Here is a 72089-nt window from a genome sequence, read left to right on the forward strand (position 1 = left end):
TGTCTTAAAGCCCATCGGTAACCCCCCGCTCGCACTGTTCCATCACACAGATGAGTGAACAAGCAGAGAACTGTCCCATGGGAGCGTTCGCTACCCCGGAGGATGTAGACAGTGCTAACAACACCCACCCCTTACACCCCTAGGCCTAGCAGAGGGGCACTAACCACACCCCTCTCTATACTGACACCCAATGGCTGGGAGGAAAACAACCCTGTGGACCTACATAAACCACACAGGCAGAACTTTATTCCAGGTAGGTACAATCGCACAAGCCATTATGTTGGCATTTGCTAAAAAATATATATTATGGATAAGAATATTAATAATGTTATTATTAATAATGTTCAGTAATGAATCTTGTTGTTCTATTTATGAATAAATCATTGTGAACTTTCGACTGCTGCAACGCTGTCAGAATCCCAACACACTGTATGTACATATGAAGTAGTTCTTCTTTGTTTGGGCTCATTTAAAGTGGATTAGGTATGAGAAAGAGGAACTTTCTGGAGAACCTTTGCACACCCCTGGGTCAGAACGCTGGACCAGGTGAGCCCCTGAGTCTCATAAACATAAAGGAAGGAATGGGTATGAATAAAGGATGAGGAAGGGTATACATGTATTTTTAACACCCATCCATGTGAAGCCTGGCAGGAGAGTGCATTTTGGCTTTATGAGGGGGAAGGGGGCAAAGGAAGGGATGGGCAATGTGTTTTTATTTGTTTTGTTTTTTTTACTTTTGTATTATTGTGTAGAATACGGCTGTAAGGAGTGTGAGATAGATACTTCCTAAAGGTGATGAACCTTTGTCTTTGTTTTAAATGTGTGAAACATGTTGATACAAAAAAATTTATTGAACATGTCAATTAAATTATCTATGTATGTATGTATGTATGTATGTATGTATATATATATATATATATATATATATATATATATATTTATATATATCAACTTCCTAAAAAGAATAATATTGATCACACTAAATAGGAAATTTTCATAATCTTCATCCTAGCGCAGGTGTGGACGGAAATCTAGGAAAGTGGGACAGTGATTGGGAAATTACATCAGTGGCACCTGCTGCAGGGTCACGACACCCGTGACCCTCAGGCGAAGGTGGTTGGGACGCTGTCGCTCTGTTACTCATATTTGTCCTCTGTATAAACTTAGTTGGCCAGAGAGACAAGGGGAAATGCTGGAAAACACTGTTGAAAAAAAAAGTGTAAAAAAAAATCTGATTCAGCAACACACACAGACACATTTAGGAAATGGGAGGTACAGCAAAACAATAGAAAGAGAAAGTAGACAGTGAGCGGTTCCCAAGGTACTGTCCCGGGTATCAAATCCAATCCTTGCCTGAAGGTATACGAAGTGTTATTTGTTTTGTTTTTTTACTTTTGTATTATTGTGTAGAATACGGCTGTAAGGAGTGTGAGATAGATACTTCCTAAAGGTGATGAACCTTTGTCTTTGTTTTAAATGTGTGAAACATGTTGATACAAAAAAATTTATTGAACATGTCAATTAAATTATCTATGTATGTATGTATGTATGTATGTATGTATATATATATATATATATATATATATATATATATATTTATATATAATTTAAATAGAAAATATTATATATAATTTATTATTATATATTACATATTATAACACATGAATAATGAACAAATATGACATATTTATACATATTGTTTGTTGGAAATTACATATATAATACAGTTAGATATATCTAAATTATTTGTTGTTATTTGGTTTAAATGAGATACAGTATATTATGCATTATAAAATTAAACCATTAATAATAAATTATATATATATATTAAGTATAATGTATATTTTCTTATTAATAAAAATTATTATTATTAGTATTAGTATTATTATATACATTTATAATTAATTATTACAAATATATTTATACATGTTTTTGTTAGAAATTATTATATATTATATAATACAATTAGAAATATAACAATTATTTACAATGTATTATGTATTATAAAATTAGATCCTTAACAATAAATTATTAAAAATGAATGCAGAAATGCAGTGAAAGGTGTGATGAAGATGTTGAGTCAGGGGTTGTTTAATACTTGTTCAGGGACTTTAGCAGGGCTGCCACTGGCAGTCTGCAGGAAAGCCCACAGGAAAGAGTCTCACAGACACTGCATCTGCTCTTCAAGTATATTTCCATTAATTTGCTTCTTTTACAAAAAAATACAAATAATGATAATAAAATAAAAGTATGTATTTCATAGCAAATTAATTTTAAGACTTGTATGGAGGAAGAGCAGTGATGCACAAGAATGGCACAGTGAGTGTTATTTATTTGTTTCAAATAGCTCCTAATTGGACAGGGGAGTAGAAGGAATGGACAGTACATCCAGTGACTAACCCTTGACTCCTCACTCACCACTGGGGACCCTCAGGGCCGGCCTGGCAGCTGCCTAACTGAGCGATGACTTCAGGCCAGGGCAGGGACCAGGGGCTAACAAGGAAATGATGGAGTGCCCGAGCAGCTGGGAGAGAAAAAGATGGAAAGGAAAGCAGATTAGCCAAGCTAACACTGATAATAACTCCCCCTTTCCAACAAGTCAAACACGGTTAGAAAAAAACAGTAGCAACATTCTGTCTGACAATAGGGGGGAAGCCACTAGCGTAAGTTCACTATTAACCAACATACATTTGATCATCAGAGAACCTGATATTATAAATATTTACATACATCAGAGAGATGTAGGAATTTGCAGATGATTGTCTGACAGATCAGAATGGAGATTTTCATGGCTGAGACAGCGGGAAAGAGGCAACGGCAGCTTCTTTTCTGTCTGAGGGAGAGGCTTCCCACATTAGAAGTCGGTTGAGAGTGGCAAACGGAATAAAGACGGAAAAGCGTGATGGCACGGAAGGCTTGGAGACGGGCGGGGAAAAAAGGCTTCAAATGGTTATCAATAAAATTGCCTCTGCCAGGCGCAGCAGTTTAACCTCTTTAGTGCGTTCAGCTTCTCCTAATGGGGCATGACGCGTGTTGTGGGTGCAGTCTGCTTCATGCCTGTCTTCACAAAGTCAGTTTGATGGGTTCACAGCTTCTCCTCACACAGGTGAGAGTCCCTTTAGAGTCCCACAGACTTCGGCACAAGACATGACATAAAACAAGAGGCTCTCACACCCCAGCAGAAGAAAAACAGACACTTGAAAAAGGCCGAGACTGACTCTTGATCTTGTTGTTAGACAAAAAAATTTAATCTGTATCACTCATGAAAAGGCTGTATCTGTCAGTCAATGGTCAAGATTATTAGTTTTGATCCGAAAAGGGCAAGAAAAATGAGTAACTAATTTTTCTTCCTTCTAGTAACAATGGAAAACTCTGGTCTATTTATTATATGTCAGATGTTGAGAAACAGTAGGAAATGGGAGAGGAGCATTGTGTTTGCCAGGACTGTGGCATTAGTATCATGGCTGGAAATTGTGACACAGGCTCAGCTCTCTTTGATCCAGCACAGAGGCAGATCTCCACTGACCTGAGTGTGCCAAGACTGAGTGTTCAACCTCCCACAACACTGAGGGTGTGCTGAGCATCCTTTATAATTCACACCAACACACCTGTTCATGCCGACACATACCACACACTTTCAAACCACAATACAAACATATTAGGATGCACACATATACACACAACACAAAAGCCTGTCACTTATAAGACTGTCATTCATTTATGAATTTAAATCTAGACTAGATTAGCTCTTGAAGCTGTCTACACTGGATGCGGACGTTGCGGTGCATTGCGACAGTTGACAGACGCCCAGTTTCTATTTTTGACATGCTGCACAGCTATTTTGCCCACTTTATTGTCCCCATCTGTCTGAAATAAAATGATTTTATTTATAAATATCCATATTTATATCTGAATTGATGGCTATGAATTTTATTCTCTATCTGGTACATTCTTGTATATTCTGGGCTCTGGCCTACTAATTTAAATCATCTTTTGATTGTAGCCTTATGCATTTTTTAATGCTGTTTTTTTATGCGGTTTTTAATCAGTAATTTAAAATTATGTGTATCAATATTTAACTATTCTATTTTCTAAACATTCTGCATTCATTTGCATGGATTTTCATTCAAAAAGTAGAATACAAAGGCATTTTTTTTCTCACAGTTGACTGGTCCATGTTTAGTGGTCATGAGGTGACGCACATTTCAGAGCATCCACTGTCAATCACAAGTTCTTCCAGTGTAGATACTAAGGGTCGTGAAAAAAGAACAATATTTTAAAATATTGTTACTAATATTATCAAGCTAAGATTATATTACGTTTCACATTGTTCAAAAGTTTGGGGTCAGTAATTTTTTTTTTTTTTTTTTTAAGAAATTAATACTTTTATAGACACGTTAAACTGATCAAATTTGACAGCAAAAACCTTTGCATTGTTACAAAATATTTATATTTCAAAGAAACGCTGTTCTTTTGAATTTTCCATTCAGCAAAGGATCCTGGGAAAAAATGTATCACGGTTTCTGTAAAAATATTATGCTGCATAACTGTTGATAATAATAAATATTTCTTGAGCAGCGGATCAGCATATTAGAATGATTTCTGAAGGATCATGTGACACTAATGACTGGAGTAATGATGCTGAAAATTCAGCTTTGCCATCACAGAAACAAACTACATTTCAATATGTATTAAAATAGAAAGCAGTCATTTTACATGGTAATTTATGTAGTCTGTGCTGTCTTTTTGATCAAATAAATGCAGCCTTGGTGAGCATAAGAGAAAGTTTTTTGGGGGAAAAAGGAGATTGACCCAATGTCCACTCAACTATTCCAATTAAACCAAACACAAACTTAACATGCAAACAACATGCAAAGGATATAATTCTAAAAGCACTGATGTCCAGTGCAGAGAGATGTGAATAAAAAATCAGAATATACTACTTTAACTATAAAATAAATCACAATATTATCATAATTTAACCCTGATATCAGATTCCTGCTCATCCCCACATCACTTCATGTTAACAACGATAATCTAGAAAAATCACCTGCGTTAGATACAAACAGAGAAATGAATTAAATGAAACCAGTGATAAAAGCAATTAAGATATGGCACTATTAAGCCACAGAGCAGATGACCTGATGCGAGGAAGAGGGGAAGAATGGAGCGGCAACAGATAGTGAAAACAACTGAAGAGCAGTGAAAGGAAGACTTGAGACATGAAAGCGAGGAGCAGGCAAAGAAGAGTAGGGGTAAGATAGACCACAAGATAGAAGATCTGGAGAGACAAGCCTGAGCAGTATGATAGGTTAGGAAAAACCCCACACCTATTCCCTCACTCATGTGAAGAAGCAAACCAACACTTGAACAATACGCAGCAAAAGCGCTGCAGTGGGTCCTCAGCAATTACTGCTATCTTAAGGAGCACTGAGGACGCCCATGAGGCCTCCGAGTGAGAGAATAGGCCCGACGTTCAGACAAAAAGGCCGAAAGGAGAGCAGGGTGCTCTCCGATATCCCTGCCTACACCTGCCAGCTACATCACTATCTCTATGACTCTAAGGTTACCCACACACACACACACATTCATTGTTTGTAGTTTTCAGTGTGTAATTTTGGCCATTGTCTGTATAACGTAGACTAGGACAGTCCTCAAATAATGTTTTTCAAGTCTATTAGGGAATAATGTACATATAAATGTCATTCATTCACCAATTCTTTCACAACCAAATCTCCCTAATAAAGACATCACCCAAATGTCTTGACCAATAGGAAGTCACTACCAATCATGTTCCTCTCCAGTCAACTGCAGTAACAGGATTCATGAACAAATCATTCAGTTTTGCAAACCAGTTCAACTGATTCATTTGAAAAGATGCGACTCATAAGAAAGCTTCATTCTCAACTAATTAATTTCAAAAGTTGGATGACTGAAATGAATGAACGAAACTGACCACACCCCATAGGAAGTTGAATTGGAATTTTAAATGGAATGACAGGAAGAGAAGTTAAATTAATGACAATTCAGTACAAGTAATGCATTCTGGGAAAAGAGCTGTTTAAATTAAAAACCTTTCAAACCTTTTTTAGCATTGTCAAACCTTAATCATACATTCATGATAAAAAATTCATTCTAATTTCCTTAAATACACCCTTACATTCAAATTCGAATTGCAATTCTGCATTCTCTTTTCTACCTCAATTTTAAAATGTAAAATCTGGAAGCAAATTGTATTTTGAAAGACATTGTAAGTTCAATTCTAAATGGCACACAACCCTGACTGATACCTTTCTGATAACATTTCTGGCAAACTTTTTGGATAACTAATCTAGCTAATTATTATTTACATTTTACCACATTTAAAAGCTTTTCCTGCCCCAGAAGCACAAAAAAAAAGCACAGAACAATTGTGCAGATTCCGCGTGGACATGACCGATAAGGCCTTCATGCTGTCACTCCTCAAAGTATTTAAATGAAAGGAAAAAAGCATTAACCATGAGCAATACAGCCACATGGATTTGAAGGACATACATGAGACCTTTTTTCTCACACTCATCTCCACTGTCTATTTTCAGGCATTTTTCAAGGCTCATAAATGCACCAGTGAATTCTGACTCATTAACTTTAAACCACAAAGTTTACCATGGAGGAAGAATTCATACAAGAGATTCAGAGAGAAAAAAATCAATGAAAGAGAAACTTATTGTATCATATGAGATCCATTCCCTGGGTATTCTGGACAATAATGACTTGATATAACGGTGACACTGTGGCATTTGCTCTATTTTCCTTCTTTGCTTGTGATTGAGCGCGCCTATTTTCGCACGTTGTGACAGGTGCTTAAAACCAAGAAAGCTGACGTCTGTTTGATCAAAGTTTATGTGAAATTTCCCAAGGCCACTGGGGGAATCTGTGTTTATGAACTGTAATAAAAAGAGTCATTTTGACAATTCGACCTCTGAGCGGGAGATGTGGAGAGGGTGGAGGAATTGGTTTCTGTTTGCCAGTGAATAGAGAGGAGAAATATTCTTGGCTTTTACAAGCACTAAAATACATGTGGGTGGGAGGACTGTACATTACGATGTTCTTAAGCTAGGCTTTTTAAGCCATTGAACTAATTTAAATAAAAGGAGTTTCTCTCAATTTAAAATAGGACACTCAAGTCTTGAATACTGACATGGAATAAAAATGTACACGAGAAAAAACTTAATTACAAGTGTTCAATAAATGCAGTAGGTTAAAAAAACAGGTTAAAAAACATTTGAAAGGAAACGTCTCCAGGTTACGAATGTAACCATGGTTCCCAGAGGGAACGAGACGCTGCATCAGAAAACGCTTTCAGCGTGACCACGTTCTGATCTGAATCACATGTAAAATCAGTCCAATGGAAGGGCGAGACGTCATAAAACCACGTGCGGTGGAACCGACGTCAGCTTCTAAGGAATGAAGCAAGCGCTCACAGGGATGCCGGAAGTATGGCACTGAGACGGAGCGTCTCGTTCCCTCGGGGAACCATGGTTACATTCATAACATGGAGACGTTCCCCTTCAGGAAATCGAGCTGCATCGGAAAACGCTTTGGGAACGAGTATGCCCACGCGGCCAGACTTAAAAATCCCTGCCTAGTGTGGTAGAGCACAGGTAAGTGAGAGAAAGGAGCCAGGAGTGGCGCAGAATGCAGGTGGGCACCTGACAAAGTAGGCGGGGACATCTCACCCAAAGGCCAATTTCAGAAGGAGTGACCCTTGACCCCCAAAGGAGAGGGGAGATCAGAGGACTCAAGGCTGTGGAATAGCATCCTGATCCACCGCTTAGCATAAGCTTCTCTGGCCAGAGACCTCAGCCTCAGTGCACTGTGGAGGAAACGTGTAACTAGGGGGTGTCTGGCCACCTATAAGGGCGTGGTAGGCCGCAACAGCCGCCACATAGATTTTCAAGGTGGAGTGGGTCAACCCTGCAGTGAATCGGGCCTGCAGGAACTCCAACACTGTACCAACTGCGCAGTAAACTGGGTCGAGCTGGCGGTCTCCGCACCAAGAAGTGAAAACTTCCACTTCAGGGCATACAGTTTCCTTGTAGTGGGAGCTCTGGATTGGAGGATGTGTTGTGCCCCCGAGTTGTACCCCCTCAGAGGCCACACCCACAGCTTCCACAGCTCCGGGCAAGGGTGAAAAATCGTACCCTCCGCCTGTGAGAGGAGATCCCTTCTGATGGAAACTCCCATGGAGAGCCGTCGAGAAGGGAAATCAGGTCCGAGAACTATACTCGGACCGGCCAGAACGGGGATACTAACAGTAGACGGAACCCGTCCCGGCACACTCTCTCCAGAACTCCTGGGAGCAGAACGATCGGGGAAAAAGGCGTACAGACGAAGCCTCGGCCATGTCTGTACCATAGCGTCCAGTCCGAGAGGAGCTGGATGAGTCAGAGAGAACCAGAGGGGAGAGTGCGATGTCTCTCGAGTCGCAAACAGATCCACCTGAGCCTGGCCAAAAACTCTCCATATCTGTTTCACCACCTCGGGGTGAAGTCTCCATTCACCCCGAGGTTTGCTTTTGGGGGCTACCCTCGGCCCCTGCCTCGACAAGATGTCTGCTCCCATATTGAAATGCCCAGGAATGTGAACTATTCTCAGCGAGAGGAGTTTCCCCTGGGACCACACAAGGATCTGGTGCGCCAGCCTGTAAATGGGGCGTGAACGCAGACCTCCCTGGTGGTTGATATAAGAGACCACCACTGTTTTGCCAGTGCGCACCAACACATGGCAATCACTTAGGTTTCAATGCTAGAAACACGGCCAGCATCTCCAGGCAGTTGATGTGCCACGTGAGATAGCGACCACTCCACAGACTGCGGGCCGAGCGGCCACTCATGACCACTCCCCAACCGGTGAGAGACGCGACCGTCGTTAGCGTTACGCAGCGACAAGGAGCTCCCAGCACCGGGCCCTGAGACAAGAACCAAACTTTACTCCACATGTCTAAGGCACGTAGGCATCGCTGCGTGACCCTGAGCATGCGGAGCGGGTTTCCCCTCAGGGAGAACTCCTTGTTCTTGAGCCACCACTGTAGAGGTCTCATGTACAGCAGGTCAAAAGGTATCACATTGGACGCAGCTGTCCTCAGACACAACAGTTTCTGGAACTGCTGACAGTGAGTGACCGGCCAATCGTCGATGTGGTTGAGTATGTGGATTCCCTGGAGTCACAGAGGAGCCAGAGCAGCATCCACACACTTTGTGAAAGTGCGGGGTAAGAGTGCAAAGCCGAACGGAAGAATCCGGTAAGCTTTTGCCCCCAAAAGCAAACCTCAGGAACTTCCATCCTTCTTTGGAACGATGAAGTACCGGCTGTAGAACCCAGACTGTCTGTCGAGAGGAGGGACCACCTCGATGGCCTCCTTCCTCAAAAGAGTGTTAACTTCTTGTTCCATTGCCAGAGCCTGCTCGGGGCCCACCAGAGTGGGAATGACCCATTGAAACGAGGCGGAGGAGAACCGAACTGATTCGGTAGCCTCTTTCTACAGTGTGCAGGACCCATTGAGACACATTTGGCAAAATTTTCCACGCTGCCAAAAAGGTCTACTAAGGGAATCAGTCTCTTGAGTTTGACCTCTGGTGTAACCAAAGCGGCTAGTTCAGTGCCCTGAAGTGGCGAACCGGCAGGGGATGGCCGAACTAGCTGCTTTAGAAACCTCCGAAGAGGTAGCGAGCCCCTTAGTACTGCTATGTTTCCGGGCGGTGACTGAGAGAAGCGATCGCCAGAGACCGCTGCGCCCTGAAGCACCGTAGGTGGCAGAGTTGGCAGAACGATCTCCTGAGGGCACTGAGACTGGCCTCTGGTGCAGTTAGAGCGGCTAGGTCGGTGCCCTGAAGCGGTGGACCGGCAGGGAATGGCCAAACTAGCTGCTCTAGAAACCTCCAAAGAGGTAGCGAGCCTCTTAGTACCGCTACGTTTTCCGGGGCGGTGACTGAAGAAGCGCTTGCCGGAGACCACTGCGCCCTGAATCACCGTAAATGGGCACCGTAGGCACTGAGGAGAGATGGGCACCATCTCCTGGGAGCAGAACGATCGGGGAAAAAGGCGTACAGACGAAGCCTCGGCCATGTCTGTACCATAGCGTCCAGTCCGAGAGGAGCTGGATGAGTCAGAGAGAACCAGAGGGGAGAGTGCGATGTCTCTCGAGTCGCAAACAGATCCACCTGAGCCTGGCCAAAAACTCTCCATATCTGTTTCACCACCTCGGGGTGAAGCCTCCATTCACCCCGAGGTTTGCTTTTGGGGGCTACCCTCGGCCCCTGCCTCGACAAGATGTCTGCTCCCATATTGAAATGCCCAGGAATGTGAACTATTCTCAGCGAGAGGAGTTTCCCCTGGGACCACACAAGGATCGGGTGCGCCAGCCTGTAAATGGGGCGTGAACGCAGACCTCCCTGGTGGTTGATATAAGAGACCACCACTGTTTTGCCAGTGCGCACCAACACATGGCAATCACTTAGGTTTCAATGCTAGAAACACGGCCAGCATCTCCAGGCAGTTGATGTGCCACGTGAGATAGCGACCACTCCACAGACTGCGGGCCGAGCGGCCACTCATGACCACTCCCCAACCGGTGAGAGACGCGACCGTCGTTAGCGTTACGCAGCGACAAGGAGCTCCCAGCACCGGGCCCTGAGACAAGAACCAAACTTTACTCCACATGTCTAAGGCACGTAGGCATCGCTGCGTGACCCTGAGCATGCGGAGCGGGTTTCCCCTCAGGGAGAACTCCTTGTTCTTGAGCCACCACTGTAGAGGTCTCATGTACAGCAGGTCAAAAGGTATCACATTGGACGCAGCTGTCCTCAGACACAACAGTTTCTGGAACTGCTGACAGTGAGTGACCGGCCAATCGTCGATGTGGTTGAGTATGTGGATTCCCTGGAGTCACAGAGGAGCCAGAGCAGCATCCACACACTTTGTGAAAGTGCGGGGTAAGAGTGCAAAGCCGAACGGAAGAATCCGGTAAGCTTTTGCCCCCAAAAGCAAACCTCAGGAACTTCCATCCTTCTTTGGAACGATGAAGTACCGGCTGTAGAACCCAGACTGTCTGTCGAGAGGAGGGACCACCTCGATGGCCTCCTTCCTCAAAAGAGTGTTAACTTCTTGTTCCATTGCCAGAGCCTGCTCGGGGCCCACCAGAGTGGGAATGACCCGTTGAAACGAGGCGGAGGAGAACCGAACTGATTCGGTAGCCTCTTTCTACAGTGTGCAGGACCCATTGAGACACATTTGGCAAAATTTTCCACGCTGCCAAAAAGGTCTACTAAGGGAATCAGTCTCTTGAGTTTGACCTCTGGTGTAACCAAAGCGGCTAGTTCAGTGCCCTGAAGTGGCGAACCGGCAGGGGATGGCCGAACTAGCTGCTTTAGAAACCTCCGAAGAGGTAGCGAGCCCCTTAGTACTGCTATGTTTCCGGGCGGTGACTGAGAGAAGCGATCGCCAGAGACCGCTGCGCCCTGAAGCACCGTAGGTGGCAGAGTTGGCAGAACGATCTCCTGAGGGCACTGAGACTGGCCTCTGGTGCAGTTAGAGCGGCTAGGTCGGTGCCCTGAAGCGGTGGACCGGCAGGGAATGGCCAAACTATCTGCTCTAGAAACCTCCAAAGAGGTAGCGAGCCTCTTAGTACCGCTACGTTTTCCGGGGCGGTGACTGAAGAAGCGCTTGCCGGAGACCACTGCGCCCTGAATCACCGTAAATGGGCACCGTAGGCACTGAGGAGAGATGGGCACCATAAAATGAGGTGTACACTGCTCTTCTCCAGAGGGGGCCGGCCCTCAGAAGTCCTGGGCCCTAGGCGTCAGGACGTTTTAGTCGAAGACTATCCAGCGAGAATGACTGTCCGCAGATCTGCTAGAAGCCTTCGGCCTGGGAGCGCCACTCTGACTCTAAATTCTGAGGAGTATGAGAAGTGACGCTCCCTACATGAGGAGCTGGAACATGGTTGGTTGGTCCTCGGAGGAAGAGAGGTAAATGAGTGCTCTCACTCGAGTTTTATTTATTTATTTATTTTCCAAGAGCTCCTGTATATCTAACTTTTCATAGTCAGAAGAAGTACTTCATTTTAATTCCTCAGAATAAAATGCATTCAAACAACTAGACAAGTAAACATGGTCTGGTGTGATAAGATTCATATCAAAACCGAAAATGAAGCCGCTCGGTCACACAAACCATATCAATCTCCTTGGAGAAAGATAGCTGCAGCAGCGAACTCTCACTCAGAGGGGGAAGAAACCGCAGAGCGGGCTTCCGATCCCAGAGAGAGAGCGCTAGATCTAGGGAATGTGGGTGGAGATAGGGAGAGCCCGTTTCCAACCCGTCCACCAGATCATGTGCGATCCCCGCAATCTCAATCTCCGCCGTGCCTCAGCAGCAGCGGGACTGGAACCGCAAGATCACAGGCACGGACACACTCCTCGGAGCTCCCCAGTAATGCTGCTCATTATAATATTAGACATAATATGCTTGTGAAACTGGTGCTTGTGCAACTGGTAAGCTCATCGACGCCCTCTACATCAACCTCCTTGGATGAAGACAGGCGGAGCGTCGAGCCCTCTCCCCGCGAGGAAGAACCGCAGCGCGGGCTTCCAATCCTAGAGAGCGGGCGCTGGATCATATGCGACCCCCACGAGCGCAGCCGCCACTCCGCCTCGGCGAAAGCGGGGCCGGCACTGCGAGGAACGCTGGTGAAGGCTCCCTCCTCAAAGTGAGCCTTCCGAGAGCGAAGCATACGCAGAGACAACACACAAACTGTGTGTGTCCCCACCCGAACTATAGTGCAAGCAGGGAGGAACACACAGCCTGAACGCTGCCTGCTCTTGTCCAAATGCTTCTTCTTGGCTGAAGCTTTGACATAATGGAGCTTATATGTGGACAAACAACACTAAATAAGACTCACAACAAATAGCGACAGACACACACACATGACAGAAAGCTGACGCCGGTTCCACCGCACGTGTTTTTATAGCTTCCTGGTCTCTACGCCACCCGCCTGTGACGTCTCGCCCTTCCATTGGACTGATTTTACATGTGATTCACAGCGTGGTCACGCCGAAAGCGTTCCCAAAGCGTTTTCCGATGCAGCTCGAGTTCCTGAAGGGCAACCAAAATAAAGCTAACTTTATTCTCTAAACAGGTGTGCTAAGAAATGTCTAAGAAAGCTAAAATAAAAAAATAAAATAAATGTTTTACTTTAAAAATTTTTAAATGATTTTAAAATGTACATGAAATAATTTATTTGAAACTTATATTTATTTTTTTTATATTATATATATATATATATATATATATATATATATATATATATATATATATATATATATATTTTTACAACAGTTCAATAAACTAGATGTTAATTAAGAGACTTACGTTTTAGACACCATATTGCCTGTTTTTGCATTATTTCGACAACAAAAATAATTCCAAACAGCCACAGCGCTGTTTTGTATATTTTAGTAATATGACAGTTACTAGATGACAAAAACTCTCAGCAGACCTTCAGACTCTATGATTTGTGCTAGAAGAACACAAGTGCTGAACACAAGGAAACTGATGCAGAAATGAGAGAATGATCCAGCAAGCTTTGCTGTGACAACAGTATTCATGTTCGCTACTCTACTCAAACCTGAGGTATCACAAAATCAATGCAGTTTACTGTAGATAGCTGTTTGTCGCTCAGCAGCAGTATTACAGCATTATGGGTGAGCTAAAGGCCTGCAAAAAATCACTAAATCATTACATCCGTCAGGCATAGTGTATGGGAAGGATGGTTAAGATAATTATGATTACTATAAAATATAATCAGTCACGCAAATTATTGTGAACAAATTCAAGCACAGGTTCATAATAATCATATCTATTATACACTACTCTGATTATTGACAGCTGTGCACTTGTGAACATATTTATCAGGCAAAAAAAGAAACACACACTGGCAAGTACACACAGGCACACAAACACACAAAGGGAAAGAAGAAAGGAACTAGATTATTGAGGTATCATACAGGAATATTAAAGAAGGCGCTTAAGATTTTAATAAGAATAAAATGAAACAGTAACCACCAAGGGGCCAGCAGGGTTAATCCCTTCAATATTACAGAGAAAAAAACCAACAAAAAAAACGTGAGGATGGAGAGGGGAGAGGAGGGGGTGGAGAGGCATGGTGGAGGATACAGGCAAAGCGAGAAAATGCAGTTGCCTGAAAATGCAATAAAAAAGTAATGGTTGCCTTGGAATCAACACAGTGGCAGAACCAAAGCATAAGTAAACACACACATGTATATATATATATATATATATAAACACAAAAATGCACATACTGTATATATAAACATAGATGGAAGTAATGACATAGATAGATAATACATAAATGAATGATTGGAGATAGAACGATAGATAGAAAGATAGATAGAACGATAGATAGATCTGACATAAATCGTTAAGATTTATGTCAATAAATAGAAGATTATATAAAATGATAGATATATAGAACTATAAATGATGGATGGATGGAACTAATGAATGAATGAACAACAGATAAATGGATAGCTGGATCTGACATAAATAGACAGTACCTAAATGAATGACAGCAGATAGATAGATATTAGTGTATATTAGAACAGTGTGATACCTACACAGTGAACACAGGCACCTGCTCATCCAGCTCTTCCTAAAGTCAAGTGCACAAACACACACACACACACACACACACACACACACACACACACACACACACACACACACACACACACACACACACACACACACACACACACACACACACACACACACACACACACACACACACACACACACACACACACACAGGCAGCAGATGGTATGAGACAGTTGGCAGTGGTAAGTGAGCATGAGTATCTGTTTACTAATAACCCTTTAATTACTTCAGCTGGTGGATGGGATAAAAACGCCAGACTCAAGCAGAAGAACGTCTTCAGGTGATGAGAGGGTTACATATGACCCAGAGTCTCCAATGACATTTTATGGAAATATCTCTCTTTATTATAAAGCACAGCAACTAGATACTTAAAGAAAGACCGTATATCTGCGAATGTGAGAGCACGTGCTCACCGCAAAACTTCACATTCAGTAATATTATATGTGGGAGATATACGGTACCCCATACAATGGTAAATGTCAGGAGAAATCCATTCATCTCCCGGGATAACTTTAACCCTCTCCATTTTGTTGGTCTGAACCCACCTTTTGGGCAAAAATGTTACAAAGATGTGCTCTCTCTCTCTACACTCGTTCTTTTTGTGCTGGTCTACGTAGACTCTTCCCGTCTTGTTTCAGTCGGCGAACAGGGAGTGTGCCGTGTTCACCGGCTGCCCTTTAAGCTCAGCCATGCTGCAAAAGCATACATTTTAATGATGAGACCTTTTCTTTTAAATAACTCCTCTACGGGAGAGAAATAAATTGCTGTTCAAGAGGAAATATTACACTGGGCATTGTGGGATTGAGAGGGATTGAGCAGAGCGGGCCGTGTGACCCATACATAGCCAACCTGTATAAATTAAGATTATAAATAGCATTATACAGAGAAACTTTACCTTGGGTCTGCTTCCGAAGGAGCGTGTGTGTGTGCAAGGCCTTGTGCACAGACAGAAGTGTGTGTTAATTTGTGTGTAAGAGGTGTAGAAGGGAGAAAGTGTGTCTGTATGCGTGTATGACACAGAAAATCCCCCTTGGAGTGCTGGGCAAACAGAAAGCAGGCCGAATAAAGGCTGAAAAGACCTCACTTGGTTATTGTATATTCCTCGCCTGGATCCCCGTAAAGACCCCCATAGCCCTGCACTGTCACCAGGGCCACTGTGTCATCACGGACAGCCGGCTTTAGACAGAGCCCAGGCGAAGGCTCCAAAAGGAAATTAAAAGGGGATTATGGCTGCCCGACTCGCTGAAGGGATTCACTAGGCCCGGGTTTTATTCAGTTCTTGGTGCTGCGCTGCCTGAAGTGTGAGGAGGGACCAGAGTAGGTCTGTTCAAAGCCTTCACACTCTGCTCTGCTTATCTACAAAAACTGATGTAATATTTCAGAACGGTATATATGTGTTAGGCCCACGGGAAATGCTAACACTCAATCTCCACCTGTAAATTTATCGAATCCATCGCACACAAGAGAAAAGAAACTGCGGTTTAAAAAAAAAAAACATGGGTATATGAATACAGGCTTCTGAATTTTTATTTAATTGACAAATACAGACGTAAACGCGATGTGTGTTGAAAGCACTACAGCTGAAGAATTAAACTGATACATGTTTTTTATACCCTTTTGATAAGATTGAATGTGCTGTAAATTTGGATGAAATTGACTGCTAAATTAATATAAAATATGAACTGTTTCTGTTTCCCAGCTATGGACCTCCCACAGTCTGTTCACTGACCATCTGATGCAAATTGGACACAAAAATGGCAAGAGATGATCAAAATCAGCAGTTCCAATATGACTGGCTGACCTCACGAACGTCTGGGAGAAGGGCATGCAGGTTTTTTATCACTCTGCCATGAAACAAAGTCATGGTTATAAAGTATTGGCCTAATAAATGCACTTTTGAGGATGAAATAATCACTGGATTTACCTACATTTGAAAGTTTAATGGTATTTTATCTGAAACATTAAGTAGCAAAGTAACTAGTAACTATTTTGTCTGTTAAATGATCTGCATTCAATTATTTTGGACAGCAGAAATTCTGATCACAAATACCAGGGGTTAGTTTCAGCAAAGGATTGATTCTCTCGACTGTCATTCTGTCAGGATGTTTTGTGGTGTTTGTGTCCATTTGTGTGTGCGTGTCTGTGGCAGCATTATCAATTATCCAGTGCGCAGTCTCACTCGAGCTCGGTGTTAAATTAAGTTGTCAGCGCTGTCTCCACAATTTCCCCTTCACAGAGGTAGACGCTGATGGGGCCTGACGGCCGCTTGGTGGTTCTCCTCGCCGGCTGCCGGCCCGCATCGTGCCTGCAATTCATCAGCACACATCCAGAGCGAAGTCCGCGTGCCAAACTCTGCCAGCCAGCCTGCAACATGGCCAACCCAGCCCAGCATACTGCTGCCTGGGACGGATGCAAAGAGAATGAGCTAGATCACCTTCCAAAAAACCCACAGTAAAAAGGGATTGGAGTTTGGCCTACTCCGGCACCGTGCCTAGTCTTTGTGTGCGTGCTTGTCAAAGATGTAACCAAATGTTCAAGATTTGGGGGGGACCAAATGTAAAAGTTACAACTATTATAAAATGAATGCATTGTGATTGAATGAGCTGTTTTCATAATCATTGTAAATTGACTATAATCACACCATTGACTGCATTAACTATGATTGTGTCCAAAAGCTAAAAAATGCTGCATTTGGAGGCAGTTTACAGAGGTAGGAAGGCAACAAGACATGTCCCAGTGCAATGTTTGCATAACATCTTGTCTACTAAGATGTCTTCATCTGGATGGATTTTGAATTCAGCATAGATTCTTCACTGACTATTCCACAATCCTATGCAGTTCAGCAGTTGGTGGGGAAAAAAATGAAAATGGTGCTTGCATCTATTTATTAATAAATGTCCCTTTTTCAATTTATGGCTCATTTTCTACTGGGAAATAAGCATTGAAATCACTCAATATTTGCTTGGATATCTTTAGAGCTCACTTGAATTTGTTTTAAGATCATTAGACATTATGATGCCTTGAAAGCCTTTTTAAAAGTACTTTCATACAAAAACATTTCATGTAAATAATAATTATTTTATTTATTTATTTTAATTTTTATTCTTTTATTTATTATTTTCTGAATGCATGTTATTGATCTTATTGTGAATGATTCATCTATGCATATTTAATAAAAAAATAATAATTTTGACCTTTTAATTGTGTAATTGTTAATCAAAATCTTGATCCAGTTAAACAACTGACTTCTCTCTGGTAACGTATGCCGGGCTTCTCCAAACATTTAGTCCACTTAATCCCGGCCCTTTCTTAGAATTGACTGCAAGCCTGCATTCAGATTTGTCTCCATCCAATCAACAACCAATGGATAGAATAAAGTAAATTTTTTGCGAAACCTTTTAACTTGTATGTCTGTCATACTGTCACTACTTTTGTTTAATCACAACTTTACCTGACTAGGGAGCAAGGCACAGTAATAAACAACAAGATTTGGTGTTTTACAAAAGCAGTACGCCACTGTAGTCAGTTACAGTGATTGTACTGCAGTTAAGTGGGCTTTAGAACATTCTTTACCCATAGTAAAATCAGTGCACTGCACAGGCTTTAGTAATTGTCCAGTAATCTGAATATTACAGGTGACATATCCCTCCCCCCTTTCTTCTCCAGATATTGTATTTGCCTGCTATGACAGGGAGGTGAAAAAAGATAAAGAAAAAGGAGATTTGAGATGTGTATGCATGAGAGAATGCAAGCAGGAAAGAGAGAGAGCGAGTGAAAGAAAAAGAGAGAAGGGGGTATGAGAGCGCAGTTTGTGGACAGCAAAGCCCATGAGACACATAACTTGGCAGCTTACCTGCTTAAAGGGCACTGGCAGGCAGGCTGGACAGGCATATATGTCACCCTCTCTCTCTCGCTTGTGCTCTCTCTCTCGCTCCAGAAGGCTGAAGGACACAGGAAGAGTCTGGGCACAGTGCAGCCGAGCAGGCAGCCAGACGGCCGGGCCGCAGTAATAATGGAGAACTGTATAACAGCGGGGCACTAAGCTCTCTGTGCTTAAGTATTTATTTGTGATGAATAGTAATGACGGCACACTTACAAAGCACTTGTTTAATATGGAATGGCCTAAGGGGCGGGTATCATTCTCTGAGTCCTTTGCTCCGCTCGCACCACAGAGCGAATGAAGCTCGCTGCGCCTCCCTCAGCCCTCCACAACACGTGCTGGCCCTTTTCACTGTCCCTGCCCCAAAGTTAAATAAAACATTACACGCCATTTTCAGTTATTAACCTACTTAATTGAGAAAAAAAGTAAATAACAACAAGATTTGGTGTTTTACAAAAGCAGTACGCCACTGTAGTCAGTTACAGTGATTGTACTGCAGTTAAGTGGGCTTTAGAACATTCTTTACCCATAGTAAAATCAGTGCACTGCACAGGCTTTAGTAATTGTCCAGTAATCTGAATTATACAGGTGACATATCCCTCCCCCCTTTCTTCTCCAGATATTGTATTTGCCTGCTATGACAGGGAGGTGAAAAAAGAGAAAGAAAAAGGAGATTTGAGATGTGTATGCATGAGAGAATGCAAGCAGGAAAGAGAGAGAGTGAAAGAAAAAGAGAAAAGGGGGTATGAGAGCGCAGTTTGTGGACAGCAAAGCCCATGAGACACATAACTTGGCAGCTTACCTGCTTAAAGGGCACTGGCAGGCAGGCTGGACAGGCATATATGTCACCCTCTCTCTCTCGCTTGTGCTCTCTCTCTCGCTCTCTCTCTCGCTCCAGAAGGCTGAAGGACACAGGAAGAGTCTGGGCACAGTGCAGCCGAGCAGGCAGCCAGACGGCCGGGCCGCAGTAATAATGGAGAACTGTATAACAGCGGGGCACTAAGCTCTCTGTGCTTAAGTATTTATTTGTGATGAATAGTAATGACGGCACACTTACAAAGCACTTGTTTAATATGGAATGGCCTTAGGGGCGGGTATCATTCTCTGAGTCCTTAGCTCTGCTCGCACCCCAGAGCGAATGAAGCTCGCTGCACCTCCCTCAGCCCTCCATAACATGTGCTGGCCCTTTTCACTGTCCCTGCCCCAAAGTTAAATAAAACATTACACGCCATTTTCAGTTATTAACCTACTTAATTGAGAAAAAAAGCAAATGATTTATTTCTATTTGGGCACCGCTGCAACACAGCTGTCATGGTCGGGTGGTAACCTATATAATCAATTGATGCATTTTTTGGTCTCTGGGAGTTGACTAGATGCCACTATAAAGGAAAATAACTTCTATAGCAGTACTTCAAAAAAAAAAACTTCAAGCCCCAGAAGCTTCATCACGCCATGGCTGTTAAATATGAGTGTCGCCAACCCCTACTGAGATTTATTACGAGCGCCTCGCAGAAGAACAAACAGCAGACAGTTTAGTGAACAGTTTGCGGCACAGTACTGTTACAGCCATGCAAATAAGGATAGATCAGCATTTCAACAAAAGGCTGTTAAACACTCCCTTCTGTTTACAAGCCCTTCTGATGTGAACACCCATCATCAAAAGGCAGAAAGTCACCAGCTGCGGTTTAGCACTGGCTACTCAAACAGTCATGATCTCCTATTGTGACACTAAGCCATCACTGGCTCGGCAGGACGTCTCACACTGGAGTGGTAATGCTGGAAACAGCGCTGAGCTGCAGTTCTGTGTTTCCTTGTTGAAAAAATTGTTTACAGAAGAAAGAAGATTCTGTTGTCATTTACATGTACATTTATGTGAAAATGTACAGTTTTGTGTGAGGAGCAAAACAAAATTTAAGCTGTAGTTTGGTGAAAAAAATGCAAAGATGCATTGCTCCAGGTTCCTTCCAATGTAACCGACTAATATATTTTGCACTGTATGCTTTTGTTGTATGGAAAAGAGCACCCTAAGATAAAGTTAAACTTTTCCTATTCAAATGGAAGTAAGTCATAGGTTGGGAAACATCAGGAGAGCAAGTAAATGATCACAGAGGCTTCATTTTCATCTGTGACACTGCTCCTAGATCAGCGTAAAAAACTGAAATTTGATGACGTGATGGTTGACACAGAGTACACCCTTTCTCACCTGACTCGTTACAGCTACACGGGAGAAAAGCCCCATGCTTAATCGGCCACTCAAACGTTCCTGGGCCATGTTTAAGAGGTGCCACCTGGCCAAGAGAGAAGAGGGAGCAAAGCAAACAGAGAGACAAGTGGAGAGCAGAGAGGAAATGGAGCAGAGGGTTTCAGTGCTTTCATTTGCCAAAGTTTCTGTCCACCCCCCACTGCTGGGAGAGGATAGAGGCAGAGAGAGTGAGAGAACTATGCCATGCTGCAGTATGCCCACAGAGTGCCAAGGACAACAGAGCAGAATTAACCCCTGAGTGGAGGCAAGAGAATGTGAGATTCTCTAAAATCTGGGTTAGACCCTTTTTCACTTGGACCAAGCTTTGACTGCTAAATACTGCATAACATAAGGATGATAATCTATCCTGTATATTATCTGAAACAGGACCTTGAAATGCTTAATTATCATTTCAAGGCTTCTGGGATCTGACTTGAAGAAGCATGGTCACTTGCCCAACTCAAGTATGTTAGATATGACTAGATATGCGAGTTAAGTATGTGAATTTTTACACTACAGCTCTGTTGAAAGTTTGATTCTGATTGACTGACAAACATAATTTTCTTTTTAAAACAGATCAGAATTTAAATTCTGATTTGGGTGAGCCACATTTGAAGCATCATCCAGCTCATGGCCACATTACCGCCTCAGAATGTGCATTCACTTCCAAATATTTCAGTATTATATCAATATTTTATATAAATGATTCCTTACATTTAATGTATAGTTAATATAGCAAAGTGTGTTCCCTGGGAATCAAACCTACAATCTTGGCATTGCTAGCGTCATGCTCCACCAACTGAGCAACAAGAACACTATGGTAAAAGCCTCTTAAACCTTATCAAGTGTGTCAAACTAAATAAAAACATACTCATATTTCAACCCTTGGTTGCCCCTTCCTTAAACAAGCTCCCTGAATTTTGACTGCTTAAATTCAACACAATGCGATTACGCAGGAAGCAAGAAAGATTCCACACGCCCGAACCACCAGAAATCAATGAATAATTAACAAGCCCCATTTCAATCCATGTTGCTGTCCATCAAAGATTGTGACAGTTAATCCTTTTCTTATATAAATAGCTCTTTGGTGTGGATGGGTAGTAGCCGCATGGAGCTCTATCCCGTCTGTCCCTGAAGCGGCCGCCAGGATAAGCTGTGTGTGTGTTGGATTGGCACATGGAGCTGCCCAGGGCCTGCCGCTGAGCTGGCGGCCAGTACAGATGGAGGGCAGGGTTGGGTAATGCCAGCTTGTCAGTCGGATTAAAACGACTCATTTATTCACTGAAATATCGTGCAAAGTGACGGGGCCAAAGCAGGGTGGTGTGGAGTGGATGAGCAAGAGCGTTATTGAGAGGAGGTGCACAGGGAGTGCGGCTAGGGACAGTTCGAAAGTGAAGAGTGATTATAAACTAACTGCCCCTTTAGACTTCTCTGTCTATTTCTATCCCCACACCTCTCTCTTCCTTTTTGTCCATTATTTTTCTTTTGTGGGATGCCAGAAGCCATTACGGCGGTGTGCGGAAGGGGGCCAGCAGGATAGTGTCCTCCAGTGCCTGGGTGACAGATTGTTGCTCTGCATTGGTGGCGGAGGAGGCAAGGGTGGATGGCGATTGGCTCTGATGGTCAGGAAGTGGGCACTGAGGGATGGCAGAGCAGGAGGAGGAAAAGGGAGCAAGGAGACAGAGAGGGTGGGGATGACAAGACCTGGCTGTGTGACCTTTAGCACTAGGTGAGTTACTTAAAGGGCCATGAACTCGGTTTTCTTTATGGCTGGGCCTGGCACCAGAAGGCAGTGACGTGCATCTGGACTTATGAGGAGGACATGGAGAGGGCAAAGGCTGACTGCCAACCCACAGCCAGGCATCTTCTCAGGGCATCACATTATTGTTTTTATTTTCTTCGTTTTTTCCTGCATGCAAAAACAACTGGTTATCGGAGCTTGTCAGCAATATTAACTCAAATTATTACAGGACACTTACCTGTAATAAGTGATATCAGCCTCTGAAATTCAGTCCAAGATGGCACACTTGTGTATTTGGGGACATGAGATGGTTGTCAAGTGCACATGTAAAGTGTAGACTCGGAGAAGGACTGAAAAGGTCGGTATTTAGGACAGGTTCTAAGTAAGTTGAACACTTTTGGGGGACAATATTTTATTAGCACGGACAGTATGACTGCAATGACATTCACCATATTCCGCTCAATCAGCTTGCCAAAAATGACACAGCTTGACTTGCCAAGTGGCATCACTTCAAGTGCTCATAAAAAAAATGCATTCTTGCACAAACAACATGATGAAAGATTGCAAAATTATAATTATTTTTCTGTATTAAATGTACCTGCAAAGAGTTGCAGGTGCAGTTTTTTTGGACATGTACAGTAGCTGTATTTTTCTTGTGTCTGGTATACTGTCTCTTACAGCCTGTTGAGGATGGCAGTGCCAGAGTAATAAGGGGAGAAGTCAGTTACAGTGATTGTACTGCAGTTAAGTGGGCTTTAGAACATTCTTTACCCATAGTAAAATCAGTGCACTGCACAGGCTTTAGTAATTGTCCAGTAATCTGAATATTACAGGTGACATATCCCTCCCCCCTTTCTTCTCCAGATATTGTATTTGCCTGCTATGACAGGGAGGTGAAAAAAGATAAAGAAAAAGGAGATTTGAGATGTGTATGCATGAGAGAATGCAAGCAGGAAAGAGAGAGAGTGAAAGAAAAAGAGAAAAGGGGGTATGAGAGCGCAGTTTGTGGACAGCAAAGCCCATGAGACACATAACTTGGCAGCTTACCTGCTTAAAGGGCACTGGCAGGCAGGCTGGACAGGCATATATGTCACCCTCTCTCTCTCGCTTGTGCTCTCTCTCTCGCTCCAGAAGGCTGAAGGACACAGGAAGAGTCTGGGCACAGTGCAGCCGAGCAGGCAGCCAGACGGCCGGGCCGCAGTAATAATGGAGAACTGTATAACAGCGGGGCACTAAGCTCTCTGTGCTTAAGTATTTATTTGTGATGAATAGTAATGACGGCACACTTACAAAGCACTTGTTTAATATGGAATGGCCTTAGGGGCGGGTATCATTCTCTGAGTCCTTAGCTCTGCTCGCACCCCAGAGCGAATGAAGCTCGCTGCACCTCCCTCAGCCCTCCATAACATGTGCTGGCCCTTTTCACTGTCCCTGCCCCAAAGTTAAATAAAACATTACACGCCATTTTCAGTTATTAACCTACTTAATTGAGAAAAAAAGCAAATGATTTATTTCTATTTGGGCACCGCTGCAACACAGCTGTCATGGTCGGGTGGTAACCTATATAATCAATTGATGCATTTTTTGGTCTCTGGGAGTTGACTAGATGCCACTATAAAGGAAAATAACTTCTATAGCAGTACTTCAAAAAAAGCCCCAAAGGCTTCATCATGCCATGGCTGTTAAATATGAGCGTCATCAACCCCTACTGAGATTTATTACGAGCGCCTCGCAGAAGAACAAACAGCAGACAGTTTAGTGAACAGTTTGCGGCACAGTACTGTTACAGCCATGCAAATAAGGATAGATCAGCATTTCAACAAAAGGCTGTTAAACACTCCCTTCTGTTTACAAGCCCTTCTGATGTGAACACCCATCATCAAAAGGCAGAAAGTCACCAGCTGCGGTTTAGCACTGGCTACTCAAACAGTCATGATCTCCTATTGTGACACTAAGCCATCACTGGCTCGGCAGGACGTCTCACACTGGAGTGGTAATGCTGGAAACAGCGCTGAGCTGCAGTTCTGTGTTTCCTTGTTGAAAAAATTGTTTACAGAAGAAAGAAGATTCTGTTGTCATTTACATGTACATTTATGTGAAAATGTACAGTTTTGTGTGAGGAGCAAAACAAAATTTAAGCTGTAGTTTGGTGAAAAAAATGCAAAGATGCATTGCTCCAGGTTCCTTCCAATGTAACCGACTAATATATTTTGCACTGTATGCTTTTGTTGTATGGAAAAGAGCACCCTAAGATAAAGTTAAACTTTTCCTATTCAAATGGAAGTAAGTCATAGGTTGGGAAACATCAGGAGAGCAAGTAAATGATCACAGAGGCTTCATTTTCATCTGTGACACTGCTCCTAGATCAGCGTAAAAAACTGAAATTTGATGACGTGATGGTTGACACAGAGTACACCCTTTCTCACCTGACTCGTTACAGCTACACGGGAGAAAAGCCCCATGCTTAATCGGCCACTCAAACGTTCCTGGGCCATGTTTAAGAGGTGCCACCTGGCCAAGAGAGAAGAGGGAGCAAAGCAAACAGAGAGACAAGTGGAGAGCAGAGAGGAAATGGAGCAGAGGGTTTCAGTGCTTTCATTTGCCAAAGTTTCTGTCCACCCCCCACTGCTGGGAGAGGATAGAGGCAGAGAGAGTGAGAGAACTATGCCATGCTGCAGTATGCCCACAGAGTGCCAAGGACAACAGAGCAGAATTAACCCCTGAGTGGAGGCAAGAGAATGTGAGATTCTCTAAAATCTGGGTTAGACCCTTTTTCACTTGGACCAAGCTTTGACTGCTAAATACTGCATAACATAAGGATGATAATCTATCCTGTATATTATCTGAAACAGGACCTTGAAATGCTTAATTATCATTTCAAGGCTTCTGGGATCTGACTTGAAGAAGCATGGTCACTTGCCCAACTCAAGTATGTTAGATATGACTAGATATGCGAGTTAAGTATGTGAATTTTTACACTACAGCTCTGTTGAAAGTTTGATTCTGATTGACTGACAAACATAATTTTCTTTTTAAAACAGATCAGAATTTAAATTCTGATTTGGGTGAGCCACATTTGAAGCATCATCCAGCTCATGGCCACATTACCGCCTCAGAATGTGCATTCACTTCCAAATATTTCAGTATTATATCAATATTTTATATAAATGATTCCTTACATTTAATGTATAGTTAATATAGCAAAGTGTGTTCCCTGGGAATCAAACCTACAATCTTGGCATTGCTAGCGTCATGCTCCACCAACTGAGCAACAAGAACACTATGGTAAAAGCCTCTTAAACCTTATCAAGTGTGTCAAACTAAATAAAAACATACTCATATTTCAACCCTTGGTTGCCCCTTCCTTAAACAAGCTCCCTGAATTTTGACTGCTTAAATTCAACACAATGCGATTACGCAGGAAGCAAGAAAGATTCCACACGCCCGAACCACCAGAAATCAATGAATAATTAACAAGCCCCATTTCAATCCATGTTGCTGTCCATCAAAGATTGTGACAGTTAATCCTTTTCTTATATAAATAGCTCTTTGGTGTGGATGGGTAGTAGCCGCATGGAGCTCTATCCCGTCTGTCCCTGAAGCGGCCGCCAGGATAAGCTGTGTGTGTGTTGGATTGGCACATGGAGCTGCCCAGGGCCTGCCGCTGAGCTGGCGGCCAGTACAGATGGAGGGCAGGGTTGGGTAATGCCAGCTTGTCAGTCGGATTAAAACGACTCATTTATTCACTGAAATATCGTGCAAAGTGACGGGGCCAAAGCAGGGTGGTGTGGAGTGGATGAGCAAGAGCGTTATTGAGAGGAGGTGCACAGGGAGTGCGGCTAGGGACAGTTCGAAAGTGAAGAGTGATTATAAACTAACTGCCCCTTTAGACTTCTCTGTCTATTTCTATCCCCACAACTCTCTCTTCCTTTTTGTCCATTATTTTTCTTTTGTGGGATGCCAGAAGCCATTACGGCGGTGTGCGGAAGGGGGCCAGCAGGATAGTGTCCTCCAGTGCCTGGGTGACAGATTGTTGCTCTGCATTGGTGGCGGAGGAGGCAAGGGTGGATGGCGATTGGCTCTGATGGTCAGGAAGTGGGCACTGAGGGATGGCAGAGCAGGAGGAGGAAAAGGGAGCAAGGAGACAGAGAGGGTGGGGATGACAAGACCTGGCTGTGTGACCTTTAGCACTAGGTGAGTTACTTAAAGGGCCATGAACTCGGTTTTCTTTATGGCTGGGCCTGGCACCAGAAGGCAGTGACGTGCATCTGGACTTATGAGGAGGACATGGAGAGGGCAAAGGCTGACTGCCAACCCACAGCCAGGCATCTTCTCAGGGCATCACATTATTGTTTTTATTTTCTTCGTTTTTTCCTGCATGCAAAAACAACTGGTTATCGGAGCTTGTCAGCAATATTAACTCAAATTATTACAGGACACTTACCTGTAATAAGTGATATCAGCCTCTGAAATTCAGTCCAAGATGGCACACTTGTGTATTTGGGGACATGAGATGGTTGTCAAGTGCACATGTAAAGTGTAGACTCGGAGAAGGACTGAAAAGGTCGGTATTTAGGACAGGTTCTAAGTAAGTTGAACACTTTTGGGGGACAATATTTTATTAGCACGGACAGTATGACTGCAATGACATTCACCATATTCCGCTCAATCAGCTTGCCAAAAATGACACAGCTTGACTTGCCAAGTGGCATCACTTCAAGTGCTCATAAAAAAAATGCATTCTTGCACAAACAACATGATGAAAGATTGCAAAATTATAATTATTTTTCTGTATTAAATGTACCTGCAAAGAGTTGCAGGTGCAGTTTTTTTGGACATGTACAGTAGCTGTATTTTTCTTGTGTCTGGTATACTGTCTCTTACAGCCTGTTGAGGATGGCAGTGCCAGAGTAATAAGGGGAGAAGGTGTCAGAGACAGGTTAACGGTGGGATCGGTCAATGCCAGCAACCTTGTGCCTCTCAAATCCCCCTATCTCGTGTCACTGGCAGGCCAAGAGAGAGAGAGTAAGAGCGAGAGAGAGAGCGAGTGAGTCAGGGTGGTACGCGGGGGGTGAAGCTTGGAAGGGTTTTATCGGGTCTAATTACTCCCGATAGCTGTAATTTACAGGTTGGCAGCAGGGGGAAATCGGCAAGATTCACACTTCTGCAGGTCAGCATCTGTCGCCATTACGGCACTACGCTCGACGATGGCCGGTCAGTGAGCCGGAGGAACGGTAAACAACAAACCGCGTGTGACAGATTAGCGGCGCAGGCTAAAGGACCTTCCACTGACACATCATTTCTCTCACTCTGCGAGTTTGTTTTGCGGCAGCTGTCACCAATAAAACAGAGAGACGGGAGAGAAGAGGGGGAGAGATGGGGGAGGTTGGCTTTTGTTCCAGATCCAGGGAGGTGGGTGGCAGGAGAGGAAGGAGAGTGACCTGTTTAGCAGTCTGGCATGAGCATGCACGGGAATATTCATACAGGAAAACGAGGCACCATTATGTCAAATATGGAACATTTTTTTGCTGACTTTCTCATAATGATCTACTTTCTTTTTTTAGGGGCTGTTACAAATTGCTACAAGTTCCATTTGTGCACAGCGAGTGTGGGATAATATATAAAAGAAGTGAGCATGAGCATTTGCTCTGGTTATGTGAACTTGCTGAAGCCCCATCTCGCAATGCTCCACCTAGCCAAGCTTTATCCAATAAAACAGAAAATCATACAGCAAGCCACAATTTGTGCCAAGTGTACTGATTTGCCCCACTGCAGTCCACTCTCTTTTCCGGCCCTGATCCACATTCTCTCTATTAGCCTCATTGATGGATTCTGGCAGGAAAACTTTTCCTAGAGCTCCCCTTGAAGGACATTCTGTGGTCCTGCTGGGCATGTACTACCACCTTCAAACCACAACAGACTATACATCATCATCATCATCACCACCTTGATTCAGAATGGAGAAGATTGTTTACTGAACTTGAGTCACTTGATGATCAGACTACACCTTTGAAAAGTGGTCCAGAAAGATGTATTGGACGCTACCAAGTCTAGATCTAGTTCTAATAACCTATTCTAATTAGACTTAAATGTTTTAGCACATGTAGCCAATGGAAAAAGTGTCAATAAAACTTGTCAAGGACACTCTCCAGGCCTGAATTTTCACAGCTGCAACTATTTGGCTCTGTTCATTGGCGGGTTCACACAGGCCGCTCCAAGTGCTGTCCAATCACCAAACCCATCCATTACACTATCCGGCTGTGGGCAGAGCCCGGTGTGGACCTGTCCTGTTTAATTTCTAACAGCAGAGTGGTGGCTCCCTGTGCCAGCCTCCAGAGTCCCACTGTTCCCACAAGTGCCATATGGGCGGCCCGGCCTTATTCCATTAGCACGGGCAAGACAAGGGTGAGAGCAGGCCGAGGCCCTGGTCCTCCCGGCCCTCCCCTAGCACTGCCATGGGGCATGCCCTGCCCACCACCAGCTGCCAGGACCAAGCCAAGGGACAGTTACAGTTCACTACCCAGCAGAGGAACCAGTCAGGACCACTTTACAACTTTGCTATTTTCTTGGGCCATTTTCTGAGGACAGAGAAAACTGTTATAGTTGTTGATTTAAAGGTTACAGACGTTTACATTTATTCATTTGCTTACACTTTTATCTAAAGCAACTTATAAGCATAAGTGATTCATCCTGAGGAAATGAGGAGAGAAGTGCTGATGTACAAAGTTCAAAAACTGCTAATACAGTGTTTCACATTGAAGTAAAACAATACACAATATAAAACAGTATAAATGGTATTATAGGGCAGCACCCGTAAATAACAACATTATTTGAGAATAGTAGCCAGGGATGCTACTACACAAAAGAGCGAAGGTGAGGTCAATAAATTACATAAGTTGTTCATAAGTCAAGTTGTCCTGTTCGCTATAAATAGGCTCTTGATTGTACTATATACAGCACATCCCCACACCGGCAAGCCTTGGAGAAAAAAAAGAAGGAAAAAAAAGAGCACTTATGGTCCCCAAAGTAGGAATTGCATGCCACTTGAGATATCTGAACAGGTCTTCCACCTGGACTAGGACAGAAGAAGGGAGAGAGTTCAGATGTTCAGATGTTCTGAGGATCGCATGGGAATGTCAGACTGTGTTTCAGCCTGTACCTGCCACAGGACCTGAGGCCTGTTTTAATTAATCATAAAGCACTATGAATTATTAATCTATTATCACTGCGCATACATGTGATCATTCATTTGTCTCTTCTGCTGTTTTTAGCACCCTTACGTCCCTGTTTCTGTTAATATGCCGCAATTCTGGGGAGAACTAAAGGTAGATTAACCTGACAGCACACTTTAATACAGGACATGATACAAAATTACTTAGATGTTCTTATTTCACAAATTCTCCAGTGAGCGTGCATACAAACAGAACAAACAGGTCAACTCATACTGTAGATCTGCTAAAGAGTGAACAGAGTTGTTGGAAGTATGGGATGCCAGGAGAGTTTGAATACATCTCTCAGAGACTCCAAATAAACTCAAATATCACATTTGAAAACATTTCCATTTACACAATACTTAGATTTGAAATGATAAGCAATCACACACAGTACTCCCAAAGCTTGTTTTCTCAAAAAGTTTGCAATGCTCAATGACATATTTAAGCAAGGACTCTTCAAGCAGTGCCTAGGGTGTTTTTTTTGCCACACTGATCAGACATCATTGGGCTCTCATTGAGGAGAGATTTAGCTTTGGTTTGGCTGTGTGGCCTGTGATGACCGACAGTAGGAAGCAAGGTTTCTCCTACCTACAGGCGCCCTACTGAAGCTTCAGCTCAGGAGGACACAACAGATCTGAGCGAGAGCAACACCTGTCAGGTAAGCCTTCGCAGTTGACGGCACATGAGGTATGCAAAGCCCTCCGCTCTGACGGCTAATCTCCGGTGAGCCATCGTGCGGGGCACTGCAGGCCTCCACAAGGAGCCACCGGGGGCCAGAGCGCAGCAAACTTGCCTCTTCTGCGTCAGACAGCGCTCACATCCTCCCACCAGAGCGGCTAGAGGCAGAGGGAAAGAGAGAGAGAGGGAGGCACTGATGTGCTCTAAATACATTTCATTATCATCATTATGATTATATCACTGAATGTGTGTTTTTTGTAATGCGCCACAGCACATCTCCCCAGGGTGCTGTCTGCACAGCTGAATAATTAAAACAAGTATGATGAACCATCCGTCACAGTTTCCCATAAGAATTCGGGCAGGATATGTGCAAATGGCTCAGCTGAGGAGAGGTCTGCAACTGAAACAATAAAAAATGCTCAGGTTAGTATCTACTAATGCAGCTTTGATTGCAAATAATTCAGTACACGCAGTTAAACAAAATGATGATGAAAGCAGAACATTGCAGTATACACTGAGTGATAATGCATTGGCCATACAAACAGAACAAACAGGTCAACTCATACTGTAGATCTGCTAAAGAGTGAACAGAGTTGTTGGAAGTATGGGATGCCAGGAGAGTTTGAATACATCTCTCAGAGACTCCAAATATCAATATATCAAATATCACATTTGAAAACATTTCCATTTACACAATACTTAGATTTGAAATGATAAGCAATCACACACAGTACTCCCAAAGCTTGTTTTCTCAAAAAGTTTGCAATGCTCAATGACATATTTAAGCAAGGACTCTTCAAGCAGTGCCTAGGGTGTTTTTTTTGCCACACTGATCAGACATCATTGGGCTCTCATTGAGGAGAGATTTAGCTTTGGTTTGGCTGTGTGGCCTGTGATGACCGACAGTAGGAAGCAAGGTTTCTCCTACCTACAGGCGCCCTACTGAAGCTTCAGCTCAGGAGGACACAACAGATCTGAGCGAGAGCAACACCTGTCAGGTAAGCCTTCGCAGTTGACGGCACATGAGGTATGCAAAGCCCTCCGCTCTGACGGCTAATCTCCGGTGAGCCATCGTGCGGGGCACTGCAGGCCTCCACAAGGAGCCACCGGGGGCCAGAGCGCAGCAAACTTGCCTCTTCTGCGTCAGACAGCGCTCACATCCTCCCACCAGAGCGGCTAGAGGCAGAGGGAAAGAGAGAGAGAGGGAGGCACTGATGTGCTCTAAATACATTTCATTATCATCATTATGATTATATCACTGAATGTGTGTTTTTTGTAATGCGCCACAGCACATCTCCCCAGGGTGCTGTCTGCACAGCTGAATAATTAAAACAAGTATGATGAACCATCCGTCACAGTTTCCCATAAGAATTCGGGCAGGATATGTGCAAATGGCTCAGCTGAGGAGAGGTCTGCAACTGAAACAATAAAAAATGCTCAGGTTAGTATCTACTAATGCAGCTTTGATTGCAAATAATTCAGTACACGCAGTTAAACAAAATGATGATGAAAGCAGAACATTGCAGTATACACTGAGTGATAATGCATTGGCCATAATTTTAAATTTAGAAAATCATCCTAAATGAGGAAAGAATTACAATCTGAAAAATTTTATTTTCATTATTACATTTTATTGAAATAACATTATTAATTATCAGGTCCTCTATGTGCATACTAAAGCAATGAGGTTTCTTAAATTAACATACTGTTTGATATAAATATAATGCAAATCATACTTGTAAATTGCACTCATATTTCAGCAACATAATAAGAGCATTTTGGAGAAAGCAAATCTCACACTATTTGCAAAAACAAAACAGCACATCCAATCAGACAGACACAATCAAGATGAGGCACATTGCGTTCTGTTATGCCAAGCAACCCTGTAGGACTAGACCTGCTTAAATGTGTGAAGTGAATCTAAGAGACAAGTACGAATGAATGTTTAATCCAACAATCCCACAAACCGGTGTCGAAACCCCTGTGTCAAAACCTAGAAAATTATGCACAGCAGGTCACTGAAATATTCATACTATACATGCTTCATTAAGACTGAAATACACAAAGGCCCCGCATTCAAATAATTATTGAAACGAATGACAGATAGATGGAGGGAAGAGTAAAATATTTGTGCCACAATTGCATGTTTGTTTCATAGATTTGTACCGATTTGTTTTATTACAGAGGAAACCTCTGCATTGCTAAATACTTTTGACAACTCAATTACTTAGTGTCTTGCGAGTGGAGTCTTTGCCAAAGACTGCATTCAGAAAGGAAACAGGACACACTGCTCCTTTTCAACCCTTTCCAGGTGGGAATACTAGACAGATCAAACAAAGCATGTGGTTGTTAATTACACATATCCTGCAACTTGGTCACACAGTTAGGGCTCCTGAACCTTCTCATATGCTCCCACCAATTAATGATCTTTCACCTGTCCCTCTGACATCAGATGAATAGTCTGAGATTTTAGCTGATGGATCATGTCAGCTTATCAAATGACAAATGCTTCACAATTTAGAATGACATCTGTAATTTAAGCACTTAGCAGTCTCTTGTACCAATTTTAAGAACCCCCCCAAAATATATATATCCACAATATATCACCCCAAACTATTTAGTAGGAACACAATTTTTAACAACTTATTCTTATTCTAATTCAGATATCATCGTGTTCACTCACTTAAGACAATCTTGAATCAAATTATGAAGTAGAAGTTTACTTTCTTACCAACCCCCCAAAAAATTATTTGTTCTGTAAATCCTCTTCCTTTTCTCTAAATCTTTACACAGAGACCTCATGAGGGTGGTTTTTATGTATGATAACGATTGGCCCCGTATGTAATTTCTAATGGGCAGAGGTGGAAAGAGTACGAAAATATTCTACTAAAGTAAAAGTACCATTACATTAATGGAATTTTACTTAAGTACAAGTAAAAGTACCAGTCTAAAAATCTACTCAAGTAAAAGTAAAAAGTAGCTAATTTAAAATTTACTCAGAGTAAAAATTACTTACATTTTAACAGTGGGAGGCAAAAATGGGATAGGCCAAGGGTGTCACCTGCACAGTTAGCTATAACCCTAATTAAACACATCTGATCCAGCTAATCTACTCATTTAGGCTTATTTGAATGAAAACGACATGGTATGTGTGTTGGAGCAGGGTTGGAACTAAACTCTGCAGGCCTGCAGCCCTCCAGGAACTGAGTTTGACACCCCTGGGATAGGCCTATAAATTTCAAACTAGTTGTTTTTAATTAAAGGAATCATTTATTTAGAATAATAAGACATTTGGGCTGTTACCAGGCAAATTAAATCAGTATCAACAAATCTTTGTATTTACCTTACCTCTACATGCTTGCGAAGGGTTGATGTCGAGATTTTATAAGCAGCTAGTTTGGTCTCCCTAGGCAAACACAGTTTACAGTGCATAATATAGCTTAAATATGGCCAGGGGTTCACTTCATTTCCTTCGAGTTCAACTCATAGGTTCAACTTCAGCAGAATACGACGGGGTTTCGTTAAAAGCTGGGTCTGCACCATAACTCCTGTCTTGTCCGTCTGCATCTTTCTTGTGATTTTAGCGCCCGTTTGCTCTCCTACCCATTATGCAGTAGTTTCCAGGGAGCGATATTTTTTTTTTTTACTCAGTAATTAATGTGTTTTAAAAATGTAGCGAAGTACAATACTTAAAACAATATACTTAAGTAAAAATAAAATTACAGATTTTAAAAATTACTTTAAAAAGTAGAAGTAAAAATTTTACAACACTCCGTTAATACTGCAACTTTCCTACACAGTGAACACAGATACCTACATATTCACACTCATTGGAGACACACACACACACAAATTAATTCTTATTGTTGTTGTTATTTTATTATATTATTAGGCAAACAACCAACCACTTATTGTTTTCAGCGTGACTATTGTCAACCTGGCAACCTAGTCCATGCCGCGCTCGTAAAATCCCTCCTCCTCCGGCACCGTAACTTCCTGGAGACGGGTTTAATTTTTATACAGAAAAATGGCGGCTTTAGGCTCAAGTAGTACATCGGAGAAAGCAGGGATTGCGGCTGAAGCCCAGTCGGGACCGGATAATGATTTCTGGGCGGGACAGGGTCCAGTGGTTCTGCGGGATCCAGCGATTAAATGGCTAAATCTGGTTAGCGGTCTTGAGCCCCTGTCGTGGGCAGAGGATCACAGACTGGCGGCATCCAGCACTAACAGCGTGTCTATCATGGAGCTGGTGTGTGACATACACAGTCTCAGTCAAAATCTGGTGCTGCATCACAGTCACATCGCTTGTGATCTCAAGGTAACTACTGTGCGCTCCTGCTCACTGCTTTATGGTACCAACTCACGTGCACTGTTGCATCTAAAGCAGCTTAAGCCATGTTTTGACGTGACATGACGTTTATCTATCTCAAGATGTGCAAAATAAGTGTTAATCATCTGCGATGAATTATCCTATTTGATCCCTAATTTTTCCAGCACAAACTGAATGTTAATATGCCAAAATGTTAATTATGTATTTTATTTATTTTAATAATTGTAGCTAACCTGTGGGAAACGAATGAAAAATTACTCAGTTGCGCAGTTAGACGCAATAGAAATATTAAAATGAACAGTAACATAATTTATAAAAAAAAATTTAGTCAGTTGTGGGGAGAGATAATCCAAGAATGTTTTTGCATCTACTTTTTAATTCAGTATAACCATACTCGGAGGCGGATCTAGAAAATATGTTTTAAGGTGGCATGGGGTCTATGAGGGGTGGCAACACCAAAGCAAGCCTCCATGCATAGTTTTTGGGGATTTATGGTCTGACATACACAGATTTGTTCACAAATAATATATTACCATTAAGTAATCATCTATACTGTTTAAAATGAAAAATAATTAACATTTCAATATTCATCATGGGACCAAGTCAATGCACAATATAAAAAAACTTCAACAAGTTATAAATGTTTCTGAGCTTTTATCACCAAAGACATGCGGTTCTATTAAAATTGCATGGGCTACTTAGATGGTATAATCACGTTTAGTGCAAGTTTAAGAGCAACAAAAACTTTTGAATTTCCTAACATTATAAAGAAGTACAATAATATCAAAGCACTGAAACTGGATCAGTTTTGAAAACAATGTTTGATTTTCTGTTATTAACAGAGGTGGGAATGTCTGTAATCACCCAGAACAAACTCTATCAACTATATCCTCTAGCAACACCCCAGCAACTGCATAGCAAGAGCCTAGCAACCACCCAGAATATCCTAGCAACCAACTAGCAACACTTTAGCAAACATCTAGAACATCTAACTGACCAAACCATTTACGTTTTTTAAACAAGACTTTTAAGACAAGCCAACATAACTTTGTTTTTCAATCTACAGGTGCATCTCAATAAATTAGAATGGCGTGGAATAGTTCATTTATTTCAGCAATTCAACTCAAATTGTGAAACTCGTGTATTAAATAAATTCAATGCACACAGACTGAAGTAGTTTAAGTCTTTGGTTCTTTTAATTGTGATGATTTTGGCTCACATTTAACAAAAACCCACCAATTCACTATCTCAACAAATTAGAATATGGTGACATGCCAATCAGCTAATCAACTCAAAACACCTGCAAAGGTTTCCTGAGCCTTCAAAATGGTCTCTCAGTTGTGTTCACTAGGCTACACAATCATGGGGAAGAATGCTGATCTGACAGTTGTTCAGAAGACAATCATTGACACCCTTCACAAGGAGCCACAAACATTCATTGCCAAAGAAGCGGGCTGAACTTTTCCATGACATTCTAATTTATTGAGATGCACCTGTAGTTATTACAGTTTTTCTTACAGGTTTTTTTTCAACTGCTTACATTTTCAAAACTTTGCCCCTTTTTTTCAAAACTTTGCACACAAATCCAAGAATTGCACGCACAAAATGCAAAATGCCTCGCATCTCTTGCAAAATGAAGCACTGCATTCAAAATAGCACAAACACATCTCAAAAGCAAACATTTGCAAACACCTTTGCCATAATATTAATTCCTGTTAGATTTTTGTGTGTTACATAGAGAATTGTGTGTTGAAAAAAGTGAGTCAAAAGTCCAGAAATTAGTGTATGGTTTTGCAGATTTGGTGTGTGGTTCTGGTGTTTGTGTCAGGTTTCAGAAATTGTGTGACAAGTAAATATTTTGTGTGTAAACAGTTGAAAAAGACTGTAAATGCTTATACACAATTCAAATACACAGATGACATTCATGTCCAGTGAACACCGAGATCAATAACACTGTAACAAAAAACTCTTACTAGGATTCAGGAATCTGAGATAATGAACCGTTAGACTCATATAAGGAGTCATATTGACACTTGACCACATATCAGTTGTGGCAGAAAAGTAGTCGACATTCAAAAGCTCCCTTTTGATCGATGTCTTTACCGTGTTGTACATTTTTGGCACAGCAGTCTCTAAAAAGTAGGTTTTGCCTGGCAACTCGTACTGCTTGTCGAATTTTTGAAGCATCGACTTGAATGCAGGTTTCTCCACCGTATTGAATGGAATCATCTCCTCAACTAGATACTGCGTAACAGCGGCTGTAAGGCATTTATACCTGTTACTTTCACGGTTGTATTTGACAGATTTCGCAAAGGCTTCAGCTACTCCTAACTGTTGGCTGGTACCGGCCTCAGCTGTTCTTTTTGATGTTGCTCTGCGACCTGATGCTTGAGGAGGCAGCTGCGCGTCAATGGCTGGATGACAGTTAGCGAGATGACACCTCAAATTAGATGTATTGCTGCGTGTCACAGGGACCTTTTTGCAGCAAATTTTGCATATCGGTTCATCTAAATTTGCTGGCTCTCCCTTTTCATTGGGTTGAAAGCCGAAATGTTCCCAAACTGGCGACGTGACATTAGGTTTTTGGACGAGAGCGCCTGCCATCGTTTCAGTATTCAAAATCAACGAAACCCCAGATACAAACAGTTCGCGGGAAAATGACAAACCTCTTGTATCATTATTAATTTATTTAACATTCAATGCACAGTGATGAATTGTAAAACAGAAAGAAGGCCACAGCCTTATGGAAAAAAAAAACGTGAACACTGCGGTTGCTTTCCTTCCTCTGCGGTTTGCTCGTCAATAGCGCGGTATTACAATATTGCGGTTATCGCGACAGCCCTATGCAGAGATTCTGATTGGGATGTCATCAGTTTTGCTACCTAATGTTTAAAGGGGTCATATGATGCGATTTCAATTTTTCCTTTCTCTTTGGATTGTTACAAGCTCTTGATACATAAAGAAGATCTGTAAAGTTGCAAAGACTAAAGTCTCAAATCCAAAGAAATATTCTTTATAAAAGTTAAGCGTCAACCACGCCTACCTTAAACGGCTCGTTCTAACACGCCCCCACATGTCTATGTCACGATTTGGGAAGATTTGCATAACGTCGCCCAAATGTTCACGCAAAGAAAGAAGGCATAACTTTTATTCTCGCTGTTGTATTGTTGTTGCCGCCGCCGCCGCCATGTCGTGGAGGCATTGTGTTTCGTTGTGAAAGTGAAACTACTTTGGTTGGCGATATCTGCTTCGTCATGTCTGGAGCTGATCCATGCTGGTCGCTGAGGAAATACATCAACTTTGCGCTGTCGATCGCCGGATCGGCTTTCACCGTGGACGAAGCGGATTCCAGCCCGGGGTCGTCACATGTAGTTGCCGCAAGCCCGCCGGACACTCCTTCATCGAATCCGCCGGCCGCGCCGTTCTCAAGCCCACCCGCCTCTGCTCACTCAAGCCGGCCTCCGCATACTCTAGGCCGCGGCTCACTCAAGGCCACGGTGTGTGACGCTGTTTCATTGTGAAAGCGAAACTATTTTGTTTGGCCTTCCCAAAGAGGACACGACTAGAAATCAGTGGTTAAGTTGTATTTACAACACTGTTCCAGAACAGTTTAACCCAAATATTCAGATTTGTCCAGCGCATTTTATGGAGGACTGTTTCCTGATCCTGGTAGAGTAGACTACAATGCCGGCTGTTCTGACTCACAGACTGTAAGTACGTTTTTTTTATATTTAAAGAATTTGCCACTGACGATTCAAACGCAAGTTTTTTGGGCAGTGTAGAGTAGCACTTGTTGTTTGTCATTTCGATCACAAATGCATACTTTTTATGTTGCTTTGACATGGACATCTTCTTTCAGAGGGCAAACTGGAATTAAACTGCTCCGGTCATGTTTCTATTTATACCACACATGGTATAAATCAATTTAAACTTAATTTTGTTATCAGATATTACTGGAAGGATTATTCCACCAATACCAAATATATATATATATATTAGAACCCCGACCGATATAGGTTTTTTGGGGCCGCTACCGATATTCGGGAGTAAAAAAAAAGACGATATCGGTATATCTGCCAATATTCTTTGTGTATATTATAGTACAGTACCAGTCAAAAGATTGGACACTTTCCCATTCGTGTGTCCAAACATTTGACTGGTACTATATATAGAACATATATATAAACATAAACATTTTTTTGCAATGATCACACAAATGTGGTGATCAAACACTTATAATGACGTGACAGAGATACGTAATGGAGGCAGGGCATTTAACAAACTTTATTATCCAAAATGAGACTGACATCAGTGCACTGAACAGTAAAGTTGAAGTTTATTCGACTTTAATTCAGTTCAATTCCATTCAACTTTATTCCGTTGAAGGTTATTTCACTTCGGAATATTGATTCACGGATTTGCAATTCTGTCTTCACACACAGACGAAACTTACTAGAGAAATGTGAAGTGGTCTCCACCAAATTCGGGGGATCCCCTCAGCTCGAGGAGCCCTCTCGAACGCCACCCTCCGCGTGTCGTTAGCCCCCAAGTGGGCGATCAAGTGGCATCACTTGATCGGTCGGAGCCGGACCGCGAATTTAACCGCCCATAACTCCCGAACCCTTGGGGCTATCGACGCGGGGGTGGTCTCATTTGAAAGCGGGCCTCTAGTTGTACACTCGATTCGCGTTCGAGAGGGTACCTCGAGCTGAAGGGATTCCCCGAATTTGGTGCGGATTCGCCATGCCTTTACAGAGATATGGCCGTTCAAAGTTTCAATGGTTTTCCATAGACTAAGCTTTAAAGCGTTTCATCCAGGTCGCCAGTAGCAAACAATGGAGCGCGCTCTGCTGGACAGACTAAGTAATTACACCATATCTGCGTTATTTATCTGCCTTGTATGTATATATCGGTGACAGGCTCATATCGGCCGATAATAGCAGCAAAACGATATATCGGTTGGGCTCTAATATATATTACATGACAGACAGTTTATGTATTTTACTCTGAAATTTGAACAATAAATGAAAATTAGCCTGAAATGAAAATTGCAGGTGAACAATTTTACTAATCCTGTGAACAGATTTATTACCTCACTACATCAAAAAAAAATCTGATGATTGAATTTTTTTTTTAATATTTATGTTTTGAATGAAAAAGATATCAAATAAATTGTTTAATAATAAAAGTGACAAGTGGACATGATTTGCACGCTGTGACATTGTGCAGAATTAAATATAAATGAGACTTTAGAAAATTATATTTTCAAACTTATGAAGCATGAAATGCATGTGTTTTTTTTTTTTTGTCATTAATATGTTTTTTTCATATATTGTTACAGGTAGGCCCAGAAAAGGAAGTGCAGACTGTTAAAGAAAGCTTTGCAAAGAGTAAAGATCCAGTAGCAAGCCAAATGATACTGGTGGACAGAGTCATCCATCCTCAAAGTGGATGTCTCCGTGGTATTAAGTACACCAGCTGGTCACCATTAGGCTGCGACAAATAAGGTCGCTGTCTTCTTGCTTTCTTAACACTGGACAATCGTCTCACAATCCACAGCAGTCACTTGCATTTGCATTGGACACCTCTCCTGGACCTTACAGAACTATATGGGTAAATGTTAAAATCCAGGAACTATTCCGCTCAGAATGACGGCTCACCACCGAACTCCATTAAAGATTTGGATGAACTGCAACAGTGGTTTCGTATGCAGACGCCAGTGCGCATGGAGTGGTCTGGTCTGTGCAGTATGCAGCAAGTACAGACCAATAATGCATGTAAAGATGTTAGCACCGTGCTTCTGGCTGTACTTATGGAGAATGGAGATGTGGTGGTGTGGCAGTTCAGCTTGCCCCCACAAGGAAAGGATTCAGTGATTTCTTGCAACACCATAAAATCTGGAGTGTTGTCACCAAGTGTGCTCACCTGGTGGGAATATGAGCACAGTGGGCGGAAAATGAGTGGACTGATTGTGGGCAGCTCAGTTGGACCGGTAAAGATCCTTCCAGTCAACCTCAAGGAGTGAAGGGTTACTTCACCCTCAGGCAGCCTGTGGTTTTGTGGCAGGATAAGGACCAGATACCAGTCCTTAACATCAAATGCATTACGCTCTTCCATCCACATCAGAAATGAAACTGCAGCCTAGTGGTTGCTGCATGTGGTCCTTATGTGTTCTGGTGCTTGTTGCTTATCACCAAAGCTGGTTTCAATGTTCACAACTCCCACGTCACAGGGCTTCATTCAACCCCTATTATATCAATGACAGTCTGTCATAACGGCGGGACTATTCTCACCTGCTCACTAGATGGTAAGGTGAAGAAGCTCACACCCGTTTTCACCGATGCTGCTGTTGAGTTTAAACAGGAGGAGATTGTTCTGCCAGAGGGAGTTGCGGGTCGACGGATGCAAGGCACATCCATCAGTCCAAATGGTGCCTACTTGGCTCTTATCTCCAATGAGGGTATGATTAATGGGCTCCATCCCATCAATCGCACTTACCAGGTGCAGTTTATCACCCTTAAGACTCCAGATGAAGCGGCTGCTGAGCTGCTCGAGTCTCAAATGCACAGTCTCTTCAGAAAGGCCGACTTGCTGGATCTGCTGCGATGGCGGATACTGAAGGATAAAAGCATCCCTTCAGTTCTTCAGAACAATCTAGATGAGAAGATCCAAACCTCAGGGTCCACCTACTTATGGCGCCTCAAGCTTTTCCTTCTCCGGACACTCTACAAGTCCATGCAGAAAAGCCCTTCAGAGCACCTGTGGCGGCCGACTCATAGGGAAGGTAAAGTGTTAGTTGAAGATGAGGAGGCAGGTGGAGGTGAAGATGAGATGGCGGAGATCTCCACTCTAGAGGAGCTCAGGCAGGGGGAAGCTGAAAAGTGAGGAACAAATGAGGGAGGTCAGCTACAGGATTGAAAAAGTGGAGTCCCAACTGAGCCGTGAGAACATGAAGAAGGTGCTGGGCGAGGTGTACCTGCACACCTGCGTCACTCAGAACACATGTATACCTACCAAAGGTGTGTGTGACTTCCTCACAAACGACCCTGCTAATGAAGACCGGGCGGCCAAGGTGAACCCCCTTCTCACTGTCTCCTGAAACAAATGTAGTTGTGCTTTTAAATGCAGAAGTGGATATTTTTGTGAGCATTTTAAGATTGTAAGGTCGAAACTGGATGATGAAGGCATAAAAATGTAGGCAGTTTTTAGAAATATACCTTAAGTGTACATTACCCTGCATGTTAGTTTTTTTATGTTTGACCTTCACAGGTGCTGATAGGTCATATCATGAATAAGATGAACAAACAGACGTTTCCAGAGTATTGCATCCTCTGTAAAGAAGTTCTGCCTTTCACAGACTGCAAACGAGCAGAGTGTAAGAATGGGCACAGATGGCTCAGGTAAATCCAATTATATACGTTAAAAGTAAATTAAAAAAAAAGTATGAAATTATTATAATATAGATATAATTAAAGCTGACATACTTCATGGGACAGAGTACTATAATTGTCAAATGAACTCTGTAACTGTCACAAAAACATTAATTTACATAGTAATCTGGAATACTGTGTGCCTATTTTACATACAAATGCGATTTTATTTTACAGCTGGTTCTGTAACACTTGGGCTATATTTTGCAGTGCCAAGAAAAGTGACTGTTCTTGGCTCACAACCGACACAGATTGCTCACTTTGATGAACAGATTAACTTTTGATATTTTATGTCATTTTAGATATAATTCATACCATATTCATATTCTGCACTTAATCCTTATGAATACCAGAATGTAGTCTGCTAGGCTCTTGTTTTGGATTTTTACAATTACTTTGCAGGTCTAAATGAATGTGCCAATAATGAATGTGCCAATAATTGTCCTCCATGATCAGACATGAAAAGTGGAAATTTTCACCTATAAAATCACTTTTTCTCTATTGGACTATATGTAGGTGTTGAATAGGTTTGGAGTAGAGTTGACCCACTTTCAAGCCCCTTGCGTGACATTTTATCCATCTGCCTGACTGAAAGGCGATTACTGCCCCTAATGGTGTATCAAGGAAATAGTTGCTTCATTGCTGTCATTCTGATCTCTGCCAAGTACTGATATAAACCTTCCCCTGCCGTTTCTATTCATGTGTCTCACTGTCTCTTTCCCTCTTTCTTTGTCTTTCCTTCTTCGTCCCTAAGGTGTGCGCTGTCATATCAGGCCTGTCAGGGTGTGACATACCGCCGCTGTCTATTGCAGGACAGTGTTGCCTCAGTAGCAGAGCCCGAGGGTGAGCCATAATGCTGTATCATATCTCCATTCAGAACCACACTGCAATACACGCTTACAGCAGTGGGAACTTTGCACACACAAAACAAAAACTCTGCTGCCCCACAGCAGTGCAAGCTTAGGATGTCAAATATGCTGGTACTCGCCAAGTCGATATGAAAATTATAATAGTATGTCTTTGTTTTAGTTTTTTTTGGTTGTACCAGCTAAATTCTGACTAGCAGGCAGATGGGATCATAAATTCACATGCACTTTTCGGTTAAAATGCCCGTCTTGGCAAGGTATTAATTTAAACGGGCTTGACGGAAATGTCTAAATACTGGATTTATGCATTTGGACTAGTAGTGTGAATACAGAAACTGTCTATTATTTTAATACTGTAATTCTTTGATTTAAAAAAAATTTAAATCATCAGGGAGGATTTTTCTTGAATTCATTATGCCATTGTTTTAATTTTTAATTTGTCAATATTTATATTAATATTTAGTTTAGTTTTTTTAAATTAATCTTGCATGTTCATTTTTGGTTATTTGTATCAACTACTGACATTTTGCTAGCTTGGCAAGCCTTTTGCATGAAAACATTTGCCAAATGCACCATGTTGCTGAAAATGGGAAAAGACAGACAAGCCATCAAGAAATGTAGATGAATTGCCTTGATTTGATGTTCAATATATGTAAATTATTATATATAATAACAACAAACTTATGGCCTTTTCAGATTCAGACTGGATCAAGAAAATACTCCCAAGGTCCCTGCATCTTTTGTGACTCCCCTTTTTATTAAAGCAGTGGGGTAAAAGATGACAAAATCTCCACGGCTGACCACTGGATTACTTCTTACTGCTACATCCCACATAAATGACTAAATGCCTTTTATTACTTGAAAGAGAAACAAAGTATTCACTAATTATTTTGTAATATAGGACATCTGGGAGACTTTCTTCTTAACAGATCTTTATTTTAAAGCCAAGCTTTAGCTAAAAAGTGATGTTTAATTTGTATATAATGAAAACTATGAAAATGTGTTAATAAATTATTCTATTGTATTTATTTTCTGTTAACCCTGTATATTTTTGATTAGTTAATCGTATGCTGCCATGACATTTGACTTTTGCATTAAAAATGCACGCTCTTCCCGTGGCTGATTTTAATTGGTTTAAATAAATCCATTTCCTAATTGGCTTTGGGAACATTTCTATGGATCCGCAAACACCAATTCCCCCATCTCCAAATAATGACTTTTCCTTGGCCTAAAGGAAAAGATGACTGTACAAGAAAATGAAAAACAGCAAGACAGAGAGAAAACTGTTTTAAAACTGATCCAGCCCCTCCAAAAGGCCGAACTTTAATGAGATACAACAGTAATGAGGAATGGATCCCAGCCGCATATGTGATACCCATTTTAATTAAGACAGCGAGCTTGAGTGCATATTGTTAAATATAGTTAGCCCTTTATTTGTGGGTCGCAGGGAAGACGCATGCAGGTCACCCTGACGGCCCATTCCACTAAATGTTGCTAACATACGGGGGTCACTGGTAATCAAAGATAGACTTGGGCTGGTTGGACCCACAGAATGCTCTCCTATGTCCATTCTCATCTCCGGTACATCTTGTCGCCTTGCCCTGTGCTCTTTCTAGTGTCACTGAAGATGATAGCTCACCTCAGGGCTAGTCAGCCACCCTGTCTTAGGTTTCGAATAGCATCCCAAGATAAAGATTGCCTGATAATTACTCACAATTCTGCTCCCATCTCCCATTCAGCATCACTGAAAGCATTACCATCAGAGGGCTTAATAATAAAGCAATCAGCGTGTTTATTTAGTTTTTCTTGTGTTTATTATTCATAGAGAGGGTCTTCATTACGAAGCGTTCTGAAATGTTGCCATATCATTACAATTGGTAATGCAACATGTAAGGGGTGTTTGATTGAGGTAATAATGTGCATTATGTATTAATCAAAGAGCGACTACAACACAAAGGCAGCACTCAGAACCTCAAATGCCATCTGCTGCATGTCACAGCAAATTTGTTCACTGGCATATTGCGATAAGCATCTAATAACATGAATTTGAAAGCTGTTTTTAAACTAGGTAATAGGATGACGCTTTAAGAGAAAATGAAAAGCTATTTGGTTTTCAGTTGTACACATAATATAGAGTGTGTATTAATAGTCGCAGGTGCTAAATGTCACAGATTAGATTATAACTGCAAACGTGATTGAAATTCCAACTTTTTTCCCCCCTGCCGCATATTTTCTTTCCTAGCTATTAGATTGTCAAATGGATCTTGGCCTTTTGGTTTGAGTGCTAGCTTTGTTGATAGGAGGAGACTTCTCCTGTTGAAGAGGTTAGCTCTGTTTGGCAGAACCTCCTACTTCTTTAATATAACACCCTGTCAAAAAACATTTCGACAATAATTACGGCCCCCTCCTCTTTCCTCTTTGTGTGTGCTCTTTCAAGACTTCAAAAGGAGGTTTCTCTATATGAAATATTCATAACTTCTGTGTTCGTGGCTTTGTGCTTTAAACAGATAACACAGATTTTTTTTATATATATTATTTAATCTTATATATTATTTAATCTAAACATATTTTGATATACGTCACCTTCTATTAAACCCTAATTTGTTGAGCCCAAACAATATGCTAAGTATCGATCTCAAAGTCATTCTCTGTAACAACATATTGCACTGCAGTTTTTATTTTTGTGCAACAATTTTTCAGTTTTATATGTTGGCCGTTTTGTGCTCAAGAAAGTTATCTTGAATTTTATAATCAAAAAGCATGTGTAAGGTTTATTTGATTTGTTACAAAAATCACCCTGTGAATAATGTACAGCATTTCAGTGTTCTTTATGTATAGAGTTATATTATGCTCTAGATTAATTTTATTTTACAGTGCAAAACCTTGTTTCTGTTCCCTGTGTACATATTTATACATAAACTTTTCAAATATGTTTGTTTTCTACATTTTTTGAGCATAAATGTTAAATAATGTTAATTGGATATTTTTACATGATTAACTTTATCTAACAAAGTTTTACAGAAAATGTTAAACACTGCACCACAGAACTGCATTAATGCATTTTCTCGTTAGTAATGTTTATAAACAGTGATATAAATAATATATATTGATTTATTTATAAATTATATATTTGCATTTCTACATAACAATTATGATTTGTATTTCTACATTTTATTTACATTTCTACAATTTATCCTGTTAGTGTCAATACTGAAAAACCCCTGATAATGATTAATTCAGTTTTAGTTTACACACTTGTTCCAAGTGTATAAAACAATTTATTTGAAATATTATTTTATGTTAGTTTCTGGATCATATGACGTTTCTCCCAATTTAAATTTTTTTTCCCCCTTATGTAAAAATAATCATTTACATATATTGAACATCAAATCAAAAAATATTTAACTGTTAGAACATAATGTGTACCACATAGGGTTAATATTTAAAATAATGTATATATAGCATAATGGCCTATTTAGGTCTGAACAGGCTCCATAATTATGTAGTCCTTTTAACAATTTTAAATAAATTGCATTCATTAGTTTTCTACACCAAAAAGAAGTTTCACAGTATATTCTGCATGAAAATATGCATATACATGTATATGTCTATGTCAGTGTTTCTCAACCCTGGTCCTGGGCGCCCCCCAGCACTGCACATATTGTGTGTCTCCCTAATCAAACACACCTGATTCAACTCATTAGCTCATTAAAAGAAACTCCAGTACCTGAAATGGGTGTCAGATAAGGGAGACATACAAAATGTGCAGTGGTGGGGGGGTGCTCAGGACCAGGGTTGAGAAACACTGGTCTATGTGATTATCAGACATACTGGGAAAAAAGAAAATAGCTTCTAAAGCTCTAGATCTTCTGATGTGGTTTCATACGTAGTGTATATACATACATTTTCCTGCATGAATACATTTCGTCTCAAGTATGCTTTGTAGAAGTGTTCCCTCAGACTTCAGTAATTCATCAGTAATTAAGTCTGCCTGAGGGCCGTCTAGGGACCCCTGGTTTTTCCTGCCGACTCTGAAATCAGGCTGTTAACATGGCCCTTTAACGGGTACATGGACCCGCTGGGATGGAGTCTGTGACCCGTGACTGGCTGATATGAGTTTATGAGGGAGTGTGAGATGTCAATAGTCAGTCTTTCTGCTTGTTCTGTGGTGTGGAGCAGCTCAGGTGGAACTAATGCAGAACCTCACAAAGGCCGTGACCAGAGCTCTGCTTTACTACAACATTAATTAAAGTAATTTGCTACACACTGAACACACAACCACAGACAAGAGGAAGCGTCAGGAGAGTGTGTGTGTCTATATATTTATGGTCCTGTGTGTAATATGATAATTAAAAATATATATAAAAATGGCCATATTGGTAAACAGATTTGCAAGTATGCATCCTTTAAACAAGATGATAAATGAAAATTCCACTGAATTTATCGTCAAAAAATGTAAAGAAATTTTATTCTCATACTTGCATCATGCACCTGATGATTGTGTCAAATGCAATGATCACTCAAAAAAATTATCAAATTAGAAATGTGTAATAATCATAATCATCATCCAGTGGCAAAGCCAATACTGATCCTGTCTGAGTGTGGGTGTTATGTGTCAGACTCAAAAGGCTTACATAAAAAGAGCTCTGTTTTACTGAATAAAAGCCATGAAAGACAAGCCATTGGGCGTTTGCATTTCACACCATTTTGGCGGCGCACTTCCCCTCTGAAGATTCTCCCACTCTTTCCAAACCCTTTTATGTTGGCTTTCACCACAGAGACACAAGGAAGCCCTCATTTTGAAGATTGCTTAAAAATATGTCTCCCAAAGATCAGACAATGTCAAGATTAACCTGCACTGCACAGAAGGCCCAGAAATGGTCGAAATGAGCAATCAAAACGGCAGCAACTGGAGACTTAACGTGACATGACAATGGAAGCGGTTAGCAGTCATTCATTCATATGTTTCCGTGTTTAATCTGACGGGAGGTGGAAGCAGCCAGTCCAAATCTACAGCATGAGAGGAGCGGAGACAGATGGGACCCAGTCAGGATACAACTCACGCGGATGCATGAGTGCAACTCCAACTCAAAGCATATGTCATTAGGACAGTTTCCGCATAAATTACCTGATGAACATCAAATCAAAAAATATTTAACTGTTAGAACATAATGTGTACCACATAGGGTTAATATTTAAAATAATGTATATATAGCATAATGGCCTATTTAGGTCTGAACAGGCTCCATAATTATGTAGTCCTTTTAACAATTTTAAATAAATTGCATTCATTAGTTTTCTGACACCAAAAAGAAGTTTCACAGTATATTCTGCATGAAAATATGCATATACATGTATATGTCTATGTCAGTGTTTCTCAACCCTGGTCCTGGGCGCCCCCCAGCACTGCACATATTGTGTGTCTCCCTAATCAAACACACCTGATTCAACTCATTAGCTCATTAAAAGAAACTCCAGTACCTGAAATGGGTGTCAGATAAGGGAGACATACAAAATGTGCAGTGGTGGGGGGGGGTGCTCAGGACCAGGGTTGAGAAACACTGGTCTATGTGATTATCAGACATACTGGGAAAAAAGAAAATAGCTTCTAAAGCTCTAGATCTTCTGATGTGGTTTCATACGTAGTGTATATACATACATTTTCCTGCATGAATACATTTCGTCTCAAGTATGCTTTGTAGAAGTGTTCCCTCAGACTTCAGTAATTCATCAGTAATTAAGTCTGCCTGAGGGCCGTCTAGGGACCCCTGGTTTTTCCTGCCGACTCTGAAATCAGGCTGTTAACATGGCCCTTTAACGGGTACATGGACCCGCTGGGATGGAGTCTGTGACCCGTGACTGGCTGATATGAGTTTATGAGGGAGTGTGAGATGTCAATAGTCAGTCTTTCTGCTTGTTCTGTGGTGTGGAGCAGCTCAGGTGGAACTAATGCAGAACCTCACGAAGGCCGTGACCAGAGCTCTGCTTTACTACAACATTAATTAAAGTAATTTGCTACACACTGAACACACAACCACAGACAAGAGGAAGCGTCAGGAGAGTGTGTGTGTCTATATATTTATGGTCCTGTGTGTAATGTGATAATTAAAAATATATATAAAAGTGGCCATATTGGTAAACAGATTTGCAAGTATGCATCCTTTAAACAAGATGATAAATGAAAATTCCACTTAATCTATCGTCAAAAAATGTAAAGAAATGTTATTCTCATACTTGCATCATGCACCTGATGATTGTGTCAAATCCAATGATCACTCAAAAAAATTATCAAATTAGAAATGTGTAATAATCATAATCATCATCCAGTGGCAAAGCCAATACTGATCCTGTCTGAGTGTGGGTGTTATGTGTCAGACTCAAAAGGCTTACATAAAAAGAGCTCTGTTTTACTGAATAAAAGCCATGAAAGACAAGCCATTGGGCGTTTGCATTTCACACCATTTTGGCGGCGCACTTCCCCTCTGAAGATTCTCCCACTCTTTCCAAACCCTTTTATGTTGGCTTTCACCACAGAGACACAAGGAAGCCCTCATTTTGAAGATTGCTTAAAAATATGTCTCCCAAAGATCAGACAATGTCAAGATTAACCTGCACTGCACAGAAGGCCCAGAAATGGTCGAAATGAGCAATCAAAACGGCAGCAACTGGAGACTTAACGTGACATGACAATGGAAGCGGTTAGCAGTCATTCATTCATATGTTTCCGTGTTTAATCTGACGGGAGGTGGAAGCAGCCAGTCCAAATCTACAGCATGAGAGAAGCAGAGACAGATGGGACCCAGTCAGGATACAACTCACGCGGATGCATGAGTGCAACTCCAACTCAAAGCATATGTCATTAGGACAGTTTCCGCATAAATTACCTGACTTTTCGGCGACCTGCAGATAGTGGATTAACACAGCCTTTTAGATGTGAATGTAGCATTGTATGCATCTTAAAAGCCCTTAAATATGATAATATGCTAAAAGTTAATCACTTTTCTTGAGAATATCTCTAAAGAGGCACAGCAGCTTGAAGAAGTCAGTAACTTATGACTGAACTGTACATTCATTTGTCTCCACTTCAAAAAGCAATGGAATAAAGCACTCGCTGCGATGGAGTGTGTGTGTGTTTCGGTATATCCGCACTTGTAATTATTTCAGGGGAAGAGTATGAAGAATATATAATGAGTATTTTTGTTTTTTAAAAAGAAATAACGGTAATAACTACTATGCAAAGCTATTGGAATGAATATTTATGACCTTTGCTATGAAATATTCATAAAGTCGGAGTAAAAAAAGAACACAAAGGGATAAAATGTGTGAGTGAGAAAAGTCACGAGAAGGGAGCCACTGCCTGGATTTCATCTGACATTTATTAACAAAAGTGCCGGCAACATCCTCCTGGTTTTTTTAACCATCTGTCCCTTCATCCCCGAGTTTCTTTCGTTCATCCGATCCTCCCCTCTCCGTCGCTCTGGCTCTCTCACTCATCCCCAACCTCTCTCTCTTCGTCTTCGTTCCATCTACCCAAATTAAGAAATTAATGAGGGATAGATTCTTTACCGACTGCCCCTGCAATGTTTACCACTGATGAAATTATAATGCTGCCTCAGCTGTATAATTTATAAGCCAATTAGAGGAAGTGTTACTTGATTTGATGGGGAGCCGACACACAAAGTACATTTAACTAATAGAGAGCAAGAGAGTAGCACGAGGAAAGAGATCCGGAGAGAGGGAGGGAGGACAGCTGAGGCTGACGAGTCCTTGCGCCACTCTAGGATTACGTGGCTAATTGCCCTGCTTTATCTGTCTGTCACGGATAGCCATGCATATTTCAGTGTTCCCAAAGACTTTGATTGTTTGCACTCGTGTTAGGCCTGTAACAAGCAGAGCAGTGGCCAACGTGGAGAGTAGTTAAAGACTGGCACCAGGAAGAGGTGGAAGAGGGAGGAGGGAAGCGAAGGGAAGAGTTCCGACTAAAACTGACAGATGAATATTACTGGAGAGCGAACGGAGCAGAGCACCAACAGAAAGATTAATGCAAACAGAAGAACCGGCTGGTGTAGTATAATTACAGCAAACTTAGGAACAGTAGTTTGCTTTGTAGCCAAAATGTGCCTTTGTTTGAAAAGTCTCACAGCGGGGGGAAAAAACACATTTTAATTAGTGTCTTGGTTTCCAGTAAAAATATTGCAACCATCTTTACAACAAGATAAATTTACTTGAGAAGCAAAATTGTGTAAGATTACCTTTTTTTCAAGTAATAAATCTTTAGGTTTATTTGTATGCTTTATTAGCAAATTATTTTATTTTCTCCAGAAAAAAATGATGGGATTAGAAAATAAACTTTAATTGAACTCAAATTAAACATATTTGTCTTAATATTTAATTAAAGTAAATTTATATTGCTTTACGTTTTAGACATTTTATAGGAAAACCAGAATAAAACAAATATAATAAGAAATACCAGATAAAAAAAAAAATTCCCAGTGCATACGTTCAAGTGAGTCACCTACTGTTGATTAAATAAGAATAAGAGAACAGCAAAAAGACAAATACTTATAGAGAAAAATTATTACTAAACAATCTTTAGCTGTTACACATCATGAATATTAAAATATACATTTTCCACACATACATCAAAAGCTTAAAATCATGAGCGCTGAGCAAGACTGGAAATTTCCAATGACAGAACAAAAAACACACAATGGAATATGTTATCTCTACACGACGATGAAGATCAGAAAGATCATCCTGCAAATGTTTTCTTAGCTCAGCCACCATGCTGGAGCTCTTCAGAGATCCCGCAGAACTCCAGAGGAGCGAGCAGAGGGACAGGCGTGCCATTATCGGCCTCTGAAAACTGATCAGACATTTATGCAAAAGAGAGAAACTGGAGCGAAGGTATCTTCAATTATCTGATGAGGCAAGTTTATCTGAACGGCTCCCTTTTCTTTTCCTTTTTTTCCTGCGTGAGGATCAAATAGCAGCTCTTTACATAACAAAAGAGCTTCCTGCCTGACCTGCTTCGTTCAGCCTACTTTCTGATGCAGCTGGACTTTCCATAAGTAGGAGGACTTTTCTACTGTAAAATGCTGACTTATTCCAAAAACAGAAACAGATTCAGGCCTAATAGGTGTACTGACATCCACAGATTGTACAAACTATTCCTGTTTGTGCAATTAAAACACATAATCCATCATCAACCACACAGTATTGTAAGAACCCACCAAAATTATATTTTGCACATTTTTTCCGCATATTTTGGCAGCTTAACAGTATAGAAAGGCTTTCCATCCAATTATACAAACTTAAACCTTATTTTTATTTTTCAGCTGAAGACCAATATGCTGCTCCACCAAACATGTTACTAATTAATCTCTTTTAAAGCCTATGTAACTGGATAGCTGTTAATTAATATAGCTGTCAGTTAAAGGTCTTCTGCTGGACCAGTGGTAACATTAGCTTGACCTGCTAGTCACACTAGGCCTCTATCTACAGCTCAATTAAGCTAATGCTATGCAAAAAAGGTCTCCAGCCATTAGTTCTCACACCGGGGCCCATTAATAGCATAATTGGGCCATTCCAAAGGGCAATTAATATGGAAGAACGCTATGATCTCTTCCCCATCGGAAGCTTAAAATACTCCTAATATGCACAACTGCAGATTTGAGGGTCTACAGGAAGCTGCGGTTCTAGATGCATCTCCCTCAAGAGCATGGCTTCCCACTGGCCTAGACTAATCAAAAACAGAGCAAGTTAAAGAACACAAAATGCACCCGCATTTTCTTCAAATCTGATGTGTCCCTGCACAAATTTTACTTGCTTATAAGATAAGTATTTAAATAAATTATACTGAATTAATTATGGTCATTCAGATTTAATGATACTGTGTTTAACATAGATTAAAAAGTCAACATGAAATCAAAATGGACCCTATTTACTTTCCTAACAAACATCACTTGTTTTTTTGTATGTGATTCATCAATGCATGTTATTCAAAAAAGAGAGAATAAATCAGAGCAACTTTTCACAATCCAATCAGTTTATAAAGCATAAAATCAATTCCTATATTTTGTTCTCACTGAATATCCTCAAATATGTTACATACAGAAGCAAAATTGGTTGCAAAAGCTGTTTTCTGTTGACTAAATGATTAGTTTCATAGCATGCCTGAAATTCCAAATATTAAAGATACGAGAAGCTACATCAATGATCTGAACTGAAATAAACACCTTAGGACATCAATATCAAAATCTCATTGTAATTGAATCCTGAATGTATTCAGATTAAACCTACAGATTTATCTGATTTCCTATTTAAGTTTTATTCCAGTGCAAATCAGCCCACATATTGACTGACTGCTTTTCATCCTTCTTAGAAAAACCGTCTGTGTTTGTATGTGTATGTGTGTGTATGTGCAAGCAAAAAGCTCTGTGGGAATTTTAACAGTCGAGCCCCGCTAAATCTTCCTGTTTCTACAGCAGAACGTCGATAAAATAAATATCCTGTGTGTTTCTTTTCTCTCCTCCAATGCCCACCCAAATGTCCTCAACCAGCGGGGCAGAGAATCTCACTCACACCTCAGGCAATCTTTAATATAATCCCTGTGTTTTTTTTTGTTGTTGCTTTTTTTTTTACAGTAAATGGCCGAGATCTCAGGTGCAGTTTTTAAACAGGCAGAGAAAAACTAATGTTAACATAGGCTGTGAGTGGCAATAGCCCAGTCTCCGGCATCGACCAGCACGCTGTGTGATTAGGGTAGTGAAGCTAAACCAATCCCAGACACCGATCGATCCCGCACACTTTCAATATGGATGCAACCCTGCTCACAGTGGCCACATCTACTGCTTACATTGATTTTTTCCTCAATTATATAATGGTGGCTCTGTCCAGGATTTGAGCTAAATCACACATATTGAAGGGCTGGCGTCTCTCAAAATGAAGCATTTTTTCTCATATCTAATTGTATTTTATTGGCAATGTTTGACAATCTCTCCCAAATACTCTCTGAGTGTGTGTGTGCATAACTGCATGTCCCCACAATTTTATAAAACACAAATGTGTGTGCTTGCTCTGTTCAACCCCCTGAAAACCCCCCAAAAATTATGTATGCTGCTTATGTATTTTTTCGACTTATGATTTTTACCAGAGGACAACAGTGACCCCTCACTTTTGCAGCAGCCAACATTTCCAGAAGCATTCAAAACTGTTCAATAATCAACCAGTTCCTAGAGAAATATTACAAATTACAAACATTGCAAATTTTGCTGAAGCAACCAGGTATTTAAAAATAAAGATATCAGTAAGAATATGTGTATATACTATAATATAATATATACTATAGTTTTCTATCAAAAGCATGTTAATGCATTTATGGAGTTACATTATAACTGTATAATTGTTGCAAATTCTCTTTTTGTAAAAAGTTATATTTAAAAAAAGAATTTTATATTATTTCCAGCATATATAAAAATACATTTCGACAAATAAAAAGACTGTGCCCTTACAATATTAATTAAGCAAATGACCAAACCTTTTCATGAAGCACTGCAAATGGCCTAAATCAAAAATGACAGTACAATATAAAACTATTGATTCATTCATTGATTATAAACATAAAAAAAAACTTTTAAAAGTTTATTGCTCTTTTGCTGCAATATACATTTATTTTACATTTAATTTACATTTCCATAATAACAATGACCTCTCTGAATGGTGGATTTTGGGTAATGTAGTTATCGACAAGAAAGTTCTACAACACACTTGAAAAAAAAACTACTACAACACACTTGATAAATTATGGGAAAAAACACACAGACTTGTACTGTAGCTTCTTCAGAAGCATGTTTCACTGTCTACTAATCACAGTCTGTGTTGATATGTTATCAATAAAAAAAACTCTATGGAGAAACTGAATGGGATTTTTTTTTTCCATAACCCAAATGTTGTGCTAAAGGAAAACAAGGAAGTTGATGGACAGAGAGATGTGAAATAGTATTGGGAAATGATACAAGCCAACTGAAACCTGCGAACAGTTCTAATATGCCCCTCATAATGTATACTGTTAATGCTGTATACTGTGTCTTCCTGTGCAGTGTAGCCGCAGAAAGGGGTACCAGGGTCATCCTGGTCACATTAAGTGGCGCAACTGTATATGGGTCGGTGTGTACGTACAAATGCACGTGAGCTATAATGCACATGTAAGTTGAGTCAACAGCGCTGAAGGAAACATAGAGTTCATGTTTAGCCAATGGTTTGTGCTACAAATGCGGATGCAGTGGAAAGTTTCTTCCTATTTTATGAATGCCACGAGGGACATAACTACTCAAAAGTGACCAAAAAACAATTAGTGGTTTCATCTAGAGCAAACTGGCCCACCAAGACCTCTTGCTATCAGACAAACCAGCCTGATCCAAAGACTCACAAACCTGGTTCACTGATGCACTGACCAACAAGTCCAGTTCAAGTATCACAATCTCAACCCCATTTCAGTTCGCACAACGTTCTTCAGGTAGAGGAGCATGATTATCAGCCCGTGCCATCAGACACCCATGGGCAAAGAGGAGAGGAAGAGAGGAGAGGAGCAGGTCAAGGTGTAATCGGAGTGGAGATGTTAATCTGCCCGTGTGGGTACTGGAAGGATAATTGTTGCATTGCTCAGCTCAGGTGGTTGATGCCACAGATCTGGAGAAGTTAAGCCAAGATTTACAATCATGATGCTCTGCCTTCACTCTCTCTCTCTCTCTCTCTGTCGCTCACTCTTCTTTTGATTCTTTTCACTTCCTGCTTTCAACCTCTCCTTCCTTCTGCCTTTCATCCACTCTCCATGTTTGTGTCAGCCCTTTCAAGCCTCCCTAACGCTCTCTCTCTCCCCCAGGGTAAGTATGAATATTCTCTGGCACGTCTAAACCAGAGGCAGTGCAGGGCCGGGGGAAGGGTCCACGGCATAGCTTTAGCTGGAGTAATGAGGCCTAATCCCCCGCTGACTAGGTCCTGTTTAAACAGCTCCTGCCTGAGCCACCCAGTAATAGAGTAATTAACCTCTGCGCCCTCTCCTGCCCACCTGCACTGTGCCACTACACTCCACTTTACTTACTACGGCAGACAATCCATCCTTCTATTTGGCCCTCCAATTGCCACAAACAAAAAAAAAGGGGGGGGGGGTGTAGATGGAGATGGAGAACAGAAGGTGGGAGAGACAGAAAGTATGACTAGAACAGGACAACACAACATGATCATCTGAAAATTACTAAATGAGTGAGGAAACTGCTGAAACAGGTCTCAAGTTGACAAAGCTATTGGGTTCATAAGTATAAAACCTCTGATATGAAAGTGAAAGTTCACCCAAAAATGAAAATTCTGTCATTAATGTCAAGTTGCTCCAAACCTGTGTGGCTTGTTTCACAAATGAAGAATTTTTTTTTAAATGTCTCTGTGTTTTTGGCCATAAAATGAAGGTCAACAGATCAAATTGATCAATTTAATGTGTCCTTAAAAATAAAAGTATTCATTAATTAATTTTATTATTATTATTTAAACCTTACTAACCCCAAACTTTTGAATGGTAGTGTATATCGGATTATCAGCCAAAAAATACTAAAGATTTTTGTATAACTTCCACAAAACTGTATAATTATCCATTGTCCAAGGATTTCCAGCTTCTGTCCTCATTTTCTGACCTTCATGTCGTTCCAAACCTGTACAACTTCCTTTCTTCTGTAGAACCACTGATATATAGATTAGTGTGTGGAACAAAAAAGATGATATTTTAAAAGACTTCACTGAATTGACAAAAAGGTACGAAGACATTATTCAACAAATCCCTATTTTGTGTTCAGCAGAAGAAAATAAGACTGATTGCAAACTGCACAATTTGAGGTAACGTTGATGCCTGTAGCACAAATGATAAATTACAGAACTAAGTTTAATACTTAGAAAGTAACAGTTTGTTCAAATTCCTAATCCTAAATAGGATAAATAATAAGCGAAGTAAAGCTAAATTTTGTTTATGAATCAAGTTTATTCACTTTTCATTCTACTTCCGTTTTGTGGGACAAAAAAAAGTTTGATGAAGGCATGTTAAGCGCACAGCCTGTCTCTCGTCAGTGTCTGCTTCAGGACAATCCGTTCTGACAGAGCCATCCGTTTACAGTTGCTAGCTATTGATCTGATCTTCAACACATCACACCAGGCAGTTTCCTGCAGCATGCTAACAAAAACACTCAGGTACGATCAAAAAGCCCCACACGACACGCGAGAGCTCATCGCCACACAGCAGAGAGCCTCGTCTTCCCACACGCTCACGCATACGCTCTTTGGAGACGGCTAGTTTCTGAGAGAGTTAAGGGGCTTTTGCGTCTGAGGAAATCAGCCAGCTTGCATTAAGGTAGATGAAATGTTATGATGTGTTGTGGGTGAATGGTTTGCGTCATTAAGAAGCAGAAAGAAAACAGCATGAACTTGCCGTGTGTACTGTCTGAGGAAAGGCAAGATTAAGGGATGTTCAGAGACCTTCGTCTGTCAAAACTTCAAAGTTGCCACAGGCTCTCCTTGTTCTGGCAGCGTAGCAACCAAATCGCAAAAACTCAGCAGCCTCTGAGGCTGTCAGACTCAGAGGCCTCCTGACACCCCCTTTATCAGGTGTACAGTGCTTTAATGCCATCCTAGATAAATAAACCAACACTGCTGGCAACACCGGTGCCCCCTTTAGGCTACTAAAAGTATCAATGCTACTAACCTAACTACATAAACTATATCAGTGGTGTACAGTCGTTTTCAAATGATTGTGTCTTTGTCAATAACTTATCATTTTTCGACGTGTCGTGCGACCAAATGCTACATTGCTGTTTTAAATGTGAAGCACCTGATGTAATAATCAAATGCATGTAGCCTTGGAAAAGTATTAATTCCTTAATTAATTAATTAAAAATAATTCTAGTGAATCAGTTCTTACTAAACAACCCTTACTTCCATACACAGCATGGGAACATTCGATTAATTTTAGTGAAGAATTCTTTTTCTGTAACAGTAGAAAGTCCAAATCATTCTAGATTATCAGTTGGTTTAAAATGATTCAAATTGAGTGCCATGCAATTTTGCATTTTTGATAGCGGAATATATAGTTAAATGCTGCTATTCATCACTATGTCTTCGCAGTTACAGCTATAAATATTTAGTGTAAATGTATTACCCTGTCACCCTAATTGAGTTAATTCATTTGGAAAAAAAGACTTGTTTTTATGCAGGAAGGTTCCATTTGTTAACTAAGATTAATAAATGCTTTAGAAGTATTTTTCATTGTTAGTTTATGTTAACTAATGTCAGTAACTAATGTATTACCAAATATATCTTTATAAGATATAAATGATTTCACCATATTAGTTCAAATGCTTTTTAAAAATATAAACAAATTAAAAATAAATAAATAAATAAATAAAAAATAACAGTAGTCATAAAGCAGTTAGCTTTTTTTTCATAAACTTTTTTAGCAGCTTGTACTGTAGCAAACTGCTTTTTTCTAGTCAAGGTAGCTACTTTAATTTTTAACTACTTTAATTTTTGAGACGCTTGTATAGCAAGCTACACTATACAAGTACCTTCCATAACACTGATACTATAGTACTATGTTTTATATATAACTACGTTTCCAAAAGAAGAACAGAAATATACAAAATAATCCAAATTAAGTTTAATCAAGCTATTCTCATGTTAAGAGATAAACTGAATTAAATAAACCTCCCACTCGAATCACCTGGGGGCTCATTGCATGCATGTCTTGCAGCACAGGCTGAAGTGGCACAGGATGAGCTTGTGCAAACAGCGCTGTCATGTTGCCTTTTCTTCACCGACAGATCAGATGCATCGTGAGAACAGAAGAAAACATCTGGAGGAGACAGATGGAGGAAAACGAGAGAGAAAAGAGGCAGATAAATACAACCAGCTCTGTTTGGTGGACCAATTCAGACCACGCTAAGGATTTTGCTGTCTTCCATTTAAAACGCACACATGGGACAGGACAGAGAATATATTTCACAAATGCCTCTTTCAAATGAGAAACAAAAGACAAGAGGTAAGACAGCAAAATAATCTGCAGCATCATAAGTTAAGTCCCACAAGTCTCCTCCTCTCTTGCTGAAGGGTGAACAGAAACGTCTCTGAAATGTGTTTTTGGATTCGGCGTTGATGCATTTTGTTTCATTTCTGATTTGGTTTGTGCAGGCGAAGGGATAAGAAGCTGTTTACATTTGAAGCAGAGATCTGTCTGGCAGATTTTCGCAACGAACGCCAATCTCGCACAACAAAACTCATCCCTTTCAGAATAAAAAAGCAGCCCAATCCTGTTATAGAGGCGACGCCACTGAGTTTATATGCTGATGATAGCAGCTCTGCTTCCTCCTATAGATCTACGAGTGTAAATAAAAAGAAAAAGAGAAGGGGAAAGAGCTGGATAAGACATTTCAGAAAGGGGCCACAAAAAAAGGAAGACGGTAAAAAGGAAAGCCAAATTAATTTTATTTCCTTTAGAAAAGTGTGGTATACCAAGGGGGTCCCTGTAACTTGTGAAAAATGTAAAGAGACGGATTCAAACTGTCCAATTTCCACATCAAACAAACGTTGGCTCTCTGCTCCTGAAAAAAAAGTGCTTCATACAGCACACATCCCTCTCCCCCATTCCTCCCATCTCCAACCCGCTCTGCTCTCCAAACTGAACCACCAACACATTTTCTGAACACTCGCAGTATTCTTGGTTTCCTTATTAATCCCACTCTCTAATTCCCCTAAGCACTGTACTGGTTACACTAGCCACTGTCTCTCCCCTGTCTAATTATACCCTTGTGAGTCTATTAATCAACCTGTGAATTATTTAAGAAGGAGAGATCTTCCGTCTGTAACTGACTTTGACAGAGGGGGGGAAATGAGGGAGGGCCAAGGTAGAGGATGGAGAGAGAGCGAGAGCACAGTATGGAGGGGGTAGGAGAAAAGAGAAAGGGAAATACGGAATGAGGGTCTACCGTCCTGGCGCGTCCCCCGAGGACTGAAGCTGGTGCAGCTCTCTGGCACTGAAACGAGGCAGATCCTCGTCAAAATACACTTTATGTTTGTTTTTTTTCCCTCTCAATCCGCATAAGTTTTCATCACAAACATGAATTCATGAATATATGTAGCGGTACAGAATAAAGAGGGTAGGGAACAGGAGGGAACATAGAGAGGGAGAGAAATGAAGGCAAACGAAGTGAAATTTCTATTACGGGGAATTTACACTTTCCAGTGTTTGACATCTAGGCTCTCTTGTCCCCGTTATCCAGGCATTATGGTAATGGTTAGAGCATTTTTTTACCATGTTGCTCTGTGTATACTCATAAGCTGAGAGGAAGAGGGCACATTTAATGACTACCGTTGCTGCTACCGTCCATGCTAAGCCGACTAGGGCCGAAGAAGCCACTTTTAAAGTAAGCTCATCATTATTTTTCGACTGCAAGGTGTTCTCTGTTGGCCCCTGCAAAGTGCCTGCCAATCCCAGAATACTAATGAGTGAGGTATTTGATAAATAAATAAGACTGAGTGTGTCCCGGCCCACATCATTCTGCTACACGAGATGTTAAAGAGTCTGTTTGTGTCTGTCAAAGGTTGTGTGGGTACGTTTGTTGCCGTTGTCTCCTTTATGTGTGTCGGGTTAAAGTAAGCTCCTCTCATTAGGACCTGAGCAGTGCTGCTGTCGGTGGCTGAAGCTCACCGCTCTCTGCGGGATGTTTATTAAATTAATAAAAAGTAGCTTGCGGCAAATGGAACACAGGAAAGCCCCGGGTACAGCTGTGATTGGCACCCTCGGCCGGCCCGCGCTCTCTCAGGAGGCCAACGGCATTTGCTTTAACTAACCGGCCGTGACTGAGGGCGCAAGCTGACATGTCTCTCTCTCTCTCTCTCTCTCTCTCTCTCTCTCATGCTTTCGTTCTCATACCTCTTTCATTGTGAAAGGCCTCAGAATGCACTGGGAAGGCGCAGTGACATTCGAGGGAAAGAAAAAGAAGAGAGGGTGGCCCATGTTGGGTTAGAGTGCATTAAAAAAAAACAGCAAAAAGGTGAACAAGAGCTTTGAGTGTGACTAGAAGATGCTGATTGGTCAAAAACAGCCAACCACAGGAACTAGGTTTCTCTAATGTCAACAGAACATTAGTTCCACCTGAAGTCAGTGTAGAATGAAACTCTACAACTTGCATTATGTCTTGGCAGAAATAACTGCAACGTCATTTTACACATTCAACTTTTATGTTCCACAGAAGAAAGAAAATCAGATTTGGAACAACTTGAGGGTGAGTACATTTAATAATAACAAAGCCTTCAATTTTTGGTATAGTATCCCTTTAAGGTAATGGCAAAACATTAGGCTGAGGTAAGAATAGGTCCATATGCAGTATATTTCCCTGCATTTGCACTTAAAATCAGCATGAAATGGTTTACACAGAAGAATAAACACTGACATGCACAGAATTCCTGATTAGATTAATTGCAATTAGTCTCACTATCCTTTTGCTGCACAAAGTGTTTACCTTCCTTTCACTTGGGATCCTGTCTTAAGAGCATCTTCAAAGACTACATTAGAGTAATTCTCCTGAAAGACAAATTATGAAATGCATAACCAACTGCTTTAATTGTTTTAGAAAAATAAACAAAATAAACTATATAATCCAGACAATGGACCTACTGCTCTCAACGGAGAGAAGACAAGGGGGGTTTATTTGCATGTTAACTTTTCACCAATATCATCATCATAGGCGGTATATAAGACTAAAATATTTTCATGTGCAAATTTCAGTTGCATGTTCATACCCGACATTATTATTTCATAAGCAGCACGTTATTCCTGAATCCCTGTGGAAGCATAAAGTCTATGGCCCCCTTCAGGACCTCTTAAGTCTGTTTACTCTCAGTTGAAGATGCTAAGCGGGCCACAATTTTGCAAAGAGAGAACTAATTAAATGCTAAGACACCAGTTGTGACCAGTGTTAGCCACTATAATTGCATGTACACTGTCCAAGTTGATGCTTGCTGGCTCTCAAGCCAACATCAGGCATTACAGTCAATTAGCAGGCCTTAGCAAATGCTTTGAGGTGTGGGAACAAGTTCTCATAAACTAGAACAGTCATGAGGAAAAACAATATCCTGGTTGGCAGCATGTTTGGCCATATTTGGTAGGGTGGGGGAGGGGGTGAGCTATTTCGAGCCTTTTAAACCCCTAACAAACTGAGACAAACAAATCCAAACAGCAGCAAATGCACAGAGCAAAACACACTCATTAATACAGAAAGCGAGAGCAATGAGCCAAACAAAGAGGCCCTGATAAAAGTGAATACATGCATCCAGATTGACTATACTCCAACTTCCACCAAACATACTTTTCCATAGAATATGAAATTACTGTGTTGCTAATGCTATATGCTCCCAAACAAATGTGATTAGTGGGGACTGGTTCTTTTCAAAAGAGACAAAGCTTAGATGTGGGTCTATATAAAAATACCCCATTTATATCTTTTGTCTGACATGTGGCTACAAAATCAGCTAAAAAGCCTACTGGCAAAACAGTAATACAGTAACATATTAATTAATTTAAAATAACTGTTTCTATTTTAATGTATTTTTAAATGCAATTTATTCCTATGATGGCATAGCTGAATTTTCAGCAGCCATTACTTCATTTTTTTTGTCTCAAGTGTCTCATGATACTTCAGAAATCATTCTAATATGCTGATTTGGTGCTTAAGAAAACTTTTATTCTTATTATCAAAAACGTTAAGAATCCTTTTGATGAATAGGAAGTTAAAAAGAGCAGGATTTGAAATAAAATCTTTTGTAACATTATAAATGTCTTCATTGTCACTTTGATCAATGAAAATGCTGAATACAAGTATTAATTTCTTACTGACCCCAAACTTTTGAAGGGTATTTTTATGATGGTCATATAGAATTCTCAAGAAAAAAATCTTTAAACTGACACCTGCGTTTCTTTAACCACATCCATAAGAGACCCAATCCAAAGGACGTTATGATGAAAAGGTGTTGTCTATGTCTAAGAAGAAGCTTTTAACTAATTTGCCCAGTTAATATGGCAGAACTAAACATTTCCAAAACACTGGGACATACTGAGTAATCTAATGTGACAAGTAGGCAGGAAGTTCCATGATATCTAACATGCTGTGCTATATTAGGAAAGACACTTAGGTTCCATGCCTTAATATATCTGAACAAATTATTACTGAGTTAAGATAATAAAAACATAATTTGTCTTATTTTACCTAATCATATTAATGCTTCACATGACTCAGTGGGTAGCCCCACCCACAATGAAATCTCACTAGCCCAATATTCCACTCCACATAACCACATTTTATATAAAATATCTCCTGATTGGCTGTGATTGTATCATGTTGTGCAGTACTTTCACCTTTAGTGTGGAAAGAAAAATCACTTGTCATTCTTGTATCCAACAGAAACTTCTCTAATGGTCCAGCTTACACCTGTTTTATGACAGATATAGTAAATCTATAATATAAAGTGCATGTAAACAATTTGACTTTAAGCACTGCTGGATAATTCCACAGTCTGCGATAAAGCATGCTGACTTATCCAGAGTCGTGAAGAGTGTGGCGACTAATCTCTGTCTGCTAAAAGGGCAAAGCTCTGAGGAGAAGTTTCCTTTGTTCCAGTTTACAACGTTTGACTTTACACAGCAGCTACTGAACCTTTTCCAAGACTTTTAAACTATTTATTTTTCAACTTTTATTGACGTTGACTTCTTATCAAAATTATCAATGACTATACCACAGCTCCAACAATCTAGCATATCCTTTATTATGAATTGAATACTGTTACTTTGAAATGAAAGTGTTTATTAAAGGGATAAATGAAAATTCTGTCATAATTTTTTTTGTGGGTCTATACAATAAAGTGTTGATCTATTCAATAAAAGTGTTGTTTTGACTTTCTTTGTATGAACAAAAACAGTTTAAACATTCTTATTTAATGTTCCACAGAGGAAAGTAAGTCAAACAGGTTTGCAATGACATAAGGTTGCATAAATGACAGAATTTTAATTTTTTTAGAGACTGGCTTTAATTTTGGGTGTCAGTAGTGAAATAAAAGAGAATGAAAATGTTCATATAATAGCTTTTAAATATGGAACAATGATCACTATAGCAGCCATCATCACTTAATCTCTATGACGGGTCACAGGAATTAATCTAAAGGAAGATTTCAGGTTAAATACAACTTCTTTATACAAATACACAGAGGCGGACAGTAGTGAAGTATTTTTACTCTGCTGTAAAAGTACTTTTCAAGTGTCTGTACTTTATCAGAGTGTTTTTTTTTTTTAGAAAACTGTACTTCACAACATTCCAAAGCATAATATTGTACTATGTTTCATATTAAATATAATTTAATACTTAATTACATTAGAAATCTATTACTTTCTTACTTTTACTCAAGTAAAAGTAATTCAAAGATTTACTTGAGTACAAGATAGTACTACATTTTTAATGTTCTTAAGTATTAAAGGTAATACGAACAACAACTTTTATTTATGAAATGAAGTGCAGTAAAAAGTATGACATTATGTTTTGGAATGTAGTGAAGTAAAGTTTTCCAAAGAAAGACACTCTGATAAACTACAGTTACTTTTTAAATTTACTTGAGTAAAGTAAAAATACTTCACGACTGTCCGCCTCTGCAATTACAAATAAAATCTTCTATTCTAGCAGACCAGTGTTTCATGGGGGTTAACTTCAAAAATCAAGCGATTAGTCCACAGAAGAGACAGACGGCTGCACGTGAGTGTCCTGCGTAATACTTGGTTATAGATCTGCTGTTGGAATTATTACTTGCTGCTAAGAAGGAATATTTCGTTTTCTGCCTATTTCTACGTTATATTTTTGTTTGCGTTTGTATTTTTGATTGCACTTTCTGGTAATTATAATAACTGCCCTCGGCTAAGAAGGAGCGCGTGTAATTTAATTGCTCCCTTCCTGCGTTGAAGTGCGAACTGTAGTTTCGATTGGAGGAATTGCCCTGCTATAGACTATTGGCTGTGCTAATTAGAAGGCGGCCACAGCGACCGTAGAGTATTTAAACTGCTTGGTCACTGTCATAACTTGGGTCAAGCGATTAGTCAACAGAAGAGACAGACGGCTGCACGTGAGTGTCCTGCGTAATACTTGTCCAGGCCAGCACGGGCTGCCCCCTCGTTCTTCGTGAACATCGGACCAAACTCAGGGCAGCTGAGAGAAAATGGTGCAAATCAAAAGATCCGTCAGACCTAAGTATGTATCAGTCTTTGCTTTCATCTTTCTCTGCTGAAGTCCATACTGCCAAATCTTCATACTTCCACAACAAGATCAACAGCGCTCCAGACACACGTAATCTCTTCAAAACTTTCCATTCTCTCCTCTGTCCCCCTCCACCCCCTCCTACCACTTCTATAACAGCTGATGATTGTGCGACATTCTTCACAGACAAAACCAGAACAATCAGTAGCCAATTCCTTCCCACCTCTGTCCGGAATGCTGAATCCCTGACAATTTTCAAGCGACAGCTGAAAACTCATCTCTTTCAAAGCTACTTGACTTCATCATAAAAAAAATAATAATAATACAAATAAAAAAGTATCTCTCTTTATTTATTCCTTCTCTTTCTAGCTTGTACTTATTTGAACAATGTCTAAGAACTTGGTATTACAACCACTTCTTGTCTGTTTGCCTCTTTAAGAAGAATGGCTTTATGTATCCTCCAATTGTAAGTCGCTTTGGATAAAAGCGTCTGCTAAATGACTAAATGTAAATGTAAAAATGTGTAGCTCCTATTTTTTTTAAAGCACTTACATGAATTATGCATCCAAAAATGTTTGTTATTTGAGCCATAAAGTTGTATAAATCCTTATTTTTAAGAGGGACTACTTTTCTATTTGTATGAATTCAGATGCTTCATGTAAACAGTGCTTTACGGATAGTTATTCACTTCCATGATGCCAAATGAAAGGAACTGGGTTTACTTTTTTTGAGTGTAAATATTTGATATAGCTTTACACAGGCAAGGTCGGTAAGCAGTTCTTTCACACCAGTCTCATGCTAACATGTGTAATGTGCTAAAGTGCTTTGGTTACTCTTTCAAAACAGTGTTGTAGTTGCATATTTTATTTATTCACAGTGCTGCACACTCGGCCGCTAGGCATCCATATTAAGTATTACTGTAAACATGTTTTTCTATTCTTTTTTTTAACTGAAGGACAAGTCAACATTTTCATGGGTTGTCGACAGCATGCCCACAGATCCTGTCCATAGATCTTAAGTTAAACGTTATCTGGAACAATCTGGGAGAAACAACAATAGTTATCTGTTATCTTTTTCTCTGACTCTCACACTTTTATTTGCATCAAAATTCATTGAAGAAATTAAACAGCTGCCTTTTAAGGGTTAGCACGAATGTGCATCCAAATGATAACTAATGAGTGCCTTGTTAAGCTCTCCGCTGCTAGTTGCTAGTCTGAACCGCAAGCAAAGAGACAACTTTAAGTAGGCAAAAATATTGAGGAGGTTGGGAGACTGATGACTTCCTTATCAAAATGAAATTTTAATTAGCGATAATCAATATTCAAGGAGATGGCTTTTTGCCATTTATAGTTCTATCAAGGATCATAAATACTTAAGTTTTTTTTATCTCTTTGCAGATAAAGTTAATCCCTTACTGCTAAAAGGCAATCAGGCAAATCAGATATGATTAACTATGAATTGAACTATTACCGCAATTCCGCCAACTCTGGAACCTCGCATTAGCAAAGTGCATGCACAACACGATTCATACACAGTTTTGCTCTCTCCTGATATTTCTACAGGGCAAACGATGCAGGGGCCTATTTCATATGCAGCGTCCATCCCGCTCTCCGGGTTTCATTTATATCAAAAAGACTCAAATAGGCAGAAAGTCAGAGAGTTTCCAGAATACCATATCGTTTCCTCCTCACCTTTCCTTTGTGAATCCGGCCAGCTGAAGAATGTCTCATTAATGTTGATAGCCAAGACTCAGACACAAAGACAGAGGGGAAAAAAAACACAGCAAGAAACGTAGTGGGGTGGATGGTGGTAAAGCAGCAGTCTGGTATACGTGTCTTGCCGTTAACCAAAGGTACACCTTCCCTCCCCATCTTCCTCCCTTAGAAAGCCCAGCAGTCATGGTGCATTAGTGCAGTGAGTGGAAAGTCACATAGTTGAGATTTGCACTCCAAAAATAGTAATTTACCGTTGTGGTGGTGGCACGGGGTGGCATCTGAAAACCTGGATGCCTGAGGACACCCCCAAATAAATCTTCTCCATCCCTTCTACAAGCAGACGGTGGGAGGGAGAGAGGGGTGCTATAATGGGCTATGTGAGGTATGGAGGATCCTGAAGGACGCCCACAGGAGAGATACGTCGCCTGTGGTCTTGCCTTGGGCAGGCCATGCACAGCACTCAGGTGGGCTGTCAAACACTTGGGGTTGAGGGGAGGGGCTCCCAAAAGCCTTAACCTTCACGTGGCAACTCCTAAAGAAGCAGCCTGGATCTGGTAAATAATAATTTGCGATAACAAATACACAGGAACTTTGAAGACAATGCAATAAGTTGTAACAGTCATTAGACTGAAGTAGTTATCGCTATAAATATCAAATAATATGGGTATTTTTATCTGAACACATAATGAAATACATTATGTTGACAACCAGTACCATTTTGAAACGGCTACCAAACTTTGCAATGGTTTGCCACCAATACGGAAAATTGGTGCTTTTGATGACAGCTGGGCTGTCAGTGTAGATTCAAAATGACATCTTTGTTTTCACTTCTCCTCTTACCAGCCAAGGGCAATCATAGTAGATGAGTTGAGACTACCTATACTTGACCAGGCTGGTGATTGAAGCCTCTGGCATGGCTGAAAATGGGAAAACCATACCATCTATTCTACTATTCAAACATGCATAAGGCCTGTATAAGACTCTTCATAAAACCGATAACAACAGCGTTCCATCTCTCAATAACGTACATATTTACAAAGAGAGATGCATCGTTGCAAACATCAAAGTCTCCAAGCACTGCTCAGCGGGACATCTGGGGAATGCTGCTCCGGATTCAGCGGGGAGGTCATTATCAGCCCACGTTCACAGAGTTCTCTTCATGCGCAAGTCTTTTTAACATTTGCAAGTTAACGCCGAAACAACAGTCTGACCGTATTGCTATGGGTGGACTCCAGTCACCACTAAACTCAGAAAGCAGAGATGACTGGGACAATGCTCAACTATTCAGATGACATGAGGTCATAATGTGCCTGTAAATCGACACAATGCAACTAGTGGAATCTCTATTCAACATTCACAAACTAGAAATGGTGTAAATTTCTATATAAGTTAGTTAGTAGTTTGCTGTATTTCAAAACCGGAGTGTGAATTACGGATGGACGTGAAATGGAAGTCAAAACTAAAAGGTAAAAAAAAATCGATCTATCTATATACATATATACAGTATATACTGTATATATGCACACACAGAAACTAATCAAAAGAGAGGTAAACATACAAAGTATTGGGATATAGAGGTGGCAAGAGAAGGGGTTCAATCAAAAGAACCTTAAATCAAAAGAAATAGCCTGTAATTCTCTGGCACTGCATTCCATCTCCAGTTCCCACAAATAAGTATACAAAAAGAGCAAAAAATAGCATGCATAGCATTCATTAGCAACAAATAAAAAAAATCTCTCTAATAGTTCCCTAAATCCCACAGCTCCCTGCACTATAGTGCGGTGAAAGAAAGATGCGAAAGAAAGCCGTCTCCCACAAGTGCTTGTTAGGGCCAAATTATTATTGCAATGAATAATTTGGAAAATAAATAAGTAAATAAATAAAGGAAACATTTATAGATCTAAGTATTATCAGAGGACCGAAAAGTTTGTTGCCAAGCTCAAGAGGCTTGTTTGAAATTTGCTTTTGTTTTTCACTTTGATCTTTAACAGATTTCCTCTCCTCCAGCACTTCACCTATCTTCTCACTAATGCGGTATCCATACTGAAAACCTTAACTAATGCATGACTTAACTTATATAATAATTATAATATTAATAAAATCGTTGTATCCTTAAAGCTTACCATAAGTAGAACGCACATAAAATGATAATGTTTTTGATATATGTTTTTGTCATCTACTGTTGCTTGCAGATGAGCACATATATATCTAAATGCATCATAGTATAAATACCAAATTTGTGCAGTAATATAAAGTGTTTTCAAAGGGATTGGTAATGAATAAAGAATCTTTTTTTAAACAAAACAACAATTGATTACTTGTGTAGCAGAAAAACAAATAAATACAATGCATTTAGTGGTAAAATAGTTATTGTTAATAATCAGTTACTACTGCTCATACTTTTAGGTTTAAACAAAGACCAAACCACTGTCAACTTTTGCACTGCTTGTGCTACAAAATCAAATGATACCCTTAAATTGCATGACTTGAGAAGTGTGCCATTAGCCAACCCATAGATATGGACCATATAATAAAGACTTAAAACTTGCCTCTTCTGACTTAGGCTAGAAAGCAACCACCACACAGGAAACCCTAGCAACTGCCTTGCAACATGTTTGACAATTGCTTGACAACCTATTGCATTAAAGAAAGACTTCCCCCAAGAATGAAACCATCACTTCTGGCCAAAATAAAGAGTCCATAATCCATAATAATGCTTTATTCAGTGAAATGAGACGTTAATTGGTGGACTGGAGTCGTGTGGATTATTTAGATTATTGTAAATGTTTTTATCATCTGTTTGGACTCTCATTACTGCAGAGGATCCATTGGTGAGCAAATGATTTACTGCTAAACTTCTCCAAATCTGTTCTGATTAAGAAACAAACTTATCTACATCTTGAATGGCCTGAGGGTGAGTAAATTTACAGCAGATTTTCATTTCTGGGTGAACTTTAAGATAGCCAATTTTGCAGAGGCAAACACCAATCACATTTTATTTAGAAAACATAGCTCTCTATATTAATTCATATTTGCAATCTTATCTTTCTTTCATTAGTTTTAACAGCTACATCAGAGCTTATTTGACTAAAACTGCTTCAAACTCTTACTCAGCATAGCAGAGTGCTCAATGCAGGCCTGGACTGTCTAAGAAAACAGTCTAGACAGAAAAACACAGCAAAATAAATCTAAAGAAAATGGGGCAAGAGACAAGACAGACAATGGGCACAAAATTGAGGGAGACAGGCAGCGAGAGCATCACTCGTAGTGGGCTCCAGACAACTCTCCATCCCATCCCGTGGGGACGTGCACCAGCAGAGGGGGAACAACTCAACCCTCGGCTCCAGTTCTGAGTGATATTGTAATGAGCCAGTTTCACTGGCCCTTCAACAAACCCCCTCAACACGCACACACCTCAACCAGCTCCCAAGGCCCCTGAGCGGCTCGCTCCATTCCGTTTCATCACACTTCAAACGGGCCTGGCACGTTCTGCAGTCCTGCACCAGACCAGGGGACCGCAACATCTGCATGAGGTAGGAGGAGGGGAGGCGTGTCTCACGGGGGGACACGCAATGTCTTGGAGCAGATGTCACACGAACCTGAACAGCAGGACGGGGGAGGGATGCCGTGAGGCACATTGCAACAGGTTGAGAGAGACTGTTCCAGCATTGTGGCATCCCCCTGTTCCTCTTGCTGCACAGGGACCATCTGATTCAGATCTTTCCCTGTTGTTGCCCCCTTCTGCTCCCTTTGACAATAAAATTAGGTAATTAGTTACCCTCACCCTAATAAGCTAATCATGGTCCATGTGTTTTTTTTCCATTAATAAAGTCGTGTCGACCAAGGGTTCTCCCAGAGGGCTTCTCGTGCCATGCAGGAGATGGTGAGGACACCGGGGTGAGTCCGGCTGGAAGAAGACACGCTCCAGGCCTTTGTTTCAACAGTCCCTCTGGCACAGAAAGCCATGCGTCATGGACCCGCCACAAAAGATCACTTGAATAAAATAAACAGACCTCTTAAGGGAGAATCAAACTGTCTGTATCATCACTTAACATAAGGACCATTTTACCTCTCCCTTTTAAAAAAGGACAGGTGCTTTTTTTTAAATGACAAGTAAGGAGCGAAAAATTGTACATTTTAAAAAATAACTAAACTCTAACATGCACTTAAAATATTTACTGTTGTTCGGCAAAACTGCATGGATGAAATCCAGTCATTTCAGTAGGATAAGGAGTTTCGCATGAAGACAAAAAAGTTCCCCACATAGATTCATGTTCAAGTTGGTTGTGAATTCACTGCATTGACCAAACTATGAATTTAAGTAATTTCAACAGGAACCTGCAAGATCCAGCATTTCACACGAGGGTGGGACAGTTCTAAAATTCCGCTTGTGTTCATGTTGGTCACGCGAACTTGCTGTCTTGACCAACAGAAAGCTGCTTGCTTTTAAAGTGACTTATGTGACCTATTTTTCCGATGAAATGTAGCTAAAATTTCACTAATGTGACCACACATTAAATGCCTGGTGCTATGGTAAAACCTGGTGTCAATAAATATTACCTTAACAATATATAAAGCTTTATTTATTTCTTATATTATGCTTTCTTTTATTTTGAAAGTGTTAAAAGTTTTAAAATGGCAAATGGGATGACATTAGAAAGAGGAAAATAACTGACAGATCCTCTGAAATCAGAGTGGTCCAAATGTGATCCGTGCAGTGTAATCAGGCAGCGCTCGCACTAATTACAGCAGCGGACCGGTTGCACTCCCAATTACCAGCAAATACGGCAAAGCCTGCGTAGAACAATCAAGCACAGCATACGCTCGACTACACCGATTTCCCATGCTGTTGTCAGATATCTTCTGCTGCAATGGGCCTCGATTGGAAACAAATACCTTTCGCTGACCTCCACCGCCGAATGAGGCGGCAACGAACAACCGTTGATTCACCCCCC

The 72089-nt window shown here is 40.7% G+C and overlaps 1 pseudogene; it reads left to right on the forward strand.

Moving 5' to 3' along the window:
- The first annotated feature begins 34454 nt into the window (after nt 1-34454).
- Nucleotides 34455-45039, forward strand: LOC107556940 (general transcription factor 3C polypeptide 4-like; annotated as a pseudogene).
- The last annotated feature ends 27050 nt before the right edge of the window (nt 45040-72089 follow it).

The sequence above is a fragment of the Sinocyclocheilus grahami genome, unplaced genomic scaffold, assembly GCF_001515645.1.
Source record: "Sinocyclocheilus grahami isolate Dianchi unplaced genomic scaffold, SAMN03320097.WGS_v1.1 scaffold584.1, whole genome shotgun sequence".
Classification (NCBI taxonomy): domain Eukaryota; kingdom Metazoa; phylum Chordata; class Actinopteri; order Cypriniformes; family Cyprinidae; genus Sinocyclocheilus; species Sinocyclocheilus grahami.